This window comes from Schistocerca cancellata, chromosome 7 (assembly GCF_023864275.1).
Source record: "Schistocerca cancellata isolate TAMUIC-IGC-003103 chromosome 7, iqSchCanc2.1, whole genome shotgun sequence".
NCBI classification, from domain to species: domain Eukaryota; kingdom Metazoa; phylum Arthropoda; class Insecta; order Orthoptera; family Acrididae; genus Schistocerca; species Schistocerca cancellata.
The window spans coordinates 74744027-74816115 of NC_064632.1; positions in this window are offsets into that span (position 1 = coordinate 74744027).

A 72089-nucleotide genomic window follows, 5' to 3' on the forward strand; every position below is an offset into this window, starting at 1 on the left:
CACACACACACACACACACACACACACACACACACACTCACTACTTTTTCGTTTTATTTTTGTATGTACATAAATAAAATATTGCGTAACTTCCGAAAACGTAAAGACATAAGTATGGAACTGTAATTGTTTACGTAAACTCCGATCCATATTGCATTAGTTCACAACAGTCTATTCCTTTCATTTATTTGCGCGTGTTAATGCTTTTCAGCTGCAAAGTAAGCTATGATAATTACATTGTGCTTAGATACGTAAAGTGTCTTTCGACAACTGATTGCTAACTAACGTTCACTGACTTGTTGGGAACTGTTGCTACGTCCTAACTTGTAACTATAAGCCTTAAGTTGACAGTTTGAAAAAATTTTAAACTATGTGCATCTAAGTGCTGTTTCCTTCATGTTTGTATACAATGGATCGCTTTATAGTGAAAGCGCATCTTCGGAAAGTAGACAACGTGTAAGTAAGAAAATAACATCGCGATCTTTCATTTATGTGAATTAGTGGACGAATATTTATATTTCCAACAGTTTTTAACAGGGCAACGATCCCACCGAATGGCTGGACCTGGTTCAAAAAATGAACTACGTGAGAATAGCAAAAATGGGAAGATGAAGAACTCTAGTCAATGGATAAGTAAATATTGAAACAGTGTTGAGCACCTAGTGGCGTTATTCATTTAAAGCATGAGCTAAATCAGTAGGCTGCTATTATACCTCACTTAAAGGAAGTAGTCATCACGAGGTGTGTGGAGTTGTTCGCCGTGAGTAATCCTCCATCCGTCCATCCGATCCTGCTGCCAAATAACCGAACTACTCTCGTCCATCTTTTGTAGCACTTTACTTGTTCTGGACGCTCGACCGTGCACTGAACCATTCGCCTTTCGACTCGTCTCTTTAACTGACGGCCTAAAGGCGGTTATCTTACAGTTTAAAGGCCCACTACAATAATCACAAGAGAAGCTGGCGGCTCCTACAGTCACTCAACATAATCATTCAGTGAATAAACGTAACTGAATTTCTAAAGTTTCTTCGCCCAAATGGTTCAAATGGCTCTGAGAACTATGGGACTTAACAATTGAGGTCTTCAGTCCCCTAGAACTTAGAACTACTTAAACCTAACTAACATAAGGACATCACACACATCCATGCCGGAGGCAGGATTAGAACCTGTGACCGTAACGGTCACGCGGTTCCGGACTGAAGAGCCTAGAACCGCTCGGCCACACCGGCCGGCATTCTTCGCCCACTAGATTCGTCAGTTCACAAGTGTAACACAGGCTCTTTGAACTAAAATATACTATAGCAATCACAATATGGAAAATCATTACAGTAATCGGTTCAGAAGCGATAAGCTATGACAGCATGCCCATAAAGTTTTAAATTTCTCAATATTAGTGCTGACAGACATATTTAATACGTCCCACATAAATAGGATACACCCCACTCAAAAAAAAAAAAAACAGTATAATCCAATAGCGCCCTTACAATTCCTATAGGTAAGGCACATAATCACCTTGTATTTGCCAGCTAGTTATCATTTTCCCATTGTATTCGAAGTCCTGGAACGTATTCTTTGTAATCAAGTGGTGGGATTATTTCCATTCTGCTGATGAGAGAAATATCGGTTCGTTTTCCGCAAATACCACTGCAGGAACATCACACTATTGGCATTACTATGCTTCACTGAATACCGAGAGCTATTGCACACTGCTCATTAACCCACAAACCAAACATCATCATCATCATCACCATCACACTGTTCACAACTATGCGACAGCTAAAATCTTCAGGTAATAAGCTGAAGTGGTTAGAAAATCACTCTAGAAACAGGTTACAGTGTCATCTCAAGAACAATTGGTAGTCGTCCTCTTCTCTCGAGAGTGCCATAGCTGACTGTCTGGGTCCTATTATTGATCTAGCAAGTGACACATCGTCTGTTATTTCCTCAGGAAGATATCTACATCTACATCTACGTGATTACTCTGCTATTCACAATAAACTACCTGGCACAGGCTTCAGTGAACCACCTTCATGCTGTCTCTCTACCTTTCCACTCTCGAAAGGCACGCGAGAAAAACGAGCACTTAAATTTTTCCGTGCGAGCCCTGATTTCTCTTATATTATCGTGATTATCATTTCTCACTATGTAGGTGGGTGCCAACAGAATGTTTTCGTAATCGGATGAGAAAACTGGTGATGGAAATTTCATGAGAAGATCCCGTCGCAACGAAAAACGCCTTTGTTTTAATAATTGCCACTCCAATTCACGTATCATGTCTGTGACACTATCTCCTCTATTTCGCGATAATACAAAACGAGCTGCCCTTCTTTGCACTTTTTCGATGTCATCCGTCAGTCCCACCTGATGCGGATCCCACACTGCACAGCAATACTCCAGAATAGGGCCGACAAGCGTGGTGTTAGCCGTCTCTTTAGTAGACCTGTTGCAACTTCTTAGTGTTCTGCCAATGAATCGCAGTCTTTGGTTTGCCCTACCCACAATATTATCTATCTGATCGTTCCAATTTAGGTCACTTGTAATTGTAATCGCTAAGTATTTAGTAGTATTTACAGCCCTCAGATTTGTGTGACTTATGGCGTAATCGAAATTTAGCTGATTTCTTTTAGTACTCGTGTGAATAACTTCGCACTTTTCTTTATTCAGAGTCAATTGCCACTTTTCGCACCATACAGATATCTTACCTAAATCATTTTTCAAGTCGATTTGATCATCTGATGACTTTACAAGACGGTAAATGACAGCATCATCTGCAAACCATCTAAGACGGCTACTCAGATTGTCTCCTATGTCGTTAATATACATCAGGAACAATAGAGGGTCTATAACACTTCCTTGGGGAACGCCGGATATTACTTCTGTTTTACTCGATGATATCATTTCCATGCTGCCGAGCTCCATAGTTACTGATATACATGACTCTCTAGACTGTTTTCTGATAGGTGCAATACCTAGGATTTCAACTAACGGGGGATGTGAAAGAAACACTAAAGTAGTTCCTCGTTTTGAGAAACGTTAAATACTACCGGTTAACACATGTCATGAAGAATATAAAAACGCTATTTTTCTAGAACTAAACAAGAATGACTGCGTGTTCTATGCCTGCAATATCCCTGCGCTCTTTCGACACGTCAGTGCGTCTTGGCCCATTCCGGATAACTGCGGCCAGACAAGTCACGTGACAGCCATTTTTCATCAGTTTATCAGTGTACAACAACTCTGGTAACTCGCATCGTAGATATGGTAGATGCAATAACAATTTAATCTAAACAAAATATCTGTTATGTCAAACTTCTAAGGGAAAAAAATAAAAGAAAATGTAATGTAACTGTAATTCGCCTTGATTGCAAAATGTTTATTCATATGACCGGTTTCGGTTCCTTTAGAACCATCTTCAGATCTGATATTTCGGTTACAGGAGTAACCCGTCCAAATACGGCAACTTTCACATACTGCGTCACGTTTCGGTTACAGGAGTAACCCGTCCAAATACAGCAACTTTCACATCCTGCGTCACGCTACTCCTGTATCCGAAATATCAGATCTGAAGATGGTTCTAAAGGAACCGAAACTGGTCACATGAATAAAAGTTACATTGTAAAATCACGGATGGCGGCTACCTTATCAGACACTATGTCTGTTTTTGAAAAGAAAATGCGTAACCAAGGAAATATTCATATGGAACGCAAGTGGGTAGACGTTATACACATTTACGTACAAGCAAGCTACCACCATTTCAGAGAAACTGGTTTATTTATTCAAAAGAAAAACGCATTGGTCCACCTCTGGCCCTTATGTAAGCAATTATTCGACTTGTCACTGATTGACAGAGATGCCCAAAATCCTCCTGAGGGATATCATGCCACATCTCCTCAATTGGCACATCAGATCGTCAGGATTACCAGCAGTTTCTATGGCCCTGCCCACATCCCCCAAATGCTCTCGGTTGGTGGGAGATCCGGTGACGTTGCTGGACAAGGTAGGGTGTGGCAAGCACGGCGACAAGTAGCAGAAATTCTCGTCCTGTGCGGGCGGTCATTACCTGCTGAAGTGTAAGCCCAAGATGGCCATCCATGAAGAGCAAAGACACGGGGAGTATAATATCGTCGACGTAACGCTGTACAATACGGGTATCACGGATGACAACCGAAGGGGTCCCTCTGTGAAATGGAGTGACACCCGAGACCATCGCTCGTGGCAGTTGGGCCGTATGGCAAGCGGCAGTCAGGTTCTATCCCAGCGCCACCCTGGGGTCTTCAGAAATACACTCCTGGAAATTGAAATAAGAACACCGTGAATTCATTGTCCCAGGAAGGGGAAACTTTATTGACACATTCCTGGCGTCAGATACATCACATGATCACACTGACAGAACCAAAGGCACATAAACACAGGCAACAGAACATGCACAATGTCGGCACTAGTACAGTGTATATCCACCTTTCGCAGCAATGCAGGCTGCTATTCTCACATGGAGACGATCGTAGAGATGCTGGATGTAGTCCTGTGGAACGGCTTGCCATGCCATTTCCACCTGGCGCCTCAGTTGGACCAGCGTTCGTGCTGGACGTGCAGACCGCGTGAGAAGACGCTTCCTCCAGTCCCAAACATGCTCAATGGGGGACAGATCCGGAGATCTTCCTGGCCAGGGTAGTTGACTTACACCTTCTAGAGCACGTTGGGTGGCACGGGATACATGCAGACGTGCATTGTCCTGTTGGAACAGCAAGTTCCCTTGCCGGTCTAGGAATGGTAGAACGATGGGTTCGATGACGGTTTGGATGTACCGTGCACTATTCAGTGTCCCCTCGACGATCACCAGTGGTGTACGGCCAGTGTAGGAGATCGCTCCCCACACCATGATGCCGGGTGTTGGCCCTGTGTGCCTCGGTCGTATGCAGTCCTCATTGTGGCACTCACCTGCACGGCGCCAAACACGCATACGACCATCATTGGCACCAAGGCAGAAGCGACTCTCATCGCTGAAGACGACACGTCTCCATTCGTCCCTCCATTCACGCCTGTCGCGACACCACTGGAGGCGGGCTGCACGATGTTGGGGCGTGAGCGGAAGACGGCCTAACGGTGTGCGGGACTGTAGCCCAGCTTCATGGAGACGGTTGCGAATGGTCCTCGCCGATACCCCAGGAGCAACAGTGTCCCTAATTTGCTGGGAAGTGGCGGTGCAGTCCCCTATGGCACTGCGTAGGATCCTACGGTCTTGGCGTGCATCCGTGCGTCGCTGCGGTCCGGTCCCAGGTCGACGGGCACGTGCACCTTCCGCCGACCACTGGCGACAACATCGATGTACTGTGGAGACCTCACGCCCCACGTGTTGAGCAATTCGGCGGTACGTCCACCCGGCCTCCCGCATGCCCACTATACGCCCTCGCTCAAAGTCCGTCAACTGCACATACGGTTCACGTCCACGCTGTCGCGGCATGCTACCAGTGTTAAAGACTGCGATGGAGCTCCGTATGCCACAGCAAACTGGCTGACACTGACGGCGGCGGTGCACAAATGCTGCGCAGCTAGCGCCATTCGACGGCCAACACCGCGGTTCCTGGTGTGTCCGCTGTGCCGTGCGTGTGATCATTGCTTGTACAGCCCTCTCGCAGTGTCCGGAGCAAGTATGATGGGTCTGACACACCGGTGTCAATGTGTTCTTTTTTCCATTTCCAGGAGTGTATCTTTTGCCTGGGAGCTCACTGGCTGCAGTAGAACTGTCTTCAGCAATGGAGCCTCGTTGAGCTGCGAAGACGAGTCTGAAGACGCCCGGACAGCGATGGGGTACCATCGTGACTGTCGCCGGTCATCTGGCCCGACAGCCTAGAGCGATGGTGTGGAGTACCACTCCTTTGGTTGTCGTCCGCGACACTCTTCCCACATAGCGGTACGTCGTCGATATTAAACGCGTCGTTTTGTTGCTCTTCATTGAAAGCAAACCTGACTTTATGTTCCATCAAGATAATTCTCGCCTGCACATGGCCAGGTTGTCTACCGGTTGTCAACGTGCTTACCAAAACCTACCTTGGCTAGCCGGATCCTCCGCAAGCTGAGAACTTTTGGAGCATTAAGGGCAGCTCTCTCCAACCAGCTCGGTATTTTCTCCGCTTAATGCCCCAACTGGATAGAATATGAAGTGATATCTCTCAAGAGCAATCCATCAACTCTGTCAGTCCTTGCAAAGCCCAATAACTGCTTGCTTAAAGGCCAGACATGGACCAACGCGTTATTGACTTGCTCAATTTGTGAAACCCTTTCCTTTGAATAAATCATCCGATTTATCTGTGTTCTTTTGTATGCTTACGCTACTCAGTCACGTCTACCGTTTTCCGTCCTATTCGGATAATTCTTTCGTGGAGCGTCTTTTTTTGTCTCAGAAGGGTATACTTCAGCTTTGTCGATCCATAAAACAAACGCAAACTCTCTTTCTTTGTTGCTGTCCGCCTCTGGAACTAGGTACTCTTCACTGTACACAAAATTAGCGACCTGTTACATTACAAAAAGAATGAAGTACTTCTCTTGTTGTAACTTTTTCCTCAGAATGTCACATGTCTGGTTCATTCTCTCTGTAAAACTGTGGTGCAATCACTTATTTCTTATCTCAATTACGGTTCTTAACTTTTTTTTCAGGTCATGTCGCCATCCTTTTCCTTATATCTAAACTTAGCGTACATAAATTAGTCAACTAAGTGTGTACGTAAAGATAAATCTTCAAGTACTTGTATATGGCGCCGCTAGCGGGGAACGTGCTTCACCGCGCACACACTGCCTCTACGTGAGCACGAGGCAGTAATAATCAGTGAGGCATTTATGGTAGGAGGGGACTTTGTACGTAAACATCGGTAGCTGTAAAGATACGACGGAGTGCAACAAGAGGCCATCGTGTATGGCCAAGCACATGACCTTACGGTGTGTGAGGCTGCTCGATTCGTTGGCACTTCACGGTGGACTGTTCAGAGTACCCAGAAGCAGTGGCGTAACACAGGTGGCCGAGAAATACGACGTCGGAATAGTGGTCGGTAAATGATCCTATCTGGGAGGGATCTGAGACATCTTCACGGCTTGTGAATCAAAATATGTTACAAATCTGACAGGACCTTCTCTAGATTGTTCCAGACCTGTTAGGGAGCGAACATTTTGACGGGAACTGAATTTAATGAACATTCGGAGACAGTCACCTCGTAAGAGGCCATTCAATACGTAGGCACATAAAGGCGACAAGACGACAACAACAAAGTTCATCGGGCTGGAAGAATATGTGACTGTGATTCTTCAGTTTCTGCCGGCGTGTTTGTTAAACGAACAGACCACGGGTGTACTGCCTGTTCTTAGTGTCCTATGAGCACAATATTTCGGCGATCAGACATATCGCCATACTCAGGTGGGCTGATAAACTAAGCTCTGAAGATTTTTTTATTTTTATTTTATTAATTTATTTTTCTTTCTCTAGGGATGACTAATTTATTGCCTGGTAAGTACATCCAACATTTACGTAGCCATATTGCGTAGTGTTAAGACACTGGACTCGAATTTGGATGTGGTGGCTGATATCATGATATCTCCATCTGGTAATTCAGATTCAGATATTCCGTGTTTTCATTATTCGCTGAAACTGAATGCTCGAATGTCGTCTTCGAAAGGCACAGCCGATGTTCCTCCTCATCTTTCCCCAATCACAGCATACGCTCCGCCTCTAATGACCTCGTTGTCGTAAAGACGTTAGCTATACAGAGAAACAATGGTTGATTGTTTGTAAAACTAATCTTACTAAAATGGCTACCATTTAAGTATTTGGTTTTAGGCAGCGTTGAATGAAAGTAAAGCATGCTCTGCCTTGTGATTTGCACATGAGATCAGCTACTATACCTGATCAAAAGTATTAGGACACCGATTAGTAGACATTAATATGGGGAGTGTCCTCCCTACGCCATTATAATGGCTTGGCCTCTGGTGGAGCACTTTATGACGTGTGTGAATGTCGAGGATTGGCAGGCCATTCTCTCTCAAGAGCCTAAAACAGAGTAGATAGTGGTGTTGCCCGCTAGCGTTGGAGCGAAGTCGATGTTATAACTTTTTCCAGAGGTGTTCCATTGGGTTGAGAAGGGACTGTGGCCAGCCCCGGCCATTTCAGGACTGTTACTGTACAAAACCAATTGCCTCACAGATGCTGCTTAATGACAGGGTGCATTGTCATGCTGATGCAACCATCCTCTCCCAACTGTTCCTCTACAGCCTTCAATTACACAAAACTGTAAATTGTGTTCATATCATCCAGAATTTTGCGCATTGTTAGTTGTTAAATGGAGACCGCACCCTTAGCACGGAAACACTCACACCCACCATCATATACTCAGTACTTTACTGTTTACACGAAACATGATGCCAGTTAACATTCTCCAGTGTACCACGCGATGCGGCACGTTTGTAGTTCCCTCCGTCAGTGCCGTGATTTTTGCGGTTGTCGTTGCGCACTCCGTCAGAGAGCACTTGGGTAGTGCGGGCATCCAGGATAGCGCCCCTTGATTGGACTTCGGTCACCATAGCTATGTGAGTGACAGTTCGTTGAGGGCAAGCAAGCTGGGAAGGGAGGCTGGATGAGTCGTAGTGGCCGGCATGGGGAATGATCAAGCTTTGTGGGGAAATCATCTAGTTGGGGAGCAAACATGGTTCAAAATGGCTCTGAGCATTATGCGACTTAACTTCTGAGGTCATCAGTCACCTAGAACGTAGAACTAATTAAACCTAACTGACCTAAGGACATCACACACATCCATGGCCGAGGCAGGATTCGAACCTGCGACCGTAGCAGTCGCTCGGTTCCAGACTGTAGCGCCTAGAACCGCACGGCCACTCCGGCCGGCGGAGCAAACATAACTTGTCCTAGGGCCCAGAAGGGAACAGTAACCTACAGCCAGTGACGAGGGATGGTAGAGAGTTTACATTCCACAGTACTGTGCACAGTACCAAACGCTTCCCTTTAATGACCCACATTTATAAGTGGGCAGCTGACAGTCTCTGCCAGAGTTAATTATCGTGCTGCAGGTAGCGTGCGTGATGAGGCTCGGTTGGTGCATGTTGCGATATTTTCAAATACGGTGAAGCCATTACAAGTTGTATAAAGTTAAGTTATTTATTGCCAGGCGGAGCCTTGATGCATGAGAGAGCGGTATTTTATTGAATTGTGGTTTTCGTACTGTATTAAATATGAGAAAAAATCAGAAAGTCTCTGCCCCCATTATTGTTAGGTAAATTACGACTGAAGTGCGGGGTCCACACATCCATTCCCAGCGAAGAATCTTCCCTGGTCCGGCCCGCCCGCCGGCCGTGGTGGTCTAGCGGTTCTGGCGCTGCAGTCCGGATCCGCGGGACTGCTACGGTCGCAGGTTCGAATCCTGCCTCGGGCATGGGTGTGTGTGATGTCCTTAGGTTAGTTAGGTTTAAGTAGTTTTAAGTTCTAGGGGACTTATGACCTAAGATGTTGAGTCCCATAGTGCTCAGAGCCATTTGAACCATTTTTGAACCGGCCCGCCCTTATATTCCGATAGCTACGCGGCATGTTGATGTCAGTTGTTTAAGATGGCGGTGTTCCTTCACATGTCCGTTACATACGAGGAAAGAAGAGTGACGCGTTTTATATGGAGCAAGGGACGAATACCCATCGAAATATGTAGTTAAGTGGAGCACACTTAATGGGAAAGTGTCTCGCTTTGAGAAGGATGAGGAGGAGGAGGAGGAGGAGGAGGAGTTGGTGGTGGTCGTGGTAGTGGTGATGTGAGTTCGCAAAAGGTCGTGATGGCTTGCACCGCAGTGAGCATTAGTTGCTGACTGACGGCAATATTTCCCGCGTGGATGCCATGGTGAAAATGATTTGATGTGCTCCCCTCAAGGCCATTGCCCAGGAGCTTGGCATTTCGTATGGGTGTGTTTACGACGTCGTTCACTGGTGCTTAGAGTACCGGAAAGATTCATGTCAATTGGCGCTAAGCAATCGGATAATCGGATGACATGACGAAATATAAACTAATGATTGCTTCACGGACTCACCTGTAACAGTATGCCACACACGGTGACAGTTTCCTGGACCGCACTGTTGGTGGCAATGAAACGTGAGTACTGTACGGCACGCCGGAGTGTAGACAATGTGGCTGTCGCCCAGGGCCATGAAAGGCTGCTGGGGGCAATCAGATTTGCCGACATCTTCCGGTCATTTCAATGGAAGGTTCCAAGCGATTTCCAAATTTTCGCTCCGATGAAGATGTTCCTGGCAGAATAGCGATTAATGTGCAACGATGAGGACAGGACAGCCAAGTCCAACGGTGTTTCCACAGTTAATGCTGAATGTAACATATGTCTGAACAGGTGCGGAGACTATGTGGAAAAATAGTGTAAGGTTTTTACATAAGTTCATATATTTCTAATTACATGTATGTATCTTATATTGGCTAGTAAAAATAGGGACAAAGATTTTATGATTCACCTTCCTATCATGATTCAATCGTTGTATGCAACCATAAGAATTTTGAGTTGTGCTACGTTTCCGTATATGTATAACATACAGTTCTGTGTAACTCTGTTGTTCTGTTGTTCGTTAGCAGTGGTTGGGCGATGGATGGAGGCTGATGCTGATAGAGTGTATTTATTTCATGGCAATTGCTCGTCTTATACTGCGTGATTCTAGATTCCCGCTAGTAAAGCTGTTACAGGCTGACATTGTAATATCAGTTTCTTGGCTGATGTCCACTTACGTCACCTGCGCCGAGTAATATTATTGCTTCGGAGTATATGGATTTGTTTAGAATAAGACTTTATTTTAATATTTCGTTGCGCCCATTTTAAGTAACAATTATACCTGGGCAGAATATCGTAATTTCTGATTTTTAACAATTGAAAATATTTCTATTGATATTGTTTGAGCTTCCATTTTGCAATAAGATGTAAAACAATGTTTAAACATATTTCCACATTTCACAGCCCTCACTCCACCCAAATCCTACGCTATCCCAGGCATTAGCCAAACCGATACCCTTCCATCAGTTTCCAGGAGAGTGAGCCATCACTTTATATCACTCGATTCCAGACATCCGCTGTTCAGTGACGCCACTCTTAATTCCATCTCGATAGTGGCTTAACAATGACTAAAAAAAATATGACTTATTAAGAGCTGCTCGATGATTGTACCCCGTTCTTTGTAAGTCTCAACAAACAGTCAATGTTCTAGCTGTTCTGCTGGAAGCACTTTGGAACTAACAAGTGATCCATTCCGCTCATTTCATGCAATTTTTCACAATCACCACCCGCAACGTTCGACATTCCCTGTCTGTCAGTATAAGACGTCTGCATGGTATTGGTTAAAATGTGGTTGTACTTTCGCATCTCGACTTCACAATCGCATCACATGCTATTGACTTAGTTACCTTCAGAATTGTTGAATTGAACCTGCTGGAACTACTGCTCAGGTGACATCCAACTAACAGTCCACGTTCGATGTCACTAAGCTCTCCTGACCCATCCATTCTAGTAGTACTGCAGCTGTACTGACAGCACAGTACACTCTACCTTCTTGCAAAGTGGCGGGTCAGCCTCTGGTGATATCCAGTGGTCCCTTCCACATAACGTAGGGTTGTCCAGATACTTCTGATCAGATAATGTGTGACCTGAAGTGGTGGGTTATTCCACTGTCCACGTTCACCACACTTCCTCCTAGTAATTTATTAAATTAAAACAATGGAGAAGGAAACGAATGTACAGGGTGTTTCAAAAATGACCGGTATATTTGAAACGGCAATAAAAACTAAACGAGCAGCGATAGAAATACACCGTTTGTTGCAATATGCTTGGGACAACAGTACATTGTCAGGCGGACAAACTTTCGAAATTACAGTAGTTACAATTTTCAACAACAGATGGCGCTGCAAGTGATGTGAAAGATATAGCAGACAACACAGTCTGTGGGTGCGCCATTCTGTACGTCGTCTTTCTGCTGTAAGCGTGTGCTGTTCACAACGTGCAAGTATGCTGTAGACAACATGGTTTATTCCTTAGAACAGAGGATTTTTCTGGTGTTGGAATTCCACCGCCTAGAACACAGTGTTGTTGCAACAAGACGAAGTTTTCAACGGAGGTTTAATGTAACCAAAGGACTGAAAAGCGAAACAATAAAGGATCTGTTTGAAAAATTTCAACGGGCTGGGAACGTGATGGATGAACGTGCCGGAAAGGTAGGGCGACCGCGTACGGCAACCACAGAGGGCAACGCGCAGCTAGTGCAGCAGGTGATCCGACAGCGGCCTCGGGTTTCCATTCGCCGTGTTGCAGCTGCGGTCCAAATGACGCCAACGTCCACGTATCGTCTCGTGCGCCAGAGTTTACACCTCTGTCCGTACAAAATTCAAACGCGGCGAACCCCCAGCGCCGCTACCATTGCTGCACGAGAGACATTCGCTAACGATATGGTGCACAGGATTGATGACGGCGATATGCATGTGGGCAGCATTTGGTTTACTGACGAAGCTTATTTTTACCTGGACGGCTTCGTCAATAAACAGAACTGGCGCATATGGGGAACCGAAAAGCCCCATGTTGCAGTCGCATCGTCCCTGCATCCTCAAAAAGTACTGGTCTGGGCCGCCATTTCTTCCAAAGGAATCATTGGCCCACTTTTCAGATCCGAAACGATTACTGCATCACGCTATCTGGACATTCTTCGTGAATTTGTGGCGGTACAAACTGCCTTAGACGACACTGCGAACACCTCGTGGTTTATGCAAGATGGTGCCCGGCCACATCGCACGGCCGACGTCTTTAATTTCCTGAATGAATATTTCGATGATCGTGTGATTGCTTTGGGCTATCCGAAACATACAGGAGGCCGCGTGGATTGGCGTCCCTATTCGCCAGACATGAACCCCTGTGACTTCTTTCTGTGGGGACAATTGAAAGACCAGGTGTACCGCCAGAATCCAGAAACAATTGAACAGCTGAAGTAGTACATCTCATCTGCATGTGAAGCCATTCCGCCAGACACGTTGTCAAAGGTTTCGGGTAATTTCATTCAGAGACTACGCCATATTATTGCTACGCATGGTGGATATGTGGAAAATATCGTACTATAGAGTTTCCCAGACCGCAGCGCCATCTGTTGTTGAAAATTGTTACTACTGTAATTTCGAAAGTTTGTCTGCCTGAAAATGTACTGTTATCCCAAGCATATTGCAACAAACGGTGTATTTCTATCGCTGCTCGTTTAGTTTTTATTGCCGTTTCAAATATACCGGTCATTTTTGAAACACCCTGTATATGAATGTAGAGTGTTATTAGAGTAAGTATCGTGAAACAATCACCATGATCCGACTGTAGAACTACAAGGTCTTTCAGTTTTAATTTAGCACTGCAGTTAGAATTTTTCGGACTGCCTTAAAGGAAGCCACCGTTGTTGCTTCGGTGGATCAGCAGTGCACGCTAGGACACCATGTCATCATGGCACGCTTGAGAGTGCGGTTACAGAACGTATCGCAGGGCCAGCATAAAGATATGAAAAGGTCAAAACTGAAAGTAAGACGAAATTTCCGAAGACAGACTACCTATCACAAGACAGACAACTCATCACAACCAGTACACGGACGAGCGGAAGAAATGAACACACAAGGGAAGAAAAACAATTCATCAGAAAAAGCGTTTTACAAGACTCAGCCCGAGGTGACAATTTTTTCAAAAAGTGTTCATGAAGAGTATCCAGGGGAGGAACCGTTTTGATAGAAAACTTGATAATGTGGCTTTTATGACGTCACAGAAGACTCGAAAATTACAAGTAGTATCGACAGACCAATGTGTGGGGGAGAATGCGTTGGGGCTTGACTGAGGTCGAACCTGTATCAGATGTCAGTCCAGATTCGTTACAACATAAGGTCTGTATTTCTTTATTTCGTGTTAAATACCTCTGAATACGTACAGTCGTGCAGACACTGCTTTTAAATGGTGTGTCTATTTCTTCTGGTGACGATATCTACAAACTTAGAGGTAGTTTCACTGAAAATACTTATGGTGGCTAACTATTAGTTATATACTTGGTCAGTGTTGCTATAGACTGTAGATGATGGCTGTGTGGTCGAGATTTGAGGATGTTACCTTACTAAGTGTAATGTATACCTCATGTGTGTTATTACCAACAGATTCCAAAATCTGTCCTGGTGGTTTGCATTTAGGTCCCATGTGGCCCAGGCGTAAGGTAATAACAACTTTATGTGAGACAGGTAAATTCAACTGTGTAAAAGTGTTTTGTCAATCACAATTAGTTTCAATTAGTTTCAATCCCACAAGCTCCATGAATTCTAGTGAATGCTAGTGTCAACTTTGTATAAACATTCTAAATTCTGTACATCAAATTAAATGGCTGTGAGCTCTATGGGACTTAACTTCTGAGGTCATCAGTCCCCTACAACTCAGAGCAGCCTAAGAACATCACACACATCAATGCCCGACGCAGGATTCGAACCTGCGACCGTAGCGTTCGCGCGGTTCCAGACTGCAGTGCCTAGAACCGCCCGGCCAATCCGGCCGGCTACATCAAATTAACTGGAGAACAAAGGGTCTAGATAATGTAGCTTTCTTCTTTCGTTAATAGAGTACCAGTCCCTTCCTGTCATTACAGCAATCGAAGGTCCTATAATAATGAGCGTATGACATTGGTGGCCGGGAGACCCCTTGTGGGGTGGTTCAAAAGCCGCTCCACAAGTTCTTTGACGCCACTACGGTGACTTGCGAGTGAATGATGATGAAAGACACACAACACCCAGTCATCTCGAGGCAGGGAAAATCCCAGACCCCGCCGGGAATCGAACCCGGGACCCCGTGTGCGGGAAACGAGAACGCTACCGCAAGACCACCAGCCGCAGACGAAGGTCCAATTAGAAGTACAGAAGCGAGCACCGCGTAACCACAACGGCATCACAGGTAGAGTCATGTAGGTTTAACATGTCGAGATTGAGCAACCGAACTTCAGATATGCATTATCTGAAGGTAGATATGTATCGAAATTAAGTCCTACATCCCTGTTAGATCACCATTTGTAGTCACAGGCAGTTTGTTTAATGGTACATTGCAGAATTGAATATAGGTTTAGTCCTTCCTCTTCGCGTGGGCTGATGTAAAACTGTTGCAACAAATTATCAGTGAAAATAATGCAAGGCAAGTTTTATTTTCGTTAACCTTAAATTGAAAAAACATGTTTCATTAAACAGCAAAGAGAAAGTTAATCATGTTACAACGTGGTCATCGGTGCCAGGAGTGGGTTTGCAGTATTATGGAAGATACTGTAATAAAGGGTTTTAAAACGGCGCATCATAGAGCCAAGAAATAGCATGGAATGACATAGTATTATCACTAAACGAGTATTTAGGTGTTGAATATTGTCCAGGGTTAAGTTCGGAATAAATAAACACAACCCTGAGTAGTATTACCTAATGGTTGGAAGGCATCCTTCTTACGGCAGCAAGGGAGAGTAAAGTAGTGGGTCGTGCACTTTAGCTGATGCCGATAACCTGGATAAACAGGTAGTGCTCTCGTGGCCACAGGTGGCCCCAGCCAGCAGAAGGAAGACACGACGGCGCCAGGGGATTCTGCTGCGGAGCCGCGGCGAGGCCGTCAACTCTACACTGCGAACAGCAAGCCCGACGGCAACGCTACATCGAACACGTCAATAGCTGAGCTCTCATATCCTTTTTCAGCTGTTTGGCACGCTAGTAACGTTACAGAACGGAATTGCCGATAACGATAGAAACCCAGAGATAGAACCTCAGCAGATGCAACTGAAGATAAAACTATCGAAGATGGAAAAAGAAGGAACTAAGCAGTACAAAGGTTGCCTGTGTTGGTGCTTACTTCACAAGTGTTTCTTTACGGGGAGCAAAGAGTGTTACCACCTCCAAGTATTGTGTTGTTAGAACCAGTGATAGTCGGCCGACTTGATATCAGTCTCAGCAATTTAGTGCCGAGAGACATTGATGACACTCATGAAATGACAGACGAAATAGACACTTAAAAAAAAGTTTTGCATCACCTCGGTTCAGAGAGTTCCGGAACTTATACAAAAAATTGGAATAGAGATCAACATAAACATAATTTCCGTCTTTTTTATTGCTGATGAAAACCACACATGGCATGTTGTACCACCATACATCGAGACCTTCAGAGGTGGTGGTCCAGATTGCTGTACACACCGGCACCTCTGATACCCAGTAGCACGTCGTCTTGCATTGATGCATGCCTGTATTCGTCGTGGGATTCTGTCCACAAGTTCATCAAGGCACTGTTGGTCCAGATTGTCCCACTTCTCATCGGCGATTCGGCTTAGATCCCTGAGAGTGGTTGGTAGGTCCCGTCGTCCATGAACAGCCCTTTTAAATCTATCCCAGGCATGTTCGAAAGGGTTCATATCTGGAGAAAATGCTGGCTCTCTAGTCGAGCGATGTTATCTAGAAGGAAACCATTCACAAGACGTGCACCATGGGGCCGCGAATTGTCGTCGATGAAGACGAATGCCTCACCAATATGCTGCCGATATGGTTGCACTATCCGTCGGAGGATGGCATTCACTTATCGTACAGCTGTTACGGCGCCTTACATTAGCACCAGCGGTGTACAGTCGTGGACAAAACGAGCGAGACCCCTCGCCTATTCGTTATGCTGATCCACACAGCTTTAAAGTCTGCTACACAGTATAACAGGCAAGGCGACGAAGTGCTACCAACATACTATGCACAGGCGTGAAATTGACGAACTATACACACTTTATCAGACTGTTTTCAGTAATATGTAAGACTATATGAGGGTTGGAACTTAAACAGTGGCAACTACACTCCTGGAAATTGAAATAAGAACACCGTGAATTCATTGTCCCAGGAAGGGGAAACTTTATTGACAAATTCCTGGGGTCAGATACATCACATGATCACACTGACAGAACCACAGGCACATAGACACAGGCAACAGAGCATGCACAATGTCGTCACTAGTACAGTGTATATCCACCTTTCGCAGCAATGCAGGCTGCTATTCTCCCATGGAAACGATCGTAGAGATGCTGGATGTAGTCCTGTGGAACGGCTGGCCATGCCATTTCCACCTGGCGCCTCAGTTGGACCAGCGTTCGTGCTGGACGTGCAGACCGCGTGAGACGACGCTTCATCCAGTCCCAAACATGCTCAATGTGGGACAGATCCGGAGATCTTGCTGGCCAGGGTAGTTGACTTACACCTTCTAGAGCACGTTGGGTGGCACGGGATACATGCGGACGTGCATTGTCCTGTTGGAACAGCAAGTTCCCTTGCGGGTCTAGGAATGGTAGAACGATGGGTTCGATGACGGTTTGGATGTACCGTGCACTATTCAGTGTCCCCTCGACGATCACCAGTGGTGAACGGCCAGTGTAGGAGACCGCTCCCCACACCATGATGCCGGGTGTTGGCCCTGTGTGCCTCGGTCGTATGCAGTCCTGATTGTGGCGCTCACCTGCACGGCACCAAACACGCATACGACCATCATTGGCACCAAGGCAGAAGCGACTCTCATCGCTGAAGACGACACGTCTCCATTCGTCCCTCCATTCACGCCTGTCGCTACACCACTGGAGGTGGGCTGCACGATGTTGGGGCGTGAGCGGAAGACGCCCTAACGGTGTGCGGGACCGTAGCCCAGCTTCATGGAGACGGTTGCGAATGGTCCTCGCCGATACCCTAGGAGCAACAGTGTCCCTAATTTGCTGGGAAGTGGCGGTGCGGTCCCCTACGGAACTGCGTAGGATCCTACGGTCTTGGCGTGCATCCGTGCGTCGCTGCGGTCCGGTCCCAGGTCGACGGGCACGTGCACCTTCCGCCGACCACTGGCGACAACATCGATGTACTGTGGAGACCTCACGCCCCACGTGTTGAGCAATTCGACGGTACGTCCACCCGGCCTCCCGCATGCCCACTATACGCCCTCGCTCAAAGTCCGTCAACTGCACATACGGTTCACGTCCACGCTGTCGCGGCATGCTACCAGTGTTAAAGACTGCGATGGAGCTCCGTATGCCACGGCAAACTGGCTGACACTGACGGCGGCGGTGCACAAATGCTGCGCAGCTAGCGCCATTCCACGGCCAACTCCCGGTTCCTGGTGTGTCCGCTGTGCCGTGCGTGTGATCATTGCTTGTACAGCCCTCTCGCAGTGTCCGGAGCAAGTATGGTGGGTCTGACACACCGGTGTCAATGTGTTCTTTTTTCCATTTCCAGGAGTGTATTTATTCACAACCGATACAAAAGAGTTACATGTTTGCACCTGTTACTGTCCTTCAAAGTAGTCACCAGCTTTGTATAGAGCCCGTTGCTGTTACTCGCTGATAACAGTATTTTTTTATTTCGATTAACATCCCGAATGATTGTCACATAATCTGTGACATAAAGGTAGAAAATTCATGTGTTTGAGTCCAGAAAGCTCTATGCAACAGAAACTGCAGATCATTTTGCCATTTTCATTGCGAAATTGCTGGCTTATTCATGTCTGGGGTAATAATAGACGGCTGTTTGCCTGCGTTGTCTGCTAGCGTAGTGAAAGGTGTTTGCTACTGCAAGGGAGGTCTGGTTTGTTTACGGTTCTAATCTCGATGGAGGCAGGTAGATTATCAGTAAAGAAATTTTAAGATATTCTCGCGCCCCCCAATACGTTCTATTGCTACATTTATTCTGTACTGGCGCCCTGTGGCTGTCAATATGAAACTCCTGCAGAATTTCATACTTGTTACTGCTTCCTTTCTCCGCTTCTGTCAATAATTGAATTGACTTACGTGTGGCACTGAATGATTTTTAATTGAATTTCGTTATGAATCTTCACGCATTTAAAATTTGCACACTTTCATGGTCGGTCAGCAACGTTAATCCACTATGGCTGGTGTGAAAGACACAAACCGTTTCGCGGCCGAATGCACATAATATTTTGCTATTTCGTAACGATCTGGGGTACTTTGTCTTACTGGAACAGTTGTGTTATCTCGATAAGCTGAAATTCATTTATAGTAGTACAGTTTATTCTAATTAGCGTTTCTTATTTCATTTATATCTTATATTTACGTGTTATGTTTAACACACTAATAAGCATTAATGTAGTCTTACACACGATGGAAAACAGTCTGACAATGTTCGGAGAGTTTTAAATTTCAAGCCTGTGCATAGTATGTTGGTAGCACTTCGTCGCCTTGCCTGTTATACTGTGTAGCAGACTTTAAAGCTGTGCGGATCGGCATAACGATAAGGCGAGGGGTCTCGCTCGTTTGGTCCACGACTGTACGTCGGCCCCACATAACGCCACCACAAAACAGCAGGGAACCCCCACTCTGCTGCACTCGCTGGACAGTCTGTCTAAGGCGTTCATCTTGACCGGGTTGCCTCCAAACACGCCTCCGGCGATTGTCTGGTTGAAGGCATATGCGACACTCATCGGTGAAGAGAATATGATGCCTAGCTGAGCGATCCTTTCGGCATGTTGCTGGACCCATCTGTATCGCGCTGCATGGTGTCGTAGTTGCAAAAATGGACCTCGCCATGGACATTGGGGATGAAGTTACGCATCATGCAGCCTATTGCCTCGTGTTACAAAGTCCTGTGGCTGCACGAAAAGCATTATTCAACATGGTGGCGTAGCTGTCAGGGTTCCTTCGAGCCATAATCCGTAGGTAGCGGTCATCTACGGCAAAAGTAGTCCTTTGGCGGCCTCACCGAGGCATGTCATTGACAGTTCCTGTCTCTCTGTATCTCCTCCATGTCCGAACAACATCGCTATGGTTCATTCCGAGACGTCTGGACACTTTCCTTGTTGAGAGCCTTTAATGGCACAAAGTAACAATACGGACGCGATCGTACAGACAACGCGAACAGAATACTTTCTTCCTGTTGTATTGTATCACAGACACAGTTCCTTTTACTGTTCAGAGACGTTACTAAACCCTCCCAAAGACGTAAACAACCGTGCATGAGCAGCGCCTATTAGACGGAGTCCCCCTCCGTCTAACAGGCGCTGCTCATGCACGATTGTTTATGTCTTTGGGGGGGGGAGGGGGTTAGTAAGATCTCTGAACAGTAAAAGGGACTGTGTCTGTGATACAATATCTACAGTCAACGTTTGTCTTCAAGAGTTCTGGGAACCGGGCTGATGCAAAACTTTTTTGATGTGTGTAGGATATCAATTAGCTCCAGAGCTAAAGTCAAATGGGCAAAATATTTTACTATTCTCCCCAAATAAAACCTTCAGCAATTTCAATGCGAAACTAACAACCAAAACAAGTAAAATGAATTACAGTCTGCAAATTGAAGCAAGTAAGGTTATTTTTCACTTTTCAACGGAAACGACATAGCGAAAATCAAACATAAAGCGCGGCATTAATAAAGCACGACACTGAACAACGGCAATCTCAATAACGAGTACAATGAGAGAAGCACGTTGATGCTAAGTTGAAATATATTGTTTCATAAGTAGATTCGAATCTTAAAGAGGTATGCAAAAATTGTGGTGCATGAGCTAAGGAACCTGAAAGAAAGGTCGTCAAAATTTTAGAAGATAACGGAACTGTTGTTGTACTTTCATTGAGCAAATCGAGCAAAAATTTTCAGATCGGGAGTAGACAGCGGTCCGAGAATTAACTAGTATCGGCGATAAGATAATGTTTGACCAAAGCATAAATTTCACGAACATGTAACCAAGACGAATCGCGTTCTTGGCACTGAACGAACAGCACGGTAGTCATTTCAAACAGAATATCTGACGCATAGTAGAGAAGATGATCAATAGCCGGTTAAAACCGACAAGAAGATTTCAAGTTTTGAAGAACAAAAAATGGTTCAAATGGCTCTGTGCACTATGGGTCTTAACATCTGCGGAGATCAGTCCCCTAGAACCTAGAACTACTTGAAGGTAAGTAACCTAAGGACATCACACACATCCATGCCCGTGGCAGGATTCGAACCTGCGACCGTAGCAGTCGCGCGGTTCCTGACTGAGCGCCTAGAACCGCTAGACCACCGCGGCCGGCTTTGAAGAACAGTGTTCCAGCGTCCACGTGTTACTTCAGAGGAAGCTGCACCATTATTTGTGGAAAATTTCATTATTTCTATCTGCACAGTCATGTTCATCCACAAGTATTCATGCAGGAATTTATCGACTGTTATAATGATCGGCAAAAGAACTAATTTCTGTTGTAGCATGATATTTCAGGGGTGGTGTAGTTAGGTGAACAAATGATGTAGCTGAAGAGTGTAATGATTTACAGAAGTCCAAGGACACATTTTTAAAAGATAGATAGGGTCTATACAAATTCAGCGAGAATTGCTTATAGATTTATGGAGCGCTATAAGTATCAACCAGATTGTGTTACAATGAAAGGACTCTCTGAGTACTAGTGGAAAAGAATTAAGACTTGACACAGGCACTGGCTGTATAATTGTTTGTCATGAGTATAAAATGCATATTTCCGTCTTATATTACCTGAGAGATGGTTGCAGCGCCGCACGATAACTATGAGAATTATGTAGGTTTCCTAGAGTGAGTCGAATGGTTGCCTAGCCATTAGGGGGGAGCGGTCGAAATACATACCACAACGGCCGCAGGACGGTGTAAGGCCGGTGTATCATATTTGTAATCGAGACCACATACCAAGTGCACACAACAGGTGATAGAATATGAGCCATTGTGACAACAATGTGGGCTATGGAACTCATGTTTGGTGTAAGTAGAAATTGTTCAGTGTTCCATCGACCAAAGATAACGAAGTCAGAGGTCCCTAATTTAGATTGTTGTTATTGTTGTGGTCTTCAGTCCTAAGACTGGTTTGATGTAGCTCTCCATGCTACTCTATCCTGTGCAAGCTTCTTCGTCTCCCAGTACCTACTGCAACCAACATCCTTCAGAATCTGCTTAGTGTATTCATCTCTTGGTCTCGCCCTACGATTTTTACCCTCCACGCTGCCCTCCAATACTAAAATTGGTGATCCCTTGATGCCACAGAACATGTCCTACCAACCGATCCCTTCTTCTGGTCAGGTTGTGTCACAAACTTCTCTTCTCCCCAATCCTATTCAATACTTCCACATTAGTTATGTGATCTACCCATCTAATCGTCAGCATTCTTCTGTAGCACCACATTTCGAAAGCTTCTATTCTCTTCTTGTCCAAACTATTTACCGTCCAGGTTTCACTTCCATACATGGCTACGCTCCATACAAATACTTTCAGAAATGACTTCCTGACACTTAAATCTATACTCGATGTTAACCAATTTCTGTTCTTCAGAAACGCTTTCCTTGCCATTGCCAGTCTACATTTTATATCCTCTCTACTTCGACCATCATCAGTTATTTTGCTCCCCAAATAGCGAAACTCCTTTACTACTTTAAGTGTCTCATTTCCTAATCTAATTCCCTCAGCATCACCCGACTTAATTCCACTACATTCCATTATCTTCGTTTTGCTTTTGTTGATGTTCATCTTATATCCTCCCTTCAAGATACCATCCATTCCGTTCAACTGCTCTTCCAAGTCCTTCGCTGTCTCTGACAGAATTACAATGTCATCGGCAAACCTCAAAGTTTTTATTTCTTTTCCATGGATTTTAATACCTATTCCGAATTTTTCTTTTGTTTCCTTTACTGCTTGCTCAATATACAGATTGAATAACATCGGGGAGAGGCTACAACCCTGTCTCACTCCCTTCCCCACCGCTGCTTCCCTTCCATGTCTCTCGACTCTTATAACTGCCAACTGGTTTCTGTACAAATTGTAAATAGCCTTTCGCTCCCTGTATTTTACCCCTGCCACCTTTAGAATTTGAAAGAGAGTATTCCAGTCAACATTGTCAAAAGCTTTCTCTAAGTCTACAAATGCTAGAAACGTAGGTTTGCCTTTCCTTAATATTTCTTCTAAGATAAGTGGTAAGGTCAGTATTGCCTCACGTGTTCCAGTATTTCTACGGAATCCAAACTGATCTTCCCCGAGGTTGGCTTCTACTAGTTTTTCCATTCGTCTGTAAAGAATTCGTGTTAGTATTTTGCAGCTGTGGCTTATTAAACTGATTGTTCGGTAATTTTCACATCTGTCAACACCTGCTTTCTTTGGAATTGGAATTATATTCTTTTTGAAGTCTGAGGGTATTTCACCTGTCTCATACATCTTGCTCACCAGATGGTAGAGTTTTGTCAGGACTGGCTCTCCCAAGGCCGTCAGTAGTTCCAATGGAATGTTGTCTACTCCGGGGGCCTTGTTTCGACTCAGGTCTTTCAGTGCTCTGTCAAACTCTTCACGCAGTATCGTATCGCCCATTTCATCTTCATCTACATCCTCTTCCATTTCCATAATATTGTCCTCAAGTACATCGCCCTTGTATAGACCCTCTATATACTCCTTCAACCTTTCTGCTTTCCCTTCTTTGCTTAGAACTGGGTTTCCATCTGAGCACTTGATGTTCATACAAGTGGTTCTCTTATCTCCAAAGGTCTCTTTAATTTTCCTGTAGGCAGTATCTATCTTACCACTAGTGAGATAAGCCTCTACATCCTTACATTTGTCCTCTAGCCATCCCTGCTTAGCCATTTTGCACTTCCTGTCGATCTCATTTTTGAGACGTTTGTATTCCATTTTGCCTGCTTCATTTACTGCATTTTTATATTTTCTCCTTTCATCAATTAAATTCAATATTTCTTCTGTTACCCAAGGATTTCTACTAGCCCTCGTCTTTTTACCTACTTGATCCTCTGCTGCCTTCACTACTTCATCCCTCAAAGCTACCCATTCCTCTTCTACTGTATTTCTTTCCCCCATTCCTGTCAATTGTTCCCTTATGCTCTCCCTGAAACTCTGTACAACCTCTGGTTCTTTCAGTTTATCCAGGTCCCATCTCCTTAAATTCCCACCTTTTTGCAGTTTCTTCAGTTTTAAACTACAGGTCAAAACCAATAGATTGTGGTCAGAGTCCACATCTGCCCCTGGAAATGTCTTACAATTTAAAACCTGGTTCCTAAATTATATAATCTATCTGGTACCTTTTAGTATCCCCAGGGTTCTTCCATGTATACAACCTTCTATCATGATTCTTAAACCAAGTGTTACCTATGATTAAGTTGTGCTCTGTGCAAAATTCTACCAGGCGGCTTCCTCTTTCATTTCTTAGCCCCAATCCATATTCACCTACTACGTTTCCTTCTCTCCCTTTTCCTACACTCGAATTCCAGTCACACATGACTATTAAATTTTCGTCTCCCTTCACTGTCTGAATAATTTCTTTTATTTCATCATACATTTCTTCAATTTCTTCGTCATCTGCAGAACTAGTTGGCATATAAACTTGTACTACTGTAGTGGGTGTGGGCTTCGTATCTATCTTGGCCACAATAATGCGTTCACTATGCTGTTTGTAGTAGTTTACCCGCATTCCTATTTTCCTATTCATTATTAAACCTACTCCTGCATTACCCCTATTAGACTTGGTGTTTATAACCCTGTAGTCACCTACCTGACCGGAAGTCTTGTTCCTGCTGCCACCGAATTTCACTAATTCCCACTATATCTAACTTTAATCTATCCATTTCCCTTTTTAAATTTTCTAACCTACCTACCCGATTAAGGGCTCTGACATTCCACGCTCCGATCCGTAGAACGCCAGTTTTCTTTCTCCTGATAACGACATTCTCTTGAGTAGTCCCCGCCCGGAGATCCGAATGGGGGACTATTTTACCTCCGGATTATTTTACCCAAGAGGACGCCATCATCATTTAATCATACAGTAAAGCTGCATGCCCTCGGGAAAAATTACGGCCGTAGTTTCCCCTTGCTTTCAGCCGTTCGCAGTACCAGCACAGAAAGGCCGTTTTGGTTATTGTTACAAGGCCAGATCAGTCAATCATCCAGACTGTTGCCCTTGCAACTACTGAAAAGGCTGCTGCCCCTCTTCAGGAACCACACGTTTGTCTGGCCTCTCAACAGATACCCCTCCGTAGTGGTTGTACATACGGTACGGCTATCTGTATCGCTGAGGCATGCAAGCCTCCCCACCAACGGCAAGGTCCATGGTTCATGATTTAGATATCAAACTCAAATGTTTAAGTAATGAAATGCAATCGAAAGACCTCACAATTTGCCTTGGTCCCGAGGAGGGTCACTTGGTGGGGGCGGCTGACTAGATTTGCCAAGCAGTGGGCGGGCTGTCGTGTCAAAGCGACCGTGGTAGGAATGGGGAAACCGGTACCCTGGAGAAGACATGCCTGCAGCTACGAGTGTGTACATAGGGTTGCATGACCGTCACAACAGTAGTTCCAAACATCATGACATCCATGACGAATTCCGTAAATTTTACACAACTGTTTGACGAGCAGGAACCAAATGAAAAAGGAACAATAAGGAACAGCATTTCATTGAGGTGGCTAGTCTGGTAAGTTAGGGATCCAGAACAGCGTATTAAAAAACGGAAATGAATAGGTACATTTGAAACGCAGGCGAGAGAACTCGAACATGCACGTACATTAGAAAGTGTGAGTGTGCCTCTGGAAGGAAGGGACTTTACGTATAAATTTGTATTTGATGGAGATTTTGACTATCAACTGCCGAAGTTGGATAACGATCATGCAGGGCAAAGGATTCCCAGGACAAGCGGGGCGAAGCCCAGTGCCTCTGTGAAGTGTTCTTAATGACGGGATGCTTAGTTTAAGTGTTTGCCTGTAGGAACAGTTAAGACGGAAAATCCGATAGCTACTATCAAGTTTGATAGGTTCAAATGGCTCTGAGCACTATGGGACGTAACTTCTGAGGCCATCAGTCCCCTAGAACTTACAACTACTTAAACCTAACTAACCTAAGGACATCACACACATCCACGACCGAGGCAGGATTCGAATCTGCGACCGTAGCAGTCGCGCGGTTCCAGACTGTAGCGCCTAGAACCGCTCGGCCACTCTGGCCGGCAAGTTTGATAGAAAAGCCATTCTTAAGGACTTGGCGAGCACCCATTCCAGCAGGCCTAATCCGATAGTAAAATCAGTGGTAGGCGGTTTGCAGACTGAGTTTCCAATCGACAGTGCCTCAGAGATTTCAGTGATTCTGCAAGAACATTTTACTAACTTATCACGCACAGTTGAAATGCAGCCAACTGCTTGGCCAGTCTATTAAACCATCCCCATCAAGTGCTTCTCCTTATCACCAAGGCCAGATGTGAGTTCTTCCGTCTGCACCTCATTACTTGTTCTTTACGGAAGTTGAGCAAAGCAGTGTAGTACGATGTAACACAGCCTGCGCAATTTTAGGGCATTTTCTTAGAGCACACATTTTTAATCATTTCAAAACTCAGTGTTAAGACGATTATAGGTGTAAATTTTCTGAATTTGTATCATTCTGATGTAAATTTTGAATTGTGTTACATTAAAGAGTATTTTGAAAGAAAGGCAGCAGTGGTACCGTATTTGCAAAATGAACCTCTGAAACAAAATATAATTCATTTGGTTTTACAGTCAAAGGAAGCAGAAAAATGACGTAGAAACTATCCTTTAGAAAGGGCACCAGGAACAAACATGATGAAGGTAGGTAAATGGATTATTGTGGAGGCGGCCTTATCCAAATGTAACAGCGTGGAGATTTCTTGGTCAGCAGAAGACTTCATGGTGAAGTAATAATGCCAACTCGAACTGGGTACCACAAGTATTCGTTTCACTGTCCAATTCTCTTCCCTGGTCTAGTGTCTTTCTATTTGTCTGGGCAAACGTCAGTGGGATACCGGTTCTTTGTAATGTTTTACAGTCTGGCAGAAAAACACATCTAGTGCATAGATGTAACGATTCCTCTCCTTGTTCTCTTCTCTTCCTCTCTCGCTTACGATGCTGTTAGTGACATTTAAAAATTTGTATATAGGCATCAGAGAATTTTTCGTGAAATAATTGGTAGATAGTTTATTGAGATGGCACGAACGTATGCCAGTTAAGTCGGAGGGTAGGTGAGGAATGTTGTGAAGGTGTCATGACAAACGTAAAATCCCAACATCAGATCAATTTAAATAGAGGTTTGGAATACTGACAAAAGAAAGAAGCTGAAGTCAGGTGACAATGCGGGATGAGTCTGGGAGAGATATGATACTGGAGGAAATGTTCCAAGATAATTATGAATGAACATGTTTTTGTGGTTTAACTTAAAGAGGTAAGAAAAGACTAAATATAATGAAACTTTAGATTGTAAATAAGGTAACAGAATGAAATGTAGAATTAGTACAAGGAGGAGGATCGTCTGTCACGGAGATGAGTGATTTGTGTCACACAGAAGATAGTAATCTCAAAACATTAGGTAGTACGCCACGTTTTCTGTGGACGTAGCGTTTTTGATTCGTAGTCAGAACATCCTAGATCCTGGGTTCCAACCCCACCACTGCTTTAATTATGAATAAAATTTACCAGCAATGGCAGCCAGCATATGAAGTCACCTTCAGTCTGCCAACGGCCTTCTAGAAGGAGGAGGAGGAGCGGACAGAGGCAGAGGGCGCTTCATTGGCCTTGGGATGGGAAACTTCCCCTAAACGACAGCAGAATCACCAACTATCAACGGCATGAGAATGCAGAAGGCAATAGAGGCCACTGCATTAAAGACTATATCCACAGGACTTACGGTCTGTAATTGTAAAAAAGTCGTGATGAACTCATCGCTGGCAAAAGGTTCCTGTCTAGTGGCCATTCGGATATCGGGGAGGGGATTGCCAAGGCGGTGGTGGGGGGGGGGGGGGGGATGACTGAGAAAAAGATGGAATAACCAACGAAAGGGTAACATTATGCGAGACGGGAAATGGAATGTGAGTAGTTTTAACAAGGGAAGGAAGCTAGAAAAATTGAAAATGGAAATTCTAAGGCTCAATGACGATATAGTGGGAGTCAGTGAAGTGAAATGGAAAGAAGACAAGGATTTTTGGTCACACGACTGCAGGGTAATATCAACATCAGCAAAAACGGTATAACGTGAGTAGTATTCCATACAAATAGGTGGGTAGGGCAGAGAGTGAGTTACTGTGAACGATCCAGTGATAGGACTGTCCTCATCAGAACCGACAGGAAACCAACACCGATAACAATGGGTCATATATCTGTCCCTACGTCGCAAGCAAATGATGAAGGGACCGAGAAAGTATGTGGGGATATTGAACGGGGTTCAGTAGGCAAAGGGAAACAAAAATATAATAATCACTTGGGACTGGGGCACGGTTGTAGGGGAGCGAGAAGAAGAAAGAGGTACTGGAGAAAAAGGCTTAGTAGCAGAAAAGAGAAAGGAAAATGTCTAATTAAGTTTAGGAATAAATTTCTGATCGTAATAGCGAATATTCTGTTCAAGAATCACGAAGAGAAGGTATACTTTGAAAATGTCGGGAGGCACAGGAGGATTAGATTACATCAAGATCAGGCAGAGATTCCGGAATCGGATACTGGGTTGTAGGGTATACCCACGAGCAGATATAGACTCAGATTACAATGTAGTAATGATGAAGAGTAGATTGATGTCTATTAGTGCTCACAGATGTGGTACCCGGAAGTATTAAGGAATGAAGAGATACGCTTGATTTTCACTGGGATAGAGAGTGCAGTAATGTATAGCTCGGCAAGCAATTAGGATCAAGAGGATTTGATATGTCTAAAAAGACAATCATAGAAGATGGACAGAAAAATATAGGTACAAGAAAGGTTACTGTGAAAAAACTATGATTAACAGAAGAAATATTTCAGTTGATCCACGAAAGAAGGACGTACAAAAATGTTCAGTGAAATGCAGTAACACGGAAATACAAGTCACCTAGGAATGAAATAAATAGGAAATTCAGGGAAGCTAAGACAAAATGGCTACATGAAAAATGTGAAGAAATCGAAAAAGGTATCTCTGTCAGAAGAACTGACTCAGTATATAGAAAAGTCAAACTTCGGTGAAATTGAAAACAAGAGTGGTAATATTAAGAATGTAGTGGGAATTCCACTGTTAGATGTAGAGGAGAGGGTGGATGTGTGTAAAGAGTACATCGAGGGCCTCTTTGAGGGACTTACCTAACAATGTGATACAAGAAGAAAGAGGTGTCGACATGAAAGAGGTTGGGAATCCAACATTAGAATCAGAATTTAGAATATTTTTGAAACACTTAAAATTCAATAAAGAAGAAAGAGATGCGTAAAATCCCATCGGAATTTCAAAATCATTGGCGGAAAGTGGCAACAAAACTGTTATTCACAGTAGTCTTTAGAGATTTCCACAAAAACGTCATCCACAAAATTACCAAGTTTGCAAGAGTCAGCATGTGCGGGAATTATCACACAACCAGCTTAACGCCTTATGCATCGAAGTTGATGATAAGAACAGTGTACAGAAGAATGGGAAGAAATTGAGGATCTGTTAGATGACGATCAGTTTGGGTTTAGGAAAGGTAAAGAAAGGCAGGAGAGAGGCAGTTCTGAAGTTCCGGTTGATTATGGAATCAATACTGAAGAACAACCTATACGCATTCATAGCATATGTCGACATAGAGAAAGCGTTCGACAATGTAAAATGGCGCACGATGTTCGAAATCCTGAGAAAAATGGGGTAAGCTATGGGGAAAGATTGGTAATATACGATAAGTGCAAGTATCAAGAAGGAACAATAAGAGTATAAGACGAAGAACGAAGTGCACGAATTAGAACGGGTTTAAGACAGGGATGCAGTATTTCGCTCGCCGTCCAGTCTGTGAGTCGAAGAAACAAAGATGGGAATACAGGAAAGATTCAAGAGTGCACTTAAAATTGAAGGTTATAGGGTATCAATGGTAAGATTTCCAGATAACATTGCTGTTCTCAGTGAAAGTGAACAAGAATTACAAGATATACTGATCGAATGAACAGTCTAATGAGTATAGAATGTGGACTGAGAGTAATTCGAAGAAAGACAAAAGTAATGAGAAGTAGCAAAAATGAGAACAGCGAGAAACTTAGCATCAGGGCTGTTGATCACCAAGTGGATGCATTTAAGGAATTTTGCCACCCAGGCAGCAAAATAACACATGACGGATGGATGAAAGGGGACATAAATTGCAGACTAGCACTGGAAAAATGGCATCCCTGGCTAGCAGAAAGCTTCTAGTATCAAACTTAGATCTTAGTTTGAGGCAGAAATACATTTGGAGCAAATCATTGTGTGGCAATAAGACGCGGACTGTATGAAAAAAAAAAAAGAAGAAAAGAGAGCATTTGAGATATGGTGCTTTAGAAGAATGTGGAAAATTAGGTGGACTGATAAAGTAATGCATGAGGAGGTTCTTCGTAGAATCAGTGATGAAAGGGCTTTATGGAAAACACTGGCAAAAACCGGTGACAGAATGACAGGACATCTGTTAAGAGACTAGGTAATAAGTTCCATAGTAGTAGCGGCAGCTGTTGAGGATGAAAACTGTGGAGCAAGACATAAATTGGGAGACATCAAGCAAATAATTAAGGACGTAGGTTGCAAGTTCAACTCTGAGATGAAGTGGTTGGTACAGGAAAAGAACGGGTTGCGGACAGCATTAAACCGTCAGAAGACCGATGACTCAAAAAAGGAAAGACTGAGGAAATAGAGACTGAACACTTCACTTAAAACTTCCGGGATGATAGGCCGTGGTCGAATTATAAAACACTCTCCTGACGTTTCGTCTCCGGCTGCGGGAGACATCCTCGGAGGTAAAGCGGCGAACTGGACTGAGATGCATCAAGTGCCAGAGAAAGGCTACATTTTTGAATGTGCCTAGCTCTAAGTCTCTCACAGTGGAACATAGCCGGAACCACGCTGCTGCTACAGTCGCTGGTTCGAATCCTGCCTCGGGGATGGATGTGTGTGATGTCCTTAGGTTCGGTAGGTTTAAGTAGTTCTAAGTATAGGGGACTGATGACCTCAGATGTTAAGTCCCATAGTGCTTAGAGCCATTTTTGAACAGTGAAACAGAGACCGAGAGGACATTAGTACCCGAAAAAGTGGACTTAATGGTGCACGAAAACGAAGGGCTAGTGATTAAGTAAAAATGGAAAGAGCATGCAAGAAAGTGACACAGTAACGTCAATGGAATCAAGGGAGGTAGTGGGTGGTGGGAGGAAACTGTAACGAGTAATAATCGTAATCTTCTGCTGTTTTTCCAGTTACAGGTAGAAGTATTCTAAATATATTTAGAATACGTAACGTAAGCGAGGAACCTAGCTATACAGTAAGGCAGCTGGTGGCCTTTAGGCACCACCGCAAGACCCAAATTCTGAAATATTTGAATCCAGCCCACAGTTACGATAGAGAGTGCTGAGGAGAGGAGGGTTCGACGGCATTCAGTAACCAGGAGGCGATGTCACAGCAGAAGCAGCGTGGAGCAGTACTCTTCCAAGGCCTGTTTCTAGATCTCTAGGTGTAGGATCAGTCATTTGCCCCTTCACTGTTTGGTTAGTACACCTAAAGAGCGTGTGAAACTCAGTGGTGAAGTCGAACCTGAAATATTAGGAAGCGTGACAAAGTAGCTGTGAAAACTATACATACAACGAACAACAATATGGTCTACTATGATTCTTAGAATTAAGTTCAGATTAGAAATAAATTATATGGCAAGGATAGTGATATTACTATCAGTTTATGCTCTCTTAAACCATGTAGTCAACGTACCTTGTTTATGAGGTCAATATTATGAGTATACAGAAGGTGTATCCACGCGTATCGCTCTGTCTCCAGCGGTTGTCAATACGTTCATGGAGAGGTTTGAAGAGAAGTCCTTAGAGACAGCTAGATACTAATTATATGCTTCTTCAGGAATGTGGGTGATTTCTTCGTGATATAGCCTCATGGTAAGAATGGGCTCAATGAGGTCCTGAAATAATTTTACTCACGCCACCCAAATATTTAGTTCGTCATGGAACTGTAAAAGGGTGAGATACCATTTGTCGATGTACTTGTCAAAATGAGAGCAGCGTGAATAGCAAATCCACACACACTGATCTCTACCTGCAACAGCTGTCACCACCCAGCGCAGAAGAATGGAGTTCTGAAGTCATAGGTGTACAGAGCACACACCTGAGTCGACAATGAAAACAGAGCATCTCCGATCAGTGTTTTGCAAGAATGCATACGCGCCAAACATATTCAGGCCCTCCAACCAGCCACTTTGGCTCACGATATAGAAGATGAGCAAGAAAAAGCAATGACTGTAGCGTGGTTGCCCTATGGAGGATCTGTTTCTGCCCAAATCAGCAGGACTGTCAGGACGATAACATCAAATGTGTGTTCTGTTCAACCACCAAAATAAGAGGACTATTGGAAAATGCGAAGATGGCCTGGGACTACGGAAACCAGGAAGATATAACATACAGGATGACCATAACTAAAGTTCTACTTTCTAAACGTTGTAGAAAGGGAACCATTGCTCAAAATGACGTCAAATTTGAACATCTTATTATTGACAAACAGGAAAACTTCACAGAACGTTAAAAATTTAATGAAAATTTTAACATCTGATGGCGCTGTAAGCGTCTTAACGCAAATGCACATGACAGATGAATCACAATATGACGACTACGGTTTGAATTGTACATTGCAGCATCCGTACTGTTCAATGTGCATTACCGTACAAGTTCGGCAGTCAACAGTTGTGGCAATGTTAAGTAGATAGACTCATCCGCCATGACAAGATCGTACCACATCGGGTGGGAAAGAAGGGTTTCTAATTTTCCTGAGACGAAAGATGGCGTAAAAAGCAGAATGACGTCGGTTTTTAATTATCATGAGGCCAAAAACCGTATAAAAACCTAAACGCCTTCCGTTTTTAATTGTTTTGGAGCCAAAATCCGCATAGGAAACAAAATGACATTGATTCTAACTGCCTTGAGACTGCCTCAAGGCATGTCCAACACGCTGTCTACAGCTTCCTGCCACATGTTTAAATCGAGAAACAGAATGTCACCAACAGATCAGAGAATCCCTGGGTCAAGTTCATAATGCGTTCTACAATGTGTGCGCTCAGATCAGTTACACAAGTAACTGAAGCACCGAACACATCTTCCAGATAACCCCGAAGCCAAAAGTCACACGGATTAATATCAAGTGATCTGGGCGGCCAGGTTGTAGGGAAATGGCGACTGATAATTCTAGCATTTTCTAAATGCCTCTGCAGCAGACACATCGCTGGCTATGCAGTGTGCGGAAGAGTTCCGTCTTTCATAAAAATGATCCTACCCACACTGAAAGTTTCCATGCCTTTTTCTGCATGTCACCTCTCATTTTCATCAACTTTATTAATGTTTTATATCATTTCACACAGGGAAGAGACCGAATAAGGTTATTCTGATAAGTGTATTTGTACTGAGAGCACCAACTACGTTTCACTTGATTGCTATGCGTGTTGGGAACTGTATGTGTCTTGCTTTTAGTTTTCTCTGTAACTTTCCTATGTGGCTTGTTGTGAGGCGAGCACTGGAGGACACGACACAGTGAGTTTTCGTGGGGGGATCTGCACTTCTGTGAATATGGAGAGGGTCGTACATCAGTGGGCTTGAGCGCCTAGCGGGGCGACTGATTTTGGTGGAGTTTCTCCTTTTGTATGAAGGGCGAAACGACCTGCGAGCAGTCTGAGTGTCGCCATAGTTTATGCGTCTAGCGTTCCGATGTGTCTTGAACTAGGACTGCTGGCGCTGACTGACTGTATTGCCTTCAATATTCTGATAAAACTTGTGGACCGCGCACTGTTGGGTGTTGGCACCGAGTGGCCGGTGGTCTAGCCATGCCATTTTCGTAGCCTGTAAAACGGCAAGTTCAGCGCCCGCAACTAAATAGTAGAGGCATGATTGGTCAACTTAAACTGTGGCCAGTTGATGTTATAAAGCCCTGCGCAAAGTTGGAGGGAACGGTCCTTATTGGCGTGAATAATGTTGTAAGGTACTGTGGGGGAATTTTGGAATCAGCACTGACGGCTGGTTCGAGGTATTTAGAGGGTCATGAGGAGTTGAAGAACGTTCGCTTTGTTCTTGCGTTGGGCGGGCGCATGGAGTTTTGGTAGGAATGGGACCGTTTTGCGACTAAGTAGCGCTTTTACGGAATCGTTGTGGAGCATCACTTTCATTCTGCTATGACCCAGATTCTTACTCTGTGTTTTCGCACGTGTACCGACAGGCGAGTGTAGGCGGTTCTGCTGTGTCACCTACTGGAGATACTGTACATCCTAATGCATCCAGGAGATTCTCTGCCTTGACCACGCTAGCAGAACTTAAAATTCTCGGACAGTATTCGAGGCCGCGTGTTGAAACAACTGCTGCACAGCATGAGTCGGCGCCTACATCATCAGAATGCTGCTTACCGACGACATGCTGCAGGTTTCACGACTGGTAATGTATTTTACGGCTTCGGCATAGTAGGACCTATCATTTTTATACTGAGATTCACATCAGCACGCACTCTCGCTTTGCTACAAGTCCACCTTGTTTGTTTCTCGATGGGATCCCACTACTAGTCACGATACTGCGTTATAGTCGGGGGAGTGATACTTGATTCATTAAGACCTCCAGTCATTATCGTCAATCTATTGCATCACAGATAGTAGGAGCCCCTTGTTCTCGAGCCAACTCTTATTCTCATAATAGTTCAGTATGCCATATCCTTTAGCCAGCTGTTTGTATTGACAATCAAGTAACTTTGACAATAAATTTCATTGTAATGTTTATTCTACATATAGTTTCGTAGATAGATGGAGAATCCCATTTCCTGTCTTTTATTGGGATAAAATTCTCTTTTTTTTAGTTAGATTACGATTTTTATTAAATTACTGTGTGTGTGCCCTCCTTATTTTACCAACTAGCAGTGTCCACCATCGATTCCATTCGTTACAGTTGTGCACATAATAAACTAGGTGGTAAGTAAGGAGGGGGTGGAGTGAATAGTTTTCATGCTTTCCTTCCTCTGCCACAATGTACTTCTCATGAACCTGTGTTTTCGAATTATGTAATCATTTTCTCCAGAAACTTAGCAGACATTGGACCAATGTTTTTTTTTTTTCATACCCCTTGAATGTCCAGAACTTCTGCAAGGTTTCTGGTGCACAGTCACTGGTCTTGTAAAAGAGCTTCACCACCAGCGCGCCATCTTTCAGAGATACAGTTATCCATGGCGTTTCGGTCACAAACTGAGGAACAGCCGTGTGCTGCGCATATGATGGTGTGCATCTTGTAACGCTTACAGTATCGTCTATTGATTAAACATTCGTTTTTTCAAATGAACTATCCCTCTTCTGCAATAACATGTTGTTCAAATATGACGTCATTCTGAGCAGTGTTTCTCTTTCTATAGCGCTTTGAAACTGGAATTTTAATTATGTACATCCCGCATGTTGTTGGTGTGGCACATCGTGCAGCCAGATATCTAGGACAATGGACATCAGAGTCAAGATACGTCAGAGGCACACTCGACTAACACAGGCAGCGAAATCAACCAATGCCGAGCACTGTCTGGCACTCAGTCATCCCATGAACTATGATGAAACGACGGTTCTGACCCAGGTCTCTGATGGTGGAATAGTGTTATAAGAGAATCTATCGAGATAAAGGTGACGAAAAGCCTCGTGAATTGTGACACTGAGTACCAGCGTAGTAGTGCCTGTGATCCTGCACGCTAGTTGCTGAAAACGCAACTGTGGCAACGGTGAAACTCCACAAAAGAATGAAAGGAGGGTGTGGATACAGGGTAAGAACTCTCGACTGAGCACGAGGCGCACTTAACCGAAGATGTAATGTCGCAGGGCGCTTCTAGCCGGAGATGACTGCAGAGGGAATGCCTGGACCCGACAGATCCGTTCAACTCAACGAGTAATCGCAGTTAGAACCTGATGAGTATAACGAGTCACTTTGCCGGAACATTGTGCAAGAACGTCGCTAATAATCTTGATACCTCAAGATATTAAAAGAGCACCAGGATATTTTGATGAATTAATGTTACTATTAAGCACTCCGTCTACAGGCCACAAGTGGCCCATCGAGACATCCGACCGCCGTGTCATCCTCAGTTGAGCATGCCGATAGGAGGGGCGTGTGGTCAGCACACCGCTCTCCCGGTCGTTATGATGGTTATCTTTGACCGGAGCCGCCGCTATTCGGTCGAATAGCTCCTCAATTCGCATCAAGAGGCTGATTGCACCCCGAAAAATGGCAACAGCGGATGGCGGCTGAATGGTCACTCATCCAAGTGCCGGCCACGCCCGACAGGGCTTAAGTTCTGTGATCTCACGGGAACCGGTGTATCCACTGCGGTAAGGCCGTTGCAAAGTTGCTATTACTTCCTACAATATACTGTGTAGATAAAGTGGCATAAAGACCGACTAAACTTAATATAGCAAAGACGTCAATGTGAAATTCATTTGTTACCTGGAGCTAGTTTGCAGCATAGAAATGTATTACACCCAAATAAGATACAGTGCTTTCATGATGATAAAATATTGCTTGCAATGAAGGAACACTTTTTAAAGCGTCAAATATTACTGTTTTTCGTTAGCACTAAATGATCGTGGGTACTGACTACTTACGTGAAAGAATAATTTTTATTACACCCTTATCGGTGTTGCTTTACAAATCATTTCAAAACGTTTGCTCTTGCAGATTGCACGCCATTTCACTAAAAAGAGCGGAATAATGCACGAACAACACAGTGTCTCCTCGAAATTCGTGACCCGCTTCCCTACTCTCTCTCTCTCGCTCACTACTGCTTACAGGAGCACCATTCCCTCCTCCACAGTCTGCAGCCCCCCCCCCCCCCCCCTCGCCGTTCGCTACGGCTTAATCCACGCCTCGGCTGAACAGACATTTCACAGCGCCGCGCAAGATGGATCACGCCTGGGGTTTATTGAATATCTATGCATGGGTAAGCACGTCACTCATCCCGAGCTGCGCTGTGCGCGCTGCCTGTACACTCTGGTCTGGAACAGCGGCCTCCGGGTCCTGGTAGTCCCGACATCGCCCGTAGTGTACGTACAGCTGCAACAAGCAGAGTGCGAAAGTGCACCTTAATTTTCAGTTATCGTTTGCGGCTAGAAATGAGTGGCAGATATGACCAAACTAACTACTTTTGGAATTATTGTTCACACTGAAATATATCAATACAAAGTGTGCAGAAGGAAATAAGAAGAAACAAACTCATAAAATTATGAAATGAAACAACGAATAAGATCAAGTGCGAGGCGGACTGATACGCCCTGCTAAACGCACAGGACCGGACAGGTAGTTGGAATTGTGGAAAGGGGCCAAAATGAAAGGGCTGTCAGTTACACTCGAACACATATAACCTTATAAATTGACCAAACATTACAGTACAAATTCTTGAACTGACTTGAGCTGAATACTTAACACTATCTAATGCCTGAAGGCCACAACCACTTCACTTTGAAACAAAATGGCTAAAAGCCATTAACTCAAAATTCAGACGCCAAAAAGAATGGCTGTTGATATACTTTCCGAGATGTGAGGTCGTGGTCCAAGAACTTTTCTGCTCCTTACGTTTCGTCCAGGACTGCGCTGGACTTCCTCAGAGGCGCTGCTCCGCTGAGGAAGTCCAGCGCAGACCTGGACGAAACGTAAGGAGCAGAAAAGTTCTTGGACCACGACCTCACATCCCGGAAAGTATATCAACAGCCATGTCACCCGGTCGTGAAAGCCTTCATTCTACAGCCAAAACGAATATTTAGAAGGCAGAAGGAGTCACGTTAAGTAAGTTCCATAATTTGGCTCAAGGCCCAAAAATCTAACACTTGAAAAGCAACAATCTTAATTTAAAGAAATTTGGCTCAAGGCCCAAAAATCTAACACTTGAAAAGCAACAATCTTAATTTAAAGAAATTTGGCTCAAGGCCCAAAAATCTAACACTAGAAAAGCAACAATCTTAATTTAAAGACGGCTGAAGGCTGATGATTTAAGACTCAAGGTAAAATGAAATAAAAAAAATACAAGGCAGAAAGCCTTATCTGCAATTAGGCTGAAGGACCAAAACAGTCTGACGCTCGAAAGTCAAAGATCCTTAATTTAAAAACGGCTGAAGTCCCCATGATTTTAAACTCAAGGTAAAATAAATTTCAACAACAAAGCCTTATCTTAAATTAGGCTGAAGGCCCCAAACAATATAACACTTGACAAGAAAGGAACTTTAATTTTAAAGCGCATGAAGGCCCATGACTTAAAACACAACTAAAATAATTTTTAGTAGGCAGAAGGCCCAAGGCTGTACCTTTAAACAATATGTTAATCAGGCTGAATGCCCAAACAATCTAGGACCTGACAAGCAAGAAACATTTAATTTTAAAGCGGCTGAAGGCCCACGACTCAAAACACAACTAAAATAATTTTTAGTAGGCCGAAGGCCCAAGGCTTTATCTTTAAACAATATTTTAATCAGGTTGAAGGCCCAAACACTAACACTTTAAAAGCAAGTAACTTAATTTTAAGACGGCTGATGGCCATGACTTAGAACCCCACTAAAAACAATTCAACTTTAATTCAAAACCATCAGCTATGAGTCATACAAATACACACAGCAGAAAATAAGAAAAGGCAGTGCTGTTAACGGCGCTTGGAAGTTTCTGGGGTGGGCCAGCACTTGAAATACTAACGTTCATTTACGTGAGACAGACAGTCGGCCCAACCATTCTCGATGCAACGACAACCCAACCAACAGACAGTCTACGGACCCACCGAGAAGGTAACGTGCGCTCCGCTCGACCAGCACGCAACCGGGAGTTCAATGCAAACTTAAAAGGCACGGACGCCCTCAACCAAGCATACATGAAGCTGTCTAACTGCACACAGTGCTGGACAGCGACAACACGGTGAGGAAAGGACACTGTCTTAATTTACGTCAACGACCAAGGCAGGTAACCGGATCGTTAACGCCCAGAGACAGCAAAGGACTTGGAAGAGCTGTTGAACGGAATGGATGGTATCTTGAAGGGAGGATATAAGATGAACATCAACAAAAGCAAAACGAGGATAACGGAATGTAGTCGACTTAAGTCGGGTGATGCTGAGGGAATTAGATTAGAAAACGAGACACTTAAAGTAGTAAAGGAGTTTTGCTATTTGGGGAGCAAAATAACTGATGATGGTCGAAGTAGAGAGGATAAAAAATTTACACTGGCAATGGCAAGGAAAGCGTTTCTGAAGAAGAGAAATTTGTTAACATCGAGTATAGATTTAAGTGTCAGGAAGTCATTTCTGAAAGTGAAACTTCCTGGCAGATTAAAACTGTGTGCCCGACCGAGACTCGAACTCGGGACCTTTGCCTTTCGCGGGCAAGTGCTCTACCAACTGAGCTACCGAAGCACGACTCACGCCCGGTACTCACAGCTTTACTTCTGCCAGTACCTCGTCTCCTACCTTCCAAACTTTACAGAAGCTCTCCTGCGAACCTGGAACTAGCACTCCTGAAAGAAAGGATATTGCGGAGACATGGCTTAGCCGAAGCCTGGGGGATGTTTCCAGAATGAGATTTTCACTCTGCAGCGGAGTGTGCGCTGATATGAAACTTCCTGGCAGATTAAAACTCTGTGCCCGACCGAGACTCGAACTCGGGACCTTTGCCTTTCGCGGGCAAGTGCTCTACCAACTGAGCTACCGAAGCACGAAGCTTCTGTAAAGTTTGGAAGGTAGGATACGAGGTACTGGCAGAAGTAAAGCTGTGAGTACCGGGCGTGAGTCGTGCTTCGGTAGCTCAGTTGGTAGAGCACTTGCCCGCGAAAGGCAAAGGTCCCGAGTTCGAGTCTCGGTCGGGCACGCAGTTTTAATCTGCCAGGTAGTTTCATATCAGCGCACACTCCGCTGCAGAGTGAAAATCTCATTCTGATTTCTGAAAGTATTTGTATGGAGTGTAGCCATGTATGGAAGTGAAACATGGACGGTAAATAGTTTGGACAAGAAGAGAATAGAAGCTTTTGAAATGTGGTGCTACAGAAGAATGCTGAAGATTAGATGGGTAGATCACATAACTAATGAGGAAGTATTGAATAGGATTGGGGAGAAGAGAAGTTTGTGGCACAACTTGACCAGAAGAGGGGATCGGTTGGTAGGACATGTTCTGAGGCATCAAAGGATCACCAATTTAGTATTGGAGGGCAGCGTGGAGGGTAAAAATCGTAGGGGGAGACCAAGAGATGAATACACTAAGCAGATTCAGAAGGATGTAGGTTGCACTAGGTACTGGGAGATGAAGAAGCTTGCACAGGATAGAGTAGCATGGAGAGCTGCATCAAACCAGTCTCAGGACTGAAGACCACAACAACAACGTCCACAAGGCAGAAAATTCCGCCGGTGCACTTCAATTGAAAATAACCAAATACAGTTAGGCTTGATAAATTAAATCATAACTTTCGTGTCGTGGTCGGTGAGCCACGGACCTCGTAGCAATGGGAACAGCCCCACACACTCTGACACTGCGTAGAGACCGCCAGCGGGTGCGGACAAACCACGCCCTGCGGAGGTTTCCTCCCTGCTCCACTCCAAGCGACCGACTCCTCGCAAACAGCACATCCGGAAATTATAAGCACCAGACCAGACACAGTACAAGGTGCGAATATGAACACACAGCACTGCTGCATCTCACGGAGAGAGCGAACAACAGCATAATCGCAATAACCGCGTTAAACCTAGCACAGATAGGAACCAAGGTTTAAACCAACGCATACATGAGCCCAACACGCCTTACGAACTATGCCTGTAATAAGGGTAGACCGTGTAAATTGAGTCTAAGGAAGCCAAACACACGAAAGATAGGTGCCCAATTATATGTTAAAACAGAGCTACAAACACGTTTAAGGGGGTCCGCGGCGGACGGGAGGAGAGGGCGGTGGGGTTCGCGAAGTGTATTTTCACAGTTAACAGTCCTTCATACTTCGCAACGTCACAAGATGTCAATACTGAAAACATAAAATTGGTACGGAACAAATATTGTTTCCTAGTCGGAATATCACTGGCTAAAAACAACTATATGTTGTCTTTTTCCGTGTCACACTTTTGATGACTTGTACACCGGGAATAAGTACACATTAACTTCTTAATCTCCTTAAAGGTTGAAAATTGTTTCGTAATTGAGAATAATGCTTTATACACAATTCACATTAAGAGGAATAAAAGAAACTGTATAGTAACCATTTTCAAAACAAAATTAATGCCGTATCAAAATTTTTTTTTATTAAAAACTGTTTCATATTAAAGTCTCACACAGTGAATATTTGCACTTCTGAAAACTTTCAAATATCTATTTTGAATGAACTTGCTTAGCATGTCTTAACAATCGGTTTTTTTTGTAGAAATGCTTCATTAAACTGCCAACAATATCATATATCTAAATCAATTTCAGTTTATTTCAGAACAAAATGTGGATTAAGAATATTTATTTCACCGTACAACCGAACCAAGCTCTGAGAAGGTCATTAAACTGTGAAGTTGCTCTAGGCGCATAATCTTTGAATTATTCTGCGGTGTAATGTTTATCTTTAACAGCAATGCACAGACTACGTCAAAAGTACTGTTGGGAGAGATAGTAGATACCAGAAAAATTTCTCAACAATGTATATAATCTGTGTTGTTGTTGTGGTCTTCAGTCAAAATGGCTCCGAGCACTATGGGACTCAACTGCTGTGGTCATCAGTCTCCTAGAACAGAACTACTTAAACCTAACTAACCTAAGGACATCACACACACATATGCCCGAGGCACGATTCGAACCTGCGACCGTAGCAGCAACGCGGCTCTGGACTGGAGCGCCTAGAACCTCACGGCCACCACGGCCGGCGGTCTTCAGTCCGAAGACTGATTTGATACAACTCCACGTTAGTCTGTTCTGTTCAAACCGCTTTACCTGTGCATGACTAGGGCAACGCACATCCATTTGAATCTGCCTAATCTATTCATCCCTAGCTTTCCTCTAGAATTTTTACCCACACACTTCCCTACGTTACGACTCTGAAGAATTCTTGACGCCTCAGAATGTGTCCTTGTCAACTACCCCTTCTATCAGTCAAGCTATGCACTAATCTTTTCTCTACAATTCGGTTAGTTATTCGATCTGCCAATCTAATTTTCAGTAATCTTCTGTAGCACCACATTTCGAAAGCTTCTATTCTCTTCATGTCTGAAATGCTTATCATCCATGTTTCACTTCTGCACAAGACTACACTCAAAACAGATTCCTTCACAATCCTAACTCTTAAATTTATATTGAAAGTTAATAAATTCCCCGCTTTCAGATATACTTTCCTTGCTGTTGTCAGTCTCCATTTTATGTTGTCCCTGCTCCAGCAGTCATCAGTTATTTTTCTACGCAAATAACAAAACTCATTTTTAGTGTCTTATTGCCTGCTCTGAGTCTCTCACTATCAAATAACTCGATTACTTTCTATTACCCTTGTTTTACTCTTGTTGATGTCCGCCCCCGGTAGTTGAGTGGTCAGCGCGTTAGACTCTCAATCCTAAGGGCCCGGGTTAGATTCCCGGCTGGGTCGGAGATTTTCCCCGCTCAGGGACTGGGTGTTGTGTTGTCCTCATCATTTCATCCCCATCGACGCGCAAGTCACCGAAGTGGCGTCAAATCGAAATACTTGCACCAGGCGAGCGGTCTATCCGACGGGAGGTCCTCGTCACACGCCATTTATTTTTATTTACTCTTGTTGATATTCATCTTATACGGGTTGTAACAGGTACAACTGCAGGTATTTCATTTATTGGTGACTAAAGATGTTGTACTGATGAACACTACATTAGTATTTATCTCATATGCATACTAATAATTATAGCAGTTACAAGGAATATGTTTTTGAGTCGAGAAGCACCTCCACGCATATGTGGTAAGACTATGTCAATAATGTTTCTTTTCCGCTGGACATGAGGTAAGACATTGAAGTGTAGATGCGCGTGCGACAAGAGCTAGCCTATAGTGACAGGTGAGGTCATGACCACGCAGGAAAACCAGGTAATAAATTATGTGAGGTGTTTATAGGAAGACTGCTCGACACGGAGAGAAAGGTACCAACTCACTCATATGTGTACGTACTAGGGCACCACACATAATAACATCAGTACTTATAGTCGTTAGACCCTATATTATATACGTGGCACTAAAGTAATTAAGCCAAAATCATTTGTATCTTTGTCTTACAGACATTGGACACTTACCTTCCTTCGTCCTTTGCCGATGGAGTCATCTCACATCTGCGTGTTACCTCTTTGGATTATACAGGGTGATTTTTTCCGCCGTGTACAGACTATACGGATTGATCGATAATAGGATACGGAGCAAAGCAGGTCTAATGAACTTTTATCCGCAAACGCATGGCTTCCATGCTACAGACCATTTGTTCAGTCTTACATTGTTACAGAGACTGCTGTATAATACACGTTGTACCATGCAGCCACAGTTATAGTATGTGCTGAAAATACTTTCCATGCGCCTCAACGTAAGCTTTCACCCGCCGTAGCATGTTCTGTCTCATACTTTCATATCCGCCAGGCAGCGTCCGTACAGTGCCACAGGCAGCATGAATACACTGCTACAGTATCTCCGCATCTGGAATGGGTTCTGCATGCACGATACTTTTGAGATGGTCCCATAACCAGAAATCGCGTAGGTTGAAAGCCGCTGCAGACCATGCAAATGGACTCTCTAGTCAGATCTGTCGACCAGGGAAGACACGACTGAGATGCGTCCGGACGTTTATGGCGGAGTGGGCTGGAGCACCAGCACGTAGCGGCCATATAAGCCTTCGAATGATCAGTGGCACTTGTTCCAGCAGGGGACGCAACGTCACCCACAAGAAACGCCGATAATTCCGGCCTGTTAGGCTACGTGGGAGGAAGTCTGGTCCCAAAATACTGTCGCCAATTGTCCCGGCCCACCCATTCCAGCTGCACCGATGATCATGATTTACCATACCATGGGGGTTCTGCATACTAGGCCACGGATGACTGTTATGAAAGTTGAAGATACCACTCCTCGTAAAGGTGGCCTAATCTGAGAATAGAATGGATGACACAGATCCTGGAATCGTGGTTGCCTGGTGAAGAAACCAGTGACAAAACTGCTCCCGACATGGAAAATCTGTCGCTAGTGAGCCCTGCACGCGCTGAAAGTGATAAGGATAGTAACTGTTGTCATGGAGAATGTCCCACATGGTCCGCTGGCTTACCCTGTACTGGCTTGCCAACTGCCTGGTGCTGACACGGCGGTCGCCTTCCACACTGTTAACCACATTTTCCTCCAAGTCTTGTGTCCGAACATTTTGGGTGCGTTCTTCATGATTTACTGCTTCCTGAAGCGACCCTGTCTCAGACAAAAGGCGAAACACTGTTGCAAGCATTGAATGCTATGGCTGTTGCCAGCGGGGATAGGTCTCCCGATACAACACTGCTGCCAACCATTTGCCTTTCCGTAAGTAAACACCATATCGGCAAGCTCTCGATTCGAATACAGAACCATTGTGTACAACGCTGTATCACATCCACTACGAGATAAGTCAGCAAGAGAAGTGAATCGGATACAACAGTACCAATTACTATGGCAGGAGAGGGTGCTAGGGCACGAGGGATAAGGAAATCATGCATACCGTTAACTACGGCTGCATGGCACAGCGCATATTACACAGTAGTCTCTGTAACGAAGTATGATTGAATTAAAGGTCTCTAGCGTGGAAACCATGCATTTCCGGACACACGTTCATTAGGTATTTTTTTGTTCCGCATCCTCTCGTCGATCAGTCCGCAGTGTTTGTACAAGGTGGAAAAAAATCACTCTGCATAGCAGTCAAACGTGTGTATGACAGTCCGATAGATACAGTGATTGACTTACGGAACACTAGAACATACAAAAGATCATCTGAAGGGTAGGAGTAAGTTTTGCAGTCTTATGCAGTATTTGAATGACGAATATCAAGCTCAATAAAACGCGATCGTTACAAACTATACGTTTCTCGTTTTAAAAGCGAAATGTAGTGTGAGGAGGGCTATGCGAGAGGCGTTCAATGAATTCTAAAGTAAAGTTCAATGTACTGACTTGGCAGAAAATCCTAAGAATTTTTGGTCTATGTCAAAGCGGTAGGTGGATCAAAACAAAATGTCCAGAGACTCTGTGACAAAAATGGTACTGAAACAGAGGATGACAGACTAAAGGCCGAAATACTAAAAGTCTTTTCCCAGAGCTGTTACATAGAGGAAGACTGCACTGTAGTTCCTTCTCTAGATTGTCGCACAGATGACAAAATGGTAGACATCGAAATAGCTGACAGAGGGATAGAAAAACAATTAAAATCGCTCAAAAGAGGAAAGGCCGCTGGACCTGATGGGATACCAGTTCGATTTTACTCAGAGTACGCGAAAGAACTTGCCCCCCTTCTTGCAGCGGTGTACCGTAGGTCTCTAGAAGAACGTAGCTTTCCAAAGGATTGGAAAAAGGCACAGGTCATCCCCGTTTTCAGGAAGGGGCGTCGGATAGATTTGCAGAACTATAGACCTATATCTCTAACGTCGATCAGTTGTAGAATTATGGAACACGTATTATGTTCAAGTACAATGACTTTTCTGGAGACAAATAATTCTACTCTGTAGGAGTCAGCATGGGTTTTGAAAAAGATGATCGTGTGAAACCCAGCTCGCGCTATTCGTCCAAGAGACTCAGAGGGCCATAGACACGGGTTCCCAGGTAGATGCCGTGCTTCTTGACTTCCGCGAGGATGTTGCGGAGACATGGCTTAGCCACAGCCTTGGGGATGTGGTAGAGCACTTGCCCGCGAAAGGCAAAGGTCCCGAGTTCGAGTCTCGGTCCGGCACACAGTTTTAATCTGCCAGGAAGTTTCATATCAGCGCACAGTTGGCTGCAGAGTGAAACCCTCATTCTGTATAAGAAGAGTGTTGGGGAGGACGCGGAAAACAATGGTGACATTGTGCGGAAGCGACGCGACTTATCTGACGTCAAAAACAGCATGACAGTTGACGAGAATGGAAACATTTCCGAAACGGCTAAGTTTGTGAACTGTTCGCTTGCCGCCGTGGTTAAAATATACCAAGCATGACGAAATGATGCTCTCCAAAATCGGCTCCGAGTCAACTATGGTGCACTATGGCCCATATATGACAGGGGGGAAAGACGGCTGTAGAGGCGTGTACGGAACAACAGACATGCAACTGTTAAGTGACTGACCTTCGAGACCAACCAAGAGGCTACTAGCACTGCGACCTTCGAGACGAACCAAGGGGCTACTAGCACTGTCTCTTCAATGGTAGTTCAGCGGACGTCATTGCGTATTAGCCTGCGCAGCAGACGCTTGTTTCTTGTACATCTTTATCTACTTAATTACTATGCTATTCACAATAAAGTGCCTGGCAGAGGGTTCAGTGAACCATCGTCAAGCTGTCTCTCTACCGTTCCACTCTCGAACGGCACACGGGAAAGTCGAGCACTTAAATTTTTCTGTGGGAGCCCTGATTTCTCTTATTTTATCGTGATGATCATTTCTCCCTATGTAGGTGGGTGCCAACAGAACGTTTTCGCAATCGGAGGAGGAAACTGGTGATTGAAATTTCATGAGATGATCCCGTCGCAACGAAAAACGCCTTTGTTTTAATGATGGCCACTCCAATTCACGTATCATGTCTGTGACACTATCTCCCCTGATTTGCGATAGTACAAAACGAGCTGCCCTTCTTTGTAGTTTTTCGATGTCATCCGTCAGTCCCACCTGATGCGGATCCCAAACCGCACGCAATACTCCGAAATAGGCCGGACAAGCCTAGTGTAAGCAGTCTATTTGGTAGACCTGTTACACCTTCTAAGTGTTCTACTCACATTATTATCTATGTGTTCGTTAAAATTTAGATTATTTGTAATTGTGATCGCTAAGTATTTAGCTGAATTTACAGCCTTCATATTTGTGTGACTTATCGCGTAATCGAAATTTAGGTGATTTCTTTTAGTACTCTTGCGAATAACCTCACACTTTTCTTTATTCAGGGTCAATTTCCACGTTTCGCACCATACATATGTATAATCTAAATCATTTTGCAAGTCGTTTTGATCATCTGATGACTTTACCAGACTAAAAATGACAGCATCATCGGCAAACAATCTAATAGGGCTACTAGTTTGTGTCCTATGTCGTTAATATAGATTCCTTGGGGAACGCCGGATATTGATTCTGGTTTACTCGACGACTTTCCATCTATTACTACGAACTGTGACCTTTCCGACAGGAAATCACGAATCCAGTCGCAGAACTGAGGCGATACTCCGTAGGCACGCAGTTTGGTTAGAAGACGCTACTGGCGAACGGTGTCGAAAGCCTTCTGGAAGTCTAAAATTATGGAATCATCTTGCATCCATGCAGGCTGCGGCTCATCGGCAACGAAGGCTGGAATTTTCACGCCAGTGCCATAACAGGATCGCCACTGAGTGACGACAGGTCGCCTTTTCAGATGAATCTGATTCATGGCAGTTGGCTTGCACGGTGCCAAACGTCTGATCCCGGTCGGAGGAGGGAGTGCTATGGTCTGTCGAATGTTGTCGTAGTATTCCCTGGGTAATTTCGTCGTTCTGGAACGCAGAATGGATAAACACAAATGTGTATCTATCGTTGGGTATGTCCAGCCCTACATGCAATTGTGTTTTCAATCTGCAGGATGGCATCTACCAGCGGCACAATGCAGTGTGTCACACAGCCCACAGTGTACCTGCGTGGTTTGAAGAGCACCTTGATGAGTTTACCGTACTCCTCTGGCCACCAGATTTCCCCGGTTTAAACCCAGTCGAGAGTCTGTGGGAGCAACTCGATTGGGCTGTATGCACTATGGATCTTCAACCGTCGAACCAACCTGGCGTAACAAGCCACGGCTCTGGAGTCTGCATGGTTCCATACCCTTGTCAGTACCTTCTGATTCTCTTCCTTCGTGTCTTTCAGTAGTCTACACAGAAAAATGTGGTGCTTGTGACTGATGATCACATTAACGTGATTGGGCAGTGCTATAGATCGAATAGTGTACTCACGTGCCAGCCGTTAATAGTGCCCTGCGGACACAGTATTTCGGAGACAGACCATCCCTGACGAACTGACAGCCAGAGGGCACAGACTTCGTGCTATGAGCATAAGGGCCATGTTTCACACTGTCCGTACCCGAGGGCAGTTGCAAGCGGCCGAAAAGGCGCCAAGGATGACCTGGGTTTACTTACGGCGAAGGCATACTAGATTCAGTATCAACATGGCAAGATAAATATTGGCCAAAGAGTGTAAAGCAACGAAGGCTGCTGTCGGGAATAGCAGCGGCACGCTTGAGTAACGTCTCTTAATAAGGTGGCGGTAATTGAGCTCAACCGAAACTAATGCCATGCAATACGAACGTAACATGATTTTACCATCAACTATGAAATAATGGATAGTGTCGTTAGAGAAGCCATCGAAATACGGCCCAGGGAACGTCTTATCAACCGGAACGGCGGCTATATTCTTAGCAAGGCTCTAAAACCAGCACTGTATCTAATTAAAGAGGGCAGGAAACACAACGAGCTGGCGACCAAGGTTAATGGAGAGCTTACAGCCACTCTGCTGCAGCAGAGGCGCCGTGCCACAGACGCCTGCACATTCGCCTCTTCTGCCACCGATGGTCGCCCCCGGAAGTATTATCTGGTTATCCTTGTGGCCCGCTAAGAACCGGCCGGCTGCCGCTGTATTGTGCTTCAGGAGCCCCAACAGTCTACTTCCTGTGTGAAGTAGGACCAACACACCTGTGCGGTCTTTTCCACCCAAGGCTTGAGTTACGCCTGCCGTTTGATTTTTCACTGGCGCTCCAACCTCTACTAAAGTGCGCGTCATTTATGTTGGCGGCCGAGTTTAGGTTCGTTCTGCGCATCTGACGCCACAAAACACAGTCAACCAATGAACAGAGAACGACGTTGCCACATCTCGACTGCAGTGCAGAGCATGGACGAGTGTCTTCAGTTTTAGAAACGTTCAGTCATAAATAAAGTAATAGAACAAAAGCAATGTCTTGATAGCAGACATTCTTTTATAGAAAGTTTGGAAAAAGCATTCTTTATACCAATTGCTTCATATTCTATTAATTAATTAAACCAAACAAGCAATAAGACTCCTAATTCAGGCGATAGCAAGGAAAGGTGTTTGTATCACTTTCACGAACCGCTTTTTCGCAATAAAGAACAGCGGTAATTGTTTATTTCCTATTGTACTTCGACGAAGCGTGAGTAATTCATAGTCATACCAACAATGTTTGTCAGTATTTTGCGTGACGTGTTATACTCCTCATTGCGTAATATGGACACGCGAGGTGCGTTAGCGTAACGGTTAAGGTGTTGGGCTACTGCGCGGAATGTTATGAGTTCAAACCTTCAGCGGTGCTTAATATTTCATTATTTAAAAACAATATCGAAGTGCCTTACTTTACGATTATATTCGTTTGAATGCAATTTTTTGAAATTTCTAGTGCTTTGTCTCATCATTAACCCTTTCGCTGCTGCAGACACGTGCTCCCCGCATTCCGCGCTGTGCGCGATTTTGTCATCACTGCACTGCTCGCCTGTGCAGACACATGGTGTTCCCTCTGCTTTGACACACTTATCATTCGATTTCACCAAAACTATTTGGCCCAAAAATTTGATTTTTACACGTCTTCTTGACTGATACCTTACCCCCATAAATGACTTTAATTTTGTTTCGATGTTCAACGCAGTTATTATGCAGCATTAAATGTAGTAAACCATTGCACGAAATTTTGAAGATTTTGCAGAGGTAGAAGTCCATAGCGTATACTTTCCGTATGGTCGATTTTAGTTGCCACAATGTTGAGAATGAAATGTGGACAAGATACCTAAATTTCATATAAAATTTACTGTATAACAATATCTCATTAAATTTAATTACGACATAGGAGTCGTATGTAATATTGAGAAATATTCCGGCTTTCGCGACTGTAATAAAAGTATTATTTACACCGGACGCGTTTGGCTTTATTTTTAAGAACTTCAATCAAGGAAAGATATGGCACATACGCAATGGTACTCATGTTCTCTTTTTCGTTTTTGTTCCACAGTCGCAGTTTTACCAATGGTACTGAAATATATTCCTCTTCTGCAAATGTAATAAGGGACTTATTTAGACCAGACGCGTTTCTCTCTTTTGAAGCATCTTCAGTGGACAGTATTTTGTCTCCTCCATTGCCAAGTCACCTTTCGTAGTTTTGTGCTGCGGTAACAATATTCAACGTTTGTGTTGGCAGATCAGTGTTTTAGCAAATAAATGATGTTTGTGTGTGCCACACACAAAAATTATATTTGACATAGCTCAGAGCACTTCACTGATAGACGGTATATTCAAGTCCTAATGTTTTTGTAAGTCCACAGTTTTGTTTGATGTATTTTGTCTACTTCCATTTGACTGATTGAAGTGCTTTAAAAGAAAGCCAAACGTGCTCAGTGTAAATAAAACTTTTGTTACAGTCGCGAAAGACGGAATATTTCTCAATATTACATACGACATCTATGTGGTACTTAAATGAGCTATTGTTATACAGAAATTTTATATGAAATTTAGGTATCTTGTCCGAATTTCATTCTCAACATTGTGGCAACTAAAATCGACCATACGGAAAGTATACACTATGGACTTTTACCTCTGCAAACTCCTCAAAATTTCGTGCAATGGTTTACTATATTTAATGCTGCCTAATAACTGCGTTGAACATCGAAACAAAATTAAGTCATTTATGGGGGGAAGGTATCAGTCAAGAAGATGTGTAAAAATCTAATTTTTGCGCCAAATAGTTTTTGTGGAATCGATTGATAAGAGTGTCAAATCAGTCGGAACACGATGTGTCTGCACAGGCGAGCAGTGCAGTGACAAAATCGCGCACAGCGCGGAATGCAGGGAGCACGTCTTTGTAGCAGCGAAAGCGTTAATGCGGCCGTGGTAGCTTTACTTCATGAACTGCGCGCTACCCCCTACACGTAAGCTTGCGAACAATGCTATACTATGGCGCTGCTTCTATTGGCGCGTGCGTCGTGTGCAACTGGCAACGCAGCAATCTCCCGCGTCTGGGCGGGCATGCGCAAACCGCCAAGATAAAAGAATTGAACTATAGTATAGGCCATCATTCATTACACCGTTTTGATATTAAAGACACTCCGTCAACTTTCATGCAATAAGCATTAACAACTATCTGCAAGGTGTACGTGACAATGTCAGTCTTCTTTAAACATGCATATATATGACGTACAACCTATCGAAACATACCTATTTTCCGGTTGTAAAGCACGGCAAAGTATCCACATGAGTGCTTGTAAGGTGCGAAATTACAGCCACCTTACACCGCCCTCCCCTCGCCGGCGTTGAAGGCCTGTATCAGCAAGCTAAGGGCTCGCTGCTGGTGACAGTCCCGTGTGAAACTCGCCTTCTCACTCAGTCCTGGCACAGTCTGCTCTGCTACGAGTAAACTCATGGCAGCTAAGAAGCAGAAAGGAACGTATTGAACTGAATTATAAAGAGACCAAGATGGAGTAAATGTATGCACTCCCATTGACTATTCATACTAGAGAAACAGCAGTTTGCATAACCTCTCGATTTAATGCTGTGTAAGGCACTCAAAAAGGTAGTTACAAATGAATGAAGGCAAGAAATTGGAATGTACATCAATGATAGTTTTCAATTAAACTTTAGTTTCATAACTATTCCTTCACTTCGTTCCTTGCCAGAAAAGGGTGTTAAACATGTGGGGATAAGCCACTACCAACCCTCACATACTACTTACACATATCTTCCTTTCACCACTTCTAACTTACTTCATTTTCTTGTCTGAAAATGCAGTTATCAACATTTCTCTTATTATTCTGAACACACTATTTTACTCTACATTTCTGAAGTTTGTGATTGTATTACTCCTTGCTCAGTCTTATTGCCTTCTCAATTTTTTTCCCATTTTATGGTACAGTTACAGCTAGGAACTTAGTAGAAGAATGATATTAAATACTATAATTCCCAGTATGTAAGCTACGCTTTCATGTAGTCAGATTTCTTTCCAATTGTTCTGTCATGTATTCCTCAGCATATAGAGTCGTCACTATCTTTGGCAATTACCACACGGTAAGTTAAGTGTAGTGCGTGTGGTACATCGTCTCTCACTCTGTTACATTAACTTCTCAGTGATTTTCTCACCTCTTCCAAACAAATTTTAAACGACATAGGAGCCAGTGTACAACCATTCTAAGCTCTTTTCTGATTTTGGATTGATCTCGTAACACACTACCCATTTTCTCTCATCTGACAATTCGCAAAGTAATGTACTAATAGCACGAATGTGGGGTATTAAGACGCTACTTTCGTCATTGCTCAGTTACAACTTATTTTGTAGTGTTGTTCTACGAAATAGATTAAACAGCACCAGATTAGAGAGGATCTTTACAAATGTTGCAGGGGTCTTTGAGGCATGAATCCTACAGGGGCAGGATGGCGAAGCAAGGAGTGAGTGGTGAGGACATGCTAGGCACTTGGGGGCGCTGATGTGACAGCATATTACGCATTGCTTGACTTTGGTTTTAAGTGGGATCATCTTCTCTGTGGCTGTGACGACGGCAACAGAAGTGGGCATACGGAATTGGGATACACTGACGTGTCCACTTCAGCAGTCTCGAGGGAATGGGGCATAGTCACCAGGGGCAGTGCTGTGCTAGCTAGCCGACCTTGGAAGTGGCTGTCCTGTTCAGCTGCGACACCCAACAATGCGAAGACACAGATTTCCAGGACGCACTTTTAGACTTCGATGCAGCACCCCAGTAACCTCACAGAAGCTGTGGATGCTGGTGTCTGCTCTGAGCTGCAAGTTGGGGAGCAGCAGCAGCTAGCATGCCTCCCTGTAACAATGATAGTTCGACAGTATGCTGAACAATATCAGCTTGGCGTCCAGCGAGCACGTGGTAGAAGGTTCCAAGTCTTCATATCAGTGGACGAGAGGGCAGCATCTCACAAAGACTAAGTCCAGCAGGCCAGGTAACCTGCTGTCGTGATGATTGCAGTTACCTAGATAATGGTAGGCAGCACGACATTGGTTCCACTTCGTATCTAGCTCTTTGCTACTCGGTAGAACAAGGGTTTAGAATACCAGGTATTTTTAGCTGTGTGTTGGAGGCAATGACATTATCCTGTGGCAAGGATGACTGAATGTGGCCTGGCTTTTGGGGCCTGTCACTGCTCTTCAATTGAAATGCGATGTCCCCACCTTCTGTTCCAGTCTTTGAGCTCATTACAATTTGCAGTGTCAGTATGATAAAAGTCGTTTTTTCATATAATTTATGATGTGTTCCTCCATTGCGCGTTTTTGACACATGATGTTATGCCCCCTTCTCTGTGATGTCATATTGCTTAATTGGCGACTCAGACACCATGGTCAACACATACGTAGCAATGGCCTCAGTTGTGTGCCACAATATGTGTCGTATCACCTAGTTGACATCCTGACGCAGACTTTGTGCATGAGGCACACTTGACTTGGCTCATTACTGGCCTGGAAGAGACTTCAAACATTCGGAAATAAGAATAAGAATTGTGAGCTATGGAAATAGATTATTGGAGACGAAGTGCTGATGTCTGAAGACCTGACTCAACAGAATAGAGTGGTGGGAGCTATTGACTGGAAGGTGTTACTATCATATGGATAGTTAGAACGAATGGATTGTAATAGGAAAGAGGAAACTGAGTCGACAGCCTAATAAATGAGTCTCCCTGTAAATGAAGGTATTTTACTGTTGGGAAATCAGAGATGGGAACTGACAAGATTATAAACTATGTAGACTGAGAAGCAAAACATGGCTTAAGCTACAATAAGTGAGTGCAAGAAAACCTTCAGTGTTGTCCTGTCGCTTAAGATCGCACTGAGAGCAAGACATTTCGGAAAGTCTACTCCTCTGTTCATCTTGTGACGAAGTGACGTTGTATTACGGTATCGGCGGCAGGCACTTGAATCTCGAAACTGCCGCACTACAGCAGTTAAACAGCAGCCCGGCCAATTGTTAACGTAGAACACAGTTCGTGACTGCGGCCCATCGCTACTCTACGCAGCAAACATTGCCGGCTCTTCATCTCAAGTCTGGTTGGCAAACTGAAAGCAAAACCATAAATCGATTAAAAGCATTAGTCGACGCTCGTATCTCGATTGCTTCTTAATAATGCCGTCCCAGAAACCGCTAGCTGAGCAGGTAGAATTATGTTCTAAATACAGCACGCGCTTTTCCGTTAAATTGCTCTCACCCATCCCAGATTTATTTTCTTGCCCCAGTCTTACGTTGCGAACATGTTCACTACAACGTAAGAAGCTACAGTGATGGGCTTCCCGATGTGAGATTTTGCACATTCGCTTGGAATGTTATAGACTCCAGGTGAACAAAGTCAGAGGTTATATTTCACGCTGCCCAAAAGGTTTTTTTCCTTCTGGGTTATTAGTGTCGCACGTATTCATGACAGGAACGGTAAATTCTGTTCTCTTTCATCGTTTTTTACATTCGTCTTGATAGTGGGCCCCTAGAACCTTCTAAGTTTCATCATTTCTGTAGCCGTTGGAAGCGGAAATAGTTCTTAGACCATCCAACGTCATCGGTAACTTGATATCATCACATATTGTCTTAACTCTTTTCGACGTACGCTGTCTGATCAAAAGTATCCGGACATCCCTTTGTAATGCGAAATTGATCACTAGATGTATCGATAGGCAGACCCGCGAGTATAAAAGCGGGCTTGGCGAATTGCGATGCCAATAGAGAAGCAGAAACAGCGGTCTGAGAGGAGAGCTCTGTAATTTCAAGCATGAAGCAGCCGGTAGATGAAACCTCAGTAACAAATCAATCGTGGACATTCGTACTCTTCTAAAGCTGCCCTGGTCGACTGTTGGTGATGTGACTACTGTAATCTCGTATGGAATGAATGCCTTAGAGGCCCCAAGGGAAGGTTCAGCCACATAATTGGAAACACTTGTCCTACTCCTACATGACTACACCGCAATTCACACTTCAGTGCGTGGCAGAGGATTCATCGAGCCACATTCACGCTGTTTCTCTATCGTTTCGCTCTCTAACACCGTCCAGAAAGGAACGAGCACATAAACCTTTCAGTGCGATGTCAGATTTCTCTTATTTTATTACAGTCATCATTTCTCACTTTGTGCGAGGGTAACTTTTCGCACTCGGAGGAGACTAAATTTCTTTCTGTGATGTGGAGAAATGCCTCTGGACAGGGAAAACTTGAATAAGACGAGAACTCCTCCCTGGTAATTGCTACTGTTTTGACGCAGTCAGTCGCATCATTGAACGAAAGGTTGCAGATCACTGTGTCCAACCACTTGCCTCACCGACTGGGTGGACTACCCCATTAGACTGATTCTGAAGTCGAGAAACTTTACAAAATTTCACGCGCTGCCCCACAGGCTGAGTCACTGGCACCTACCAATCGAATTTCGTACCTCATAAGCAGGCAATGTAGTTGTCCATCGTCTAGCAGAGTGAGGATTTTATAAAGAGCATAGTTATTGAGGTGAGCACTGTAATAATCATGTACATCTATATACACTACTGGCCATTAAAATTGCTACACCAAGAAGAAATGGAGATGATAAACGGGTATTCATTGGACAAATATATTGTACTAGAACTGACATGAGATTACATTTTCACGCAATTTGGTTGCATAGATCATGAGAAATCAGTACCCAGAACAACCACCTCTGGCCGTAATAACGGCCTTGATACGCCTGGAAGTGGAACTTGGATGGCGTGTACAGATACAGCTGCCCATGCAGCTTCAACACGATGCCACAGTCCATCGAGAGTAGTGACTGGCGTATTGTGACGAGCCAGTTACTCGGCCACCATTCACCAGACGTTTTCAATTGCTGAGAGATTTGGAGAACGTGCTGGCCAGGGCAGCAGTGGAACATTTTCTGTATCCAGAAAGGCCCGTACAGGACCTGCAACATGCGGTCGTGCATTATCCTGCTGAAATGTAGGATTTCGCAGGGATCGAATAAAGGGTAGAGCCACAGGTCGTAACAAATCTGAAACGTAAAGTCCACTGTTCAAAGTGCCGTCAATGCGAACAAGAGGTGACCGAGACGTGTAACCAATGGCACTCCATACCATCACGCTGGGTGATACGTCAGTATGGCGATGACGAATACACGCTTCCAATGTGCGTTCACTGCGATGTCGCCAAACACGGAAGCGACCATTGTGATGCTGTAAACAGAAGCTGGATTCATCACCAAAAATGATGTTTTGCCATTCGTGCACCCAGGTCCGTCGTTGAGTACACCATCGCAGGCGCTCCTGCCTGTGATGCAGCGTCAAGGGTAACCGCAGCCTTTGTCTCCGAACTGATAGTCCATGCTGCTGCAAACGTCATCGAACTGTTCGTGCAGATGGTTGTTGCCTTGCAAATATCCCCATCTGTTGACTCTGCCCGGGTTCCCAGGTTAGATTCCCGGCGCGGTCAGGGATTTTCTCTGCCTCGTGATGACTGGGTGTTGTGTGATGTCCTTAGGTTAGTTAGGTTTAAGTAGTTCTAAGTTCTAGGGGACTCATGATCATCGATGTTAAGTCCCATAGTGCTCAGAGCCATTTGAACCATTTTTTGTTGACTCAGGGACGATCCGTTACAGCCATGCGGATAAGATGCCTGTCATCTTGACTGCTAGTGATACGAGGCCGTTGGGATCCAGCACGGCGTTCTGTATTACCCTCCTGAACCGACCGATTCCATTTTCTGCTAACAATCATTGGATCTCGACCAACGCGAGCAGCAATGTCGCGATACGATAAAACGCTATAGCGATAGGCTACAATCCGTCCTTTATCAAAGTCGAAACGCATTTCTCCTCCTTGCACGAGGCATCACAACAACGTTTCACCAGGCAACGCCGGTCAACAGCTGTTTGTGTATGAGAAATCGGTTGGAAACTTTCTTCATGTCAGCACATTGTAGTTGTCGCTACCGGCGCCAACCTAGTGTGAATGCTCTGAAAAGCTAATCATTTGCATATCACAGCATCTTATTCCGGTCGGTTAAATTTCTCGTCTGTAGCACGTCATCTTCGTGGTGTAGCAATTTTTAATTGCCAGTAGTGTACATACTTGACAAGCCACCAGTGCCACTAAGTCACTTCCTCTCCTGTTTCAAGCGTAGAGTGAGGAAGATACGATTGTTTATATGCCTTAGTACGAGCCCTAATTTCCCATACACCACAGAATGATCGACAGACACTAGCAGATTGCTGCCCACCTACCCGCCAAATCATTTACGTATACAGGAAATACTAGCGCTCGTATGACACTTCCATGGGACACTCCTGCCGATACCCCTTTCCACACTCGCCGACGAGAACAACGTACTGAGTTCTATTACTTAAGAAGTCTTTGAGCCCCATACATATCCGGGAACCTATTCTGTATGTCCGTACTTTTGTTAACCGTCTGTTGTGGGACGCCGTGTTAAATGCTTTTCAGAAATCTAGAAATATACAGCCTGTCTGATGCCCTTCATCTATAATTTTCAGCATATCTTGTGAGTAAAGGGCAAGCTGAGGTTTTCATTAGTGATGCTTTCCAAAACCATTCTGATTCGTGGGTATAAGCATAGCATCATCATCATCATCATCAAACCGGCGATAGAGGACCCTGTACATCATGAGCCGACCTCACAATGCTCCTCCATAGATGGCGATCTTGTGCACTTTGGATCCAATTGTCACTGACTCCACGTTGGCAGAGGTCTCTCTGTAGCTCACCCTCCCACCGCTTCCTTCTGGTTCTTCCGACTGGACGGGTACCATCAGGTACGGCTTTTGCCCGAGAGGTGTCTGGTCTCCTAGCAACGTGTATTGTCAAACTTATTCTCCGCGCTTTCAGTTTTTGAACGATTTTCGGTTGCTTCATCAGCTCATACAATTCTTGGTTTTTCTCTACGTCTCCACGAGCTCCCTTGCTGGACAGGTCCAAAGATCCTTCTCATAATTTAAATCTCGAAGACCATCCTTCTTTGTTGTGCTTAGGGTTTCTGTCCCATACAACAATACTGGCACTATCACGGCCTTGTATGTTTTACGTTTGGTCTTAATTGACAGATTCTTGGATTACATTTTGCTTTAGATTGAAATAAGCTGTAGTCCCGTTCACAATACGTTAATTTATTTCAGGTTTTAAATTATTTTGCCTGTTCAACCACGTACGAAGGTATTTAAAATTTTCCACTTCAGCAAATTCCCATATAACTACTTGTAATGGGATGTCATCAGGGGCTTCTCTTGATACCTCCATTACCTCTGTCCTTTCCGCATTGAGCCGTAACCCTATCTTACTTGCATTTTGCCCTAGGTCCTCTACAGTTACTGCCATCTCTTCCTCTGATTCTGATACAACAGCGGTGTCGTCTGTACAACCCAATAAATCTGTCCTACCATTTAGCGTCACCCCTTTCTTTTCTCTTTTCATTTCTCGGATTGCTTTCTCTAGGACCAGATTAAATAACAGTGGTCAAGTACCATCACCTTGTCTAACACCCGTGCTGATATGGAATTCCCCGCACAGCTCCTCATGGGATTTGACTTTCGCTATTGTTTCCGCTGTGCACACCTTTACCATATTTATTAACTTCATTGGTATACCAAGCTCTCTCAGGATGTTGTACATACTTAATCTGTGGATACTGTCGTAAGCCTACGATTAGTCCACGAATGCCAACAGAAACAGCACTTTTCCCAGATTTGCCTCATGGTCAAAATTTGATCGCTGGTCCATTGTCATTCCTGGAAGCCTGCCTGGTACGTTCCTACAATATCTTTTGCAAATGGCTTAAGCTCTTCAAGTATTATTAAAGATAGAACTTTATAAGGTACACTTAGGAGAGAAATGCCTCTGTAGTTGTTACAATTCCTGTTACTGTATTTTTTTATGCAGTAGGATAATGACGGCTGATTTCCACGCTTCTGGGTTTCCTTCTTTTTCCCATATTTGTTTTATGAGATTGTATAGCTCTTCCTGAAGAGTTTCTCCTCCTGTCCTCCTGTCTTCAACATCTCCGCCGTTATCCTATTCTCTCCAGGTGCCTTATTATTCTTTCGTTTCCTCATTGGTCTTTCTACGTCTTGTTGTTGCGCCACTTGAATGTTGGCGGCTTCTCCTTCATCGTCTGCATTATTCTCATGTGGAAAGACACTCTCTGGATCTTCAGAATTTAATAGCTCTCGAAATATTCTCTCCAACTATTCAGAATTTTTTTTCTTGTCTGTTAGCATTTTTCCATCCTTATCAATAATAACTAAAGCTTCGTTTCTGTTACCATTCCTCACATGTTTCAACATCTGAAACATTTTCCTGCTGTCTGATATTGTATTTCCCATTTCGATTTCATCAATCATATCATTCATAAACTTTCTTTTTTCTGTTCTCAGAATCCTATTTGTTTATCTTCTTATGGTCTTGAGTGCTTCCTGTTGTACCGTACATTGTCTGTCCAGCATGTGCGCCGCTCTTGCTCTCTTCCAGGCCTTCACAGCTTGTTCACATGTGTCGCTGAACAATTTCTTCCTCCTTGTTAGCTTTTTCTGTCCTAGAATTTCTTCAGCTTCTTCAGTTACAGAGGTCCTTCTTTTTTCCCATTGCTTGTTAACACTTATTTCATCAGTTTGGTCTGATGCCACTACTTCAGACTTGTTACGCACTTTAACGTTATAGTGCTGGCATATCTTTGTATCTTTAAGCTTCTCAGTATCAAACTGTCTCTTCGCCATGTTGTTCTTTTTCATTTTGTAGCACAGGTGTAACCGTAATTTGGCTGTGACTAGAAAGCAGTTTGTGTCTGCATCTGCTCCTCTGTACGATCTCACAGCCACCACACACTTCTTGTGCCTTTCATCTATCAGCAGATGATCTGTCTGACTGACGGTGCTACCGTCTGGGGAAATCCAGGTGCCTTTATGAGCTTGTTTGTGGGGGAAACATTTTGAGCTCACCACAAGATTCTGACTTAAGCAAAACTGATTAATAGCAGGCCATTTTTATTTGTTTTTGCATGTAGACTGTTTTTTTTCAATTGTTCGTCCATACATCTCTTCTTGTCCCACTTTGGCAGTGAAGTCTCTCAGAATAATCTTAAGATTGCTGTTGCTAATTCTCTCCACTGTTCTTTCCAGTTCTTCATTGAATTCACTCTTCTCCTCTTCATCACTTACGTTTGTTGGTGCATATGCATTAACAAGAGTGAGATCGCCATACCTGTGTCTAATAGTCATACACGATATCGTGTTGCTGACTGCACTGAAGGCCTTCGTTTCCTTCTCAGTCTCAAGAATATTTATTATTTAGGAATAGAGAGTACGTTCAAGAATTCTGCAGCAAAATGATGTTAAGGATATAGGTCTATAATTACACACAGGAGACGTTTGCCTTTTTTGCTGTCGCTTGTGGTTTCATGCTGGGGAAGTGTTTCATGATGAATGCAAGTTGCATGAGGGACAAATGTCGTAGAATAGTTTTTGTAAAATTAAATTGAGATTCCATCTGGACCTGGCGACATATTTGTTTTCAACTATTGCAGTTGTTTCTCCACCCAATGATGCATATTACAACGCTGCCCACATGGAAGTGTGTGCGTTGGTTAAACGACGGTATGTGTGTAAGACTCACCCGCGTGAACGATTTCATAAACGTCGGCTTTCCTTTTTCTATGTGCTACTGCCACACCAGAATATCAACGACTGACTGGATTGACGCCTTAGAGCCGCTTCTATCCTTCGCGCTTGCAGGCACGTTTTCTTCGCTAAGTAAGAGCAGTGGGAGGAAGCATATGTGTTAAGTGTGGATGATGTTAATAGCTGTGTGCATGGTGCAGTGTAATGTTCGTGATCGAGATAATGAGAGAAAGGAGACAATGAAACCCGGTGCCGGCACATAACACCAAGTAGGCCGTGGAGGTTAGTGTCCCCAAACGACAGACAAATCACCATCAACTGCGTCCCATGCCATAACTTCATGATGCACTGTGGAGAGGTTTGGAACTGAACAGACAACGAAGGTGCGAAGACTGGTGATCTGGGACTTCACGCGATCACCCCTTCTGTTCCGTCTGCCGTAATGCAAAGGGGAAATTGTCAACAGCATTCGTTGTACCAGACGGTTGCCCATCCAAGTACTGCCCACGCCCCCATTGCTTAACTTCATTAGTCTGAAGTGAATCGGTGTACCAACCTCGGCGCGGCCATTGAAGTGAAGTCGGAAGCATAGGGGCATAGAAACTAAGACCAGGTAAACTTTTACTGACGGCCAGGGACAGTCAAGGAATGCCAAGGGTGGTCGTAAAAAATCGCACGAAACCAGAGGACGGAATCCACCCGGGAGTGTCAAGCTTTCACGAGCAGTCCACCTAACACAATGACGTGCCTAGGGATTTACGAGGTGCATTCAAGTTCTAAGGGCTCCGATTTTTTTTCTAATTAACTACTCACCCGAAATCGATGAAACTGGCGTTACTTCTCGACGTAATCGCCCTGCAGACGTACACATTTTTCATAACGCTGACGTCATGATTTCATGGCAGCGGCGAAGGCTTCTTTAGGAGTCTGTTTTGACCACTGAAAAATCGCTGAGGCAATAGCAGCACGGTTGGTAAATGTGCGGCCACGGAGAGTGTCTTTCATTGTTGGAAAAAACCAAAAGTCACTAGGAGCCAGGTCAGGTGAGTAGGGAGCATGAGGAATCACTTCAAAGTTGTTATCACGAAGAAACTGTTGCGTAACGTTAGCTCGATGTGCGGGTGCGTTGTCTTGGTGAAACAGCACACGCGCAGGCCTTCCCGGATGTTTTTGTTGCAGTGCAGGAAGGAGTTTGTTCTTCAAAACATTTTCGTAGGATGCACCTGTTACCGTAGTGCCCTTTGGAACCCAATGGGTAAGGATTACGCCCTCGATGTCCCAGAACATGGACACCATCATTTTTTCAGCACTGGCGGTTACCCGAAATGTTTTTGGTGGCGGTGAATCTGTGTGCTTCCATTGAGCTGACTGGCGCTTTGTTTCTGGATTGAAAAATGGCATCCACGTCTCATCCATTGTCACAACCGACGAAAAGAATGTCCCATTCATGCTGTCGTTGCGCGTCAACATTGCTTGGCAACATGCCACACCGGCAGCCATGTGGTCGTCCGTCAGCATTCGTGGCACCCACCTGGATGACACTTTTCGCATTTTCAGGTCGTCATGCAGGATTGTGTGCACAGAACCTACAGAAATGCCAACTCTGGAGGCGATCTGTTCAACAGTCATTCGGCGATCCCCCAAAACAATTCTCTCCACTTTCTCGATCATGTCGTCAGACCGGCTTGTGCGAGTCCGAGGTTGTTTCGGTTTGTTGTCACATTATGTTCTGCATTCATTAAACTGTCGCACCCACGAACGCACTTTCGACATATCCATAACTCCATCACCACATGTCGCCTTCAACTGTCGATGAATTTCAATTGGTTTCACACCACGCAAATTCAGAAAACGAATGACTGCACGCTGTTCAAGTAAGGAAAACGTCGCCATTTTAAGTATTTAAAACAGTTCTCATTCTCGCCGCTGGCGGTAAAATTCCATCTACCGTACGGTGCTGCCATCTCTGGGACGTATTCACAATGAACGCGGCCTCATTTTAAAACAATGCGCATGTTTCTATCTCTTTCCAGTCCGGAGAAAAAAAATCGGAGGCCTTAGAAATTGAATGCACCTCGTAAGAAGGTTATAACGACAGAGCAGTTAATTGTAAGACACACATCTACGTAATTTATGCTAAGCCACGATTGACGTGACGTCACTATCAATCTACAGTGTGTGACTGTAAACGTGTGATTTAGGATGATGAATCACACTATAGCAAGTGACAGTCAAAAGGAGTCGGCTGCGTCTGATGAATGCCACCATGTGTAGAGCAAACAGCGAAGACGAAGGAGGTGTTTTTTTCAAAATCGGAGTGTTTAGGGTGTGGTCCTCCTATTGCGTCCAAGAAAACGCTGAATGCTTCCTCTACTTCTTCTTCCTGAGACATTTATGCTTATGCAGGTCGTTCACACAACCTCATCCAAGCGTCTCTTTCCTCCCACGGTTTATCATACAGCATCGTCTCCTTTTGCAGTCCCCTTCGACTCACATCATCCTTCACTTGGTTTTCCATCTTGCTTTTCGTCTTCCAATTGGCACTCGTCTAAATTCTGTCGATTCTAGGGCTCTTCCTGCAAATTTTTCTGATCCCATACTTTAAGTATGGTCAAACCAGTCAAGCCTATTTATATCCATAGTTACTTTCAGGGGCATGATCTACACAGTGTACTACGTATTGTTTCTTTCCTTGCCCTTGTCCTGTCCCTTCTCGTCTTACCCTGGACCCTTCGTAGAAATCGCATCTCTGTTGTTCACATTCTGTTCAGATCTTTCTTCCACGAAGTCCAACATTCAGATCTATAGGTCAAAATTGGTAGGTTATATGACTTTCCTTATTTAATTATGTCCAATAGTGAATAACAAAATTCGAAAAATTTTCTATTTTCTCTGAGATTTCATTCCTGATATTTCCTTTCTTAATTAACGTATTTCTAGATATAAGAAAGAATCTACCTCTTTAATTACTTTTCCCTTACAATTAACACCTTTCGTTTGTTTCACTTTTCCTGCTGATTTACATTACCTCACTTTTTGTTGGGTTTATTTCCATCCCTGCTCCTCGTACTAGTTTCTGCCACATGCTTAGTTGCTCTTCCATTTCATGTAATTTCTTCCCTAATCATCACACTATCTGCTTATGCTATCAATTTCATATCATCTTCTGTTGACCCTTGGAGAACTTTCCAACAATAGAAAGCACTGAGGGGAGTACACTTGATTGCTGAACCCCTGTCTGCATTCTACACCATCCCGATTTTTCATCTTTTTGCCTTTTATTATAACGCATTTCAGGAACTTTTTGCACATGCTTGTGAATCTCAGTAGCACCCCTTTTGAAAATTACAGTCTATTCAGATCCTCCATGTATCTTCTCTTCTAACAGTGCCACAAGCCTTTTTTATATCTATGAATGCAATTCTTTCCAAATTCCCATTTATTTCTAGAACCTGTCTGAACGTAAATATAGCATATACGGTCGATTTTCGATGTCGGATGCCCTGTAGTTCTCCTGTTAATAGTGGTTCTATCTTATTGCTGATTTTCTGTAAAATTATCCTTTCATAAATCTCCATGCAGTGACACAGTAACGCTATTATTCTGTAACTCTGATAGTGTGCCATGTTGCCCTTCTTTAAGATAGATAATCAGTTGCTGTGTCCAATCGTGAAGAAGCTATCTGTATGTTCATATCATCCTCATCTTTATATATATAATTCTACTGTACGTGTGTATGTCACTGAACTCCTCCTAAATGGCTGGACCAATTTGAATGAATTTTTCTTGTATGCGTTTGGGTGGCACCCTGGATGGTTTAGATTCACAAAGCACCCCGGCAGATGGCGCTGCAGTCGGTCTCTAGGTTATTTATCTGTACAGCAACTAAACGGCTAGATCGACTTGAATGAATTTTTGTGTATGCATTCAAGTGGGGGCCTGGAAAATTTACATTCTTAAATCAGCACGGTAGGTGTCGTTGCATTTTTGTGTGCAACATTAAGCGTATTATATTCAGATATAAGTTACGTGCATAAGATTTTGTTTATTTTTTGACATGAGAATTTGAGTGTATTATATTATGTGTGTTTCGTTATTTCGAAATTTTAATTTTTTTGTACGGCGTCTTTTGATATTTCAGGTGTCGCATTTCAGTGAATATTAAGTGTATTATATTCACATATAAGTTATGTACATAAAACAACGCCACGTCATCGTGGACGAGAAGGAAATATTGGTCGACGGACTTGGAATTCACAGTTAGTCCAGAACCGTCGGTTAAATAGATCGTCAGACGATCAATTGACGGACAATGAAAATTTAAGAAATCAGACTGCAATCAGACGCGCTAATGAAAGTCAAGAGCAACGCAACGAACGTCTTCGAGCTAATGCATTGAGACGAAGACTGGCCCTTCAACGAGTCACCGACACATTCAGAACACGTGAACAACAGCGTTTGCAAGTGTATCGAGCATTGACACGTGCATCACTTATTCGCCTTGCGCTTGAATATGAGTCGAACATCGACTATTCGTCACATTCACAAACTGTAATCGGTGCTATGAACAAACAATCCCAACACTGTCATGCACTCAAATACAAAGGTGAATCGGCCGGTTTCTGCTGCGCATCTGGAAAAGTCATATTGCCACCATTGAAAACACTATTGGCTGGAGCTACATCTCAATCTGATTTGTTTTTGTGTAAAATTCCTAAGTTCAATTCGTGCTTTCAAATGATATCGTTTGGAGCAACAAAAATCATTCAGAATGACGATGGTTGCCATTTTCAATCAACTTTTAAGATTCAAGGCCAAGTGTATCATCAAATTGGTTATCTAATGCTGATGCCTGACAGCGATTCAAAATTTCTGCAAATCTACTTCATGGGTGATGAGGAGCAGCAAATAAACGCACGCTGCCAGCGCAACCATATTGAGCAGATGGAGGAAACTGTGGATATTTTAGAACCGTTTTTACAGAATCACTATCAGTTGGTCCAGTTGTTCAATACCGTTTCAAACAGACTGCAAAACGACAACTATACGATCGTCATCAAAGCAGACAAAGTTTCAACTGGGCAGCACGCGGGCTGATATAATGCACCGACCATTAATGTAGTTGCAGTTGTTATGGTTGGCCACGCATTTGAACGTCGAGATATACGAATCCAGCGCAGAGATAACACAGTGCGTACGATTGAAGACAGTCATCGCTCTTACGACGCTTTGAAATTTTCAGAAGGAGAAGATGGATATCATTTAAATATCAAACATAGAAATCCAGCAACAGCCACAATCTACACATGTCGTTACCTAGATTTTTATTTTTACACACGATTAATTTCTTTTTGTCTTAATTATACTTCTACTTTGCAGGTGCAGAAACCAGCAAGAAAGAGCACGATGAATTTCTACGCATATCGGTTGATGATTCGTGCCATTGAAGACAATAATATTATCCGATGCCGCCTACTGTTTCGTCAATATATCGTTGATACGTATGCGAAAATTGAAAGCGAGCGATTACGATACATCAGATATAATCAAGCGAAACTTCGAGCTTAAGATTACTTTCATTTGCGTGATGCTATTGTTGCTAACGTTGATGGAATAATTAATATCAACGACATCGGTACTTCATATATTCTTCCATCTTCATATAGTGATAGCCCACGTCATATGCAAGAATATATTCAAGACGCCATGACTTTTGTGAGCGCGTAGGGACAACCAGATTTGTTCATTACATTTACGTGTAATCTAAAACTGGATGAAATTAAAATTGCGTTATTACCAAGTCAAACTGAAATATATCGGCACGATATCACTGCACGTGTCTTCAGACAAAAGTTAAAATCGTTGATGAACTTGATTATACATTCCTCTGTATTTGATAAAACACGTTGCTGGCTGTATTCCGTTGAATGGCAAAAACGATGTTTGCCACACGCGCATATTTTGATTTGGTTGGTGGACAAAATACAGTCTGAAGAAACTGATAAAATTATCTCAGCAGAAATTCCGGATCGGAATATCGATCAAGAATTGTATGAGATTGTTACCGCTCACATGATCCATGGTCCATGCAGTGCTATAAACATGACGGCACCGTGCATGGACAATGGAAAATGTACGGAACGTTTTCCAAAAAATTGTATGAATGATACAATCACTAATATCGATGGTTATCCATTGTATCGTCGTAGAGACACTGACCATTGTGGTCAATCTCATCAATTACACATGTCAAACGGTACAACAGTTGACACTGACAATCACTGGGTGGTTCCGTATTCACCACTGCTGTGTAAAATCTACAAAGCACACATAAACTTTGAGCTCTGCAGTTCGGTGAAGTCCATAAAATATATATGCAAATATGTCCATAAGGGATGTCATATGGCTGTATTTGCTGTTCACAGTGTTAACGAAAAACAGCAATGAGGCAGTTAGGCGAATTTCGGTTTTTCCGATACACGAAAGAGACCCTGCTGTTATACATTTGGCCGTGCGCCTTCAAAATGGACAGCGTGTTTATTTCACGGAAGATGCTGCTCCACAACGTATGTCAACTTGCCCCAAAAACCACATTAACTGAGTTTTTAGAACTATGCAACTGACCAGGTATTCCCCGTCAATTCGCAAACACATTAATATATACTGATATGCCACGATATTTCACATGGAACAAACAGTCAAAAAAATGGGAACCACGAAAGGGAGGTGTTCCGGTTGAAGGATACAACGACATATTTATGGGAATTACATTAGGCCGATTATACACATTCCATCCAAAGCAACGCGAATGTTTCTTCTTGCGTTTGTTGTTGGTTAATGTTCCTGGACCGACGTCCTTCCAATACCTGCGAACAGTCAATGACATTTTGTACGACACATATCATGATGCGTGTCGTGAATTACATTTGCTGGAAGATGACAACCATTGCATTTGCAGCATTCAGTTCCTCTCCTCATAAAATTCGCCTATTATTCGCCATATTACTGCGACATGTTTTCCATCTCAAGCTTCTGTCCTCTGGGACAAATATAAAGATTCCATGAGCGACGACATTCTGCATCGCATTCGGATCGCTGATCAAGATCCCAGTATCGATTTTTCGCCGGAAATATACAACGAGGCGCTAATAAAGAATGAAGATATTTGCATTCTGATTTCGAATATGCCACTCATTCATTTTTGTGTGCCCTCGCCTAACCGCCCAGCAACAGACATCATTAACAGCGAGATTCAGCACGAACAACAGTTCAATACGGCCTCATAACTACTTTCGTTGAAAATAATGAGCAACTACTCACTGATTAACAAAAGAACGTATGCGATCGAATTAATTTGTCAACTGCAGCAGAACAAGGTGGATAATACTTTTTTTTTTATGCACCAGGTGGCAGTGGAAAAACGTTTCTCATCCCACTAATACTTGCGCGCATTCGATCACAAAATCATATTGCGATAACGATTGCTTCACCAGGTATTGCAGCCACTTTTCTTGATGTCAGACGGACTGCACATTCAGCACTCAAGTTGCCGTAGGACATTCACACAAATCCAGATGCAGTGTGCAACATAAAAAAGCATTCGGGTATGGCTTAAGTTTTGCAAACATTCAAAATTATTATCTGGGATGAATGCCCACAAGCATTCACTTCAGGCACTCGATAGAATGATGAAAGATCTAAATAATAACACCAGGCTTTCCGGCGGTGCCTTACTGCTGCTGTACGGTGTTTTTAGTCAGACATTGCCGGTCATTCCACGCGCTACGATGCGGATGAAATTAACGCATGTATAAAACAATCTTATCTATGGCGAAATGTCAGTAAATTACGTCTTAACACAAATATACGTGTTCAACTGCAAAACGATCCATTAGTACTATCATTTTGCGAGCAATTGCTCAACATTGGAAATGGAACAATACCATTGCATGGAGACACACAATGCATCAACTTGCCAGAAAATTTCTGCAACATGGAATGTACGAAAGATGCTTTGATTGAAAGCATATTTCCATATGTACAGGCTAATTATATTAATCATGCGTGGCTTCGTCAACGAGCTATTTTAGCCGCAAAAAGTATCGATGTTGACGCTATTAACTTCAAAATACAACAGTAATTTCCCGGCAGTGAGATATTGTTCAAATCGATCGACACTGTTACTGATCCTGACGAAGCACTCAACTATCCTCTTGAATTTTTTAATTAGCTGGATTTACGAGGAATGCCACAACGTAACTTGCGATTAAAAACTGGCTCGCCTATCATTCTGCTTCGAAATTTAAATGCCCCTAAGCTATGTAACGGTACAAGATTAATCATAAAAAAATTATGGGCAATGTTCTTGAAGCTACAATTTTGAACGTCAGATCTGAAGGTGAAGTTGTTCTCCTACCACGAATCTTCATGATCCCTTCAGACTCACCCATTCCATTCAGTCGTCTGCAATTTCCAATTCGCTTGGCATTTGCCATGACTATTAATAAGTCACAAGGTCAAACTCTATCGATTTGTAGGTAAAATCTAGAAAATCCGCTCTTTTCACGTGGCCAGATATATGTGGCGTATTCTCGCGTTGGAAAACCGTCAAGTTTATTCCTTTATACTCCTCAGGAATTGACTGAAAATATTGTTCATCAACTCGCATTAAGAAATTAAACAAACGTTATTGATTATAACGAATTGTTTTAGAAAAATTGAGGTTATTTCAAAATAAAGAATAATGAAATTATTATATTATTTGTCTTTCGTTTCATACTTTGTTTAATATCCTAATCGCTTGAAATATCATGCAGGACAACGTTTGTCGGGTCCGCTAGTTGTTCTATAAAACATTGAAACTGTAGATTTGATCATTTCCACTATGATGTCATGTACGACAGAAGCTTTACAATATTTTGTTTCTAATACAGCTTTTCTTCATTCAGCATCTGCAGATATCTACCCACTACATTAGGGGACCATTGAGGAGGCAATGATTGTTTGCAGCAGCAAGACACTGCAGCCTGTCACACAGCAGCCTGTCGGCTCATGGTCTAGTGTTTAGTACCACTGTGTCTGATGGATCCAATTTGATCGATTTTGGGGTATCCAAAAAACTGTGCTGAATATCTGATTTGGTGGCTGTGGTAATTCACGTGAGCACGTCGCACAGTAGCCAGATGTTTTGCCAGAGCATACATCGGCCACCCAGTGACTTTAACTTCTGGGTCGTATTGGTAGATTCTACTTATATTCTTTAGAGAGACTGTGTAGACGATGCGACAGCTGTGCTTATATTTCTTTGATGTGTCCAACATTTGAAACTGAGAATACTGCTCGCTAAGGAACAAAGAATTGAAGCGACAGGGTGGCGGGCAAAGAAAGTTGAAGAGCTGGAGGAAGAAATGTGCAGGCGAGGCATCGCGCGTCACGGGCAGGCGGGCTGTCGCCACGCCGGGCCTATAAATTATGCAGACCGCGCCTGTTATTGACAGCCTGCGTCGCGTCCGCCCGTTAGCGCTCGCTGTACGGCGGGAAGCGGCGCGGCTCGGCGCTGCACAGTGCGGAGCGAAACTGTTTGCACAGAGATTTGCCTGCCGCCAGCGCGAATGAAAAGCGCCGAATGGAATATGAAACAAAATATTGCGTGGCACTCCGTCAGTGTTCCAGAATACCCTCTCGGGATAATAGCGGCGCAGCTCCAGGAAAACAATAAACATTTTCTCTTTCGAAACAAATGCCTTGCTGTGAAATGGATATTAATTACTTGACAGTGCGTCAGTTCTGTCCTCGATTTACATTACAGGGAGTAAATAATTCATGTAAACCGATTTACAATATTTAATCATGAGTCAAATATATAAAGTTTGCGGGAAGGTAGCAGTGCGTACAGATTTAGACAATATTCTTAAACCGAGAAACTAGCTGTTTCGGATTCCATGTGTATTCTTGCATTAATATTTACGTAATTTGAAGCTGAAGGCATAAACAAGCAGCTACCATTTACTATACTTAACTGGAGTACAGGACCCGTTACGTTTTTAATCATCGAAAGCTCAACATTAGATGTCAGCGCACACGCTTTCCAATGGTCTCCACGTTCTGTTCTCGGCAGTAGCGTAAACTAACATACTTAAATCGTGCAGTACGGGTTGATGACATGGCGCTGGAGTTTCAGACAAATAGTTGCAGTGTTCATTGTTGACTGCCCTTTAATCACTTAAAAATCGAAATTCCAATCAGGAAATTATAATAAATAGTTAAGTCAATGGTGACTATGACGTCTTTAAAAAAATTTAATGAGCTGTAATCCTGAAACAAACGTAGGAGAGTAAGCGAACAATAATTCCCTGTGTTTCGTTTCAGTGTACATAGAAACCGCTATATTGAAGCTTTTCAGACAGACATAATTTGATATGATTCAAACGAGTGAGCGATTTTCATTTCAGGCTATCCCACTTACGAAAATATCTAAGATGGTCAACAGAACTCGAAATTTGTACTTCTAAAGAACTAGTTATAAGCAAAGAAGGGAAAGCAGAAAGGTGGAAGGAGTATATAGAGGATTTATACAAGGGCGATGTACTTGAGGAAAATATTATGGAAATGGAAGAGGATGTAGATGATGATGAATTGGGAGATATCATACAGCGAGAAGAGTTTAACAGAGCACTGGAAGACCTGAGTTGAAACAAGACCCAGGGGTAGACAACACTCCAGTAGAACTACTGACAGCCTTGGGAGAGCCATTCCTGATAAAACTCTACCATCCGGTGAGCAAGATGTATGAGACAGGCGAAATACCCTCAGACTTCAAGAAGAATATAATAATTCCATTCCCAAAGAAATCAGGTGTCGGCAGATGTGAAAATTACCGAACTATCAGTTTAATAAGTCACAGCTGCAAAATACTTTCACGAATTATTTACAGATGAATGGAGAAAGTGGTAGAAGCCGACCTCGGGGAAGATCAGTTTGGATTCCACAAAAATATTGGAACACGTGAGGCAATACTGACTCTACGACTTATCTTAGAAGAAACATTAAGAAAAGCCAAACCTACGTTCCTAGCACTTGTAGACTTAGAGAAATCTTTTGATAGTGTTGACTGGAATACGTTCTTTCCAATTCTGGAGGTGGCTGGGGAAAATTACAGGGAGCGGAAGGCTATTTACAATTTGTACAGATACCAGATAGCAGTTATAAGAGTCGAGAGACATGAAAGGGAAGCAGTGGTTGGGAAGGGAGTGAGACAGGTTTGTAGCCTGTCCCCGATGTTATTCAATCTGTATATTAAGCAACCAGTAAAGGAAACAAAAGAAAAATTCGGA